Source organism: Anopheles marshallii, chromosome X, assembly GCF_943734725.1.
Source record: "Anopheles marshallii chromosome X, idAnoMarsDA_429_01, whole genome shotgun sequence".
NCBI lineage: Eukaryota > Metazoa > Arthropoda > Insecta > Diptera > Culicidae > Anopheles > Anopheles marshallii.
In genome coordinates this window covers 14,204,490-14,275,697 of record NC_071325.1, presented here as the reverse complement: position 1 = coordinate 14,275,697, position 71,208 = coordinate 14,204,490, and the positions used below count along the sequence as shown (strand labels likewise).

The 71,208-nt window shown below is 44.9% G+C and overlaps 5 protein-coding genes across 5 annotated transcripts; 3 read left to right on the top strand and 2 right to left on the bottom strand.

The window, feature by feature from the left end:
* Positions 1 to 22,771: 22,771 nt before the first annotated feature.
* Positions 22,772 to 24,165, bottom strand: LOC128710382 (mitochondrial import inner membrane translocase subunit TIM44). The gene is made up of 2 exons (XM_053805437.1): positions 24,064 to 24,165; positions 22,772 to 23,977 (listed from the first exon to the last, which is right to left on the bottom strand). The coding sequence occupies exons 1-2, from the start codon at positions 24,163 to 24,165 to the stop codon at positions 22,772 to 22,774; spliced, it is 1,308 nt and encodes a 435-aa protein (XP_053661412.1).
* A 2,831-nt stretch (positions 24,166 to 26,996) lies between these two features.
* On the top strand, positions 26,997 to 42,142 carry LOC128717812 (leucine-rich repeat serine/threonine-protein kinase 1). Its single transcript, XM_053811846.1, has 10 exons — positions 26,997 to 27,056; positions 29,477 to 29,671; positions 29,744 to 29,909; positions 32,855 to 33,014; positions 33,088 to 33,885; positions 33,971 to 37,144; positions 37,222 to 37,345; positions 37,423 to 38,712; positions 39,640 to 40,280; positions 40,351 to 42,142. Exons 1-10 carry the CDS (start codon positions 26,997 to 26,999, stop codon positions 42,140 to 42,142), a joined length of 8,400 nt encoding a protein of 2,799 aa, XP_053667821.1.
* Positions 42,143 to 42,562: 420 nt separating this feature from the next.
* On the bottom strand, positions 42,563 to 43,327 carry LOC128712775 (26S proteasome non-ATPase regulatory subunit 10-like). The gene is made up of 2 exons (XM_053807651.1): positions 43,204 to 43,327; positions 42,563 to 43,135 (listed from the first exon to the last, which is right to left on the bottom strand). Exons 1-2 carry the CDS (start codon positions 43,306 to 43,308, stop codon positions 42,563 to 42,565), a joined length of 678 nt encoding a protein of 225 aa, XP_053663626.1. The 5' UTR covers positions 43,309 to 43,327.
* A 2,297-nt stretch (positions 43,328 to 45,624) lies between these two features.
* LOC128712229 (ERC protein 2-like) lies at positions 45,625 to 48,344 on the top strand. Its single transcript, XM_053807128.1, has 5 exons — positions 45,625 to 45,682; positions 47,413 to 47,546; positions 47,630 to 47,851; positions 47,925 to 48,023; positions 48,096 to 48,344. Exons 1-5 carry the CDS (start codon positions 45,625 to 45,627, stop codon positions 48,342 to 48,344), a joined length of 762 nt encoding a protein of 253 aa, XP_053663103.1.
* A 3,291-nt stretch (positions 48,345 to 51,635) lies between these two features.
* On the top strand, positions 51,636 to 52,724 carry LOC128709152 (DNA damage-regulated autophagy modulator protein 1). Its single transcript, XM_053804141.1, has 4 exons — positions 51,636 to 51,700; positions 51,778 to 51,899; positions 52,036 to 52,556; positions 52,647 to 52,724. The coding sequence occupies exons 1-4, from the start codon at positions 51,636 to 51,638 to the stop codon at positions 52,722 to 52,724; spliced, it is 786 nt and encodes a 261-aa protein (XP_053660116.1).
* The last annotated feature ends 18,484 nt before the right edge of the window (positions 52,725 to 71,208 follow it).

Here is a 71,208-nt window from a genome sequence, read left to right as displayed (position 1 = left end):
TTATTGAAACTATAACACATATAACTATAAAACATGTAAAGTGTACTATAATTCTCCTTTATCTACTAATCCGGTCTCGTTCGCCGCTAAGAAAGTTTTTGGCTAAGTTGGGCAGAGTCCATGTCTCGGGTAGGGGTATGTGGGTGGCTGGGATTATATAAGTATTATATCATCGACCACCAACTTCATGAGGATTTCGAGTGCAGAATTTTCCATCAGTTTATAGAGTGACTGGAGCATTAATGTAGCTGTCGGTGCTAGTGAACGACTTTAAAGACGCGAACACCTTTCTGTACAAAAGTTCTGCGATTTACCGATCACAATCTACATAGGAGGAACTTAAAAATGATATCTCTGTCTTCAACTATTCTAAGACCTTGAAGAGACCTGGACAAAGACCTATTGAAAAGATTCGTAAAGTTTCCACCTTCGAGTTGCGAATAGCTCTAGGCCTCTCGCTAGGTTGAGGATAGACAGACTAGTACATCTCTCTGGCGCAGATCCTTGGTGGTAGCAAAGGCCCCTGAGAGTTTTTCATTCACCATCACCTGGCGTATGATGTTGATGATTGTCAGTGGTACAAATCTGATAAGATTTCAAAAGAGCTTATTGCGTTTTAAATCTTTACCCTGGCTGTCCCAGCTTATGCGGGCTTTAAGGCACTGAAGAGACGAAAGGAGTCGAACTGCACGCCAAAATCTAACGCATGGTGAAGATCAGAACGTTAATTTCCCGATTTGGATTTCTTTTTGAAAGTTTTAGGTACGAATGCGTCGAGTCGATCTTGAAGTATCAGAGACATCTTGTAGGCGTTGCACAACATCCTCGGCACTTTTATTGCTTTTGCACTCTTGCACATCATCCTTCACGTATCTGGAGTAGACGATACGAATAATCCATTTAGCATTATTAATAATTCTTTCACCAACGGAAACTGTTCCCGTTGAGACGTGTTGCAGATAATTGAATGTGTCTGCACACTAATGATAATAATGGAACCGGTGGAACTGCTTGGGATATCACCATCCGGACATCCGGTCAACAAAAGGGGAAGCAAAGGACGCAAATTTCTAAAGTGTCACTTCCATTTCTTCCAGAATCGTCCGGGCACTTTAGTGTATGTGTGAGCATGGATGAAACAAAAATGAAAGGAACTCTTCCGGATGGATGCACCTTTTTTTTGAAGGGCAGGCCGATAAGGTGACGGTGCGAGCATGATAAATGTACCGCTCCAAAACTCCGGCAGTCCCACACAAATTTCCCAGCACGGAACAAACTTTCGCTAGTAAGTGATGTGAAGGAAATGCGAAAATAATTTGCTCGACAGCGGTCCCACGCGGGATGAAAGTTGGCGCGCAAAGTATGGGCGAACCTGTGATGGGGTGATGTTCAGGGATACTGTCATCAACATCAGCTTATCACGACGGTTGAGCTTCGCGCACAAACCCCATTCCTAAAAGGGTTTTTTTTTGTACGAGAGTGCGTACGCGTGTATGTGTGTGGATTTCGAAAAGAAATCGAAGAAGAAAAAGATTGTGCCCCCCCCTTTCTCCCCTTCCACACTTCCTAAGCGATGTGTCAGACATGCTTAACGGAAGTTTGTACGGCTCTTTTCGTCTCCAAGGAGTTGTTTTCGCCTAGAATGCGCGGAAGCGAGGGACAACCGGGCACAACTAATCTTCCACCGCTAGAATAACACACACACACACACAAAAAGAGGAAAGCAAATGAGATGATGGATCTCTGATACAGCAACGATCGTACTTGTGCTTCCAACAGCGAAAAGAAAACTTTAATATAGGTTAAGTGAATGGCGAAAAGGAACGCAACGTGACGGAAAGGATTACTCCGAATGCAAAACAAGAGCGTGTTCGAGATCCGCTTTCGGCTTTCAGGCTGGAAGCAACTGAATAAGCGGTGCGGTGTTAGCGATTCCGTACACATCCAAACAGCACGCCAAACTTGTATCGGAATATCTTGCTGTTTTTTTTTTGTTTGTTTGTCATTTAAGTTGCTTTTTTACCCCCAACAACACCAAACGCAAACATAATACAAAGCAGGAACAACAACACATCTAGCATCCCGACGGCGTAGCGAGGCGTCGAAACTCAACGGTGGATGTGGATGAGCGAGTTAAAATAGGAGAGAGTGTGGAAAAAAAAAATATCCCAATAGAGGAACGAGACGAAACTGGCAGCTAGTTAATTATGCAAGACAGCGAGTCGGTACTAACCGGAACCATGGAAAAATGGAACGCTTACCGCAATATCCTGTGCAATACGGACGAGATGGGATGATGGGAGATGGGTGGTGGTCGCAAGGAAAAGATGAAATTATAAAGTACATACGTGAGTTTACACACAACAGAAAAAGACAATACTAACCAGCAAAAAAAAAAAACCCCCGAAACGTACCCAAACAACATTCGCAAACAAATGGAATCCAGTCGGAACAGCGCAACCGATGGTGAAGTTATCAAGCAGCACAAATATGGAAGCTATGCTTCACCGTTCACCATGCATACGCGACCCGCAATGCAACCATCCCGTGCGATAAAAGATTACCGAAAGTGGTGTTCGGTGAAAGGCCACTAACTCATCGGGTCGAAAATTCTTCCACCATTCAACAGCAAAACCGAGCGATGCACCAATCGACGACCTGCATGCACTGCTACGGAGCACCACACTGCACCCACTCACCGCTGCGTTGCTAATTTAACTGCAAACCACAAATCAATTCCACTTTCGCGAACGCAACGCATTGTAGAGTCGCATAAACCAATTTTGGTGCTCCACGCCGTACGGTTGACGGGGCACAGCCCGAACAAGCGCACGCTTATAGGGAATTAAATAAAATCACTAATGCCGGGCGCTCCAATATGTCTGCACTATTAGTGACAAGCAGGTTAGTAGATGTCTGATAGGTAGAGTCAGCGCTACGCACCGAGACAGGCGTTAGTGATGGGAAATAGTGTTGTGTAGTGTAGAGGAGTCACAAGATTCCTGGGAACTGCGAGGCAAATTCCGGAATCGACTCCGGTGCTCTGGACCTCTCCGAACCACATCGAACCCCTGCGGAGTTACGGAGATACCAGTAGGTCACTGCGAGTTCTAACCTGATAACCTCAACCAGTTTTTTTCACTCTGTTGTCAAGCCCATCGTCTATCGCCTATTTCTATTGATCTTTCAAGATGATCAACAGTAAAAGACCGCACAGGAGGTTGAAGTAGCCATCAGACCTATTGACCTATATAGACCTATCGTAGACATTCGATATGTCTCCGAACCATCTCGAACTCTCAGGACTAAGGGTATGCGGTTAGGCCAGCCCCGTTCCGACCCAGTGCCTCGAATATCTGCTGAATTCAGTACAATCTGTGTTGTATTCAACTTCAGCTATTCAAATCATTTCTTCAGAGATAGACTTCGTGCCAAGGCTGTCATAATTCTTCGGATTTGTTCTCGTCTTTACCACGTTTTTTTTTTAAATTTCGTCTCGTGAAATCAGTTATTACCTGTTACATGCATATCTTAATTATGACCTCAAGACTCGTTAAAGATTAATATCCCACAATACAATCCCATACAATATACGGTTCCTGACAGTTCTCTCAAACTCTCAAAACACGTAAGTGAGGTTATCATTTTTTGTGACATCACATTTTCTTTATTGCTACGGATATTTTTGCATTATTATGAAAGATTTTTTTTAATATATAAATTTATACAAATTAAATTAATGAAAAATATGCAATACTTCGTCTTGGTCCCAGACAGAACAAACCGGGTGTGGCTATCACAGTGAAACGCAAGTGTCGGCGACTTCCGATCTAACCGAATTGTTAATATATTTTACAGCACTGGCCTACGGTAGCTTCCTTCTACCGTTTTGTTTGGGATAATTTTCCACGAGTTTTCCACCAGCTTACTGTAAGTTTCTGTTTGCAAAATGTATATCGCGTAGTATGCATTGAGAGTTCTCGCTTTTTTCCTCTGGAATTACCTTAAATATTTAAAAGCGATTATCACAGCTTTCGACGAATTTTCCTGTGCTCCATACAGTGTGCAGTTTCCCCGAATATTACCGTAGCTATTCATAGATTTTGCAACACTTTTCTGCTGGATGCGCCACGGATTTTCCAACAAGTTCCTCAGACACTGTTCAGCTTTATTTTTTGACAGCGTTTTTAACAGCAAAATAAAAATAATTAAAATATAAAATTATAAAATAATATAAAAAATAAAAAAAAAAGATAAAATTTTCAAAAGGTTTCCATGCAAGTTTTCCGCAATTATTTTTCGATGTTTTTTTTTTATACGGATCTTTGGTGGAGTTTTTCAGCGATTTTCTAATTAGATTTTGCAATAATTTTCGGCACTTCCATTTTCCAGTTTTCAATGCTTTCCACCGAGTTTTCGAAAAGTTTTCTAGCTGATTTTACACAGGCTTTTAAGCAGTACACTTATTATGGAATTTTCCCAAAGTTTCCCAGAGAGTTTTCCGCGTGTCTTACAGCCAATTTTCCACTGGTTCTTAAACAATTTTTCCCCTATTTTCCACAACATTAATTGTTTAGTGTTTTCCTTTGCGTTTTCGGAGCTTTGAGAGATCCGACCCGGGACAAAACAAGTATTATGCCCATCTCTAGCAGACGCCCTACGAATCGGACGACGCACAAGTGCAAAATGCGATCAGTGGACAAGCGAAAAGCCCTCACACACCCCTCGCTCGGCAGCCTTGGATTGGGACGGGAGGGGTGGAAGGCAAATAAAACACACGACCGCGCGCACTACGGCATTCCGCCGGCGTCGGCAATTGTCGAAAAGGGTTTCCCGTTCCCCGTTGCACCACGTTTGGCTGAAAGCCCCAATTAGTTAGCGATTATTGAGTTTAATTAAATCTATTGTTTTTCACGCGCACGCTCGTAATTAGCAAATGGCGACTAGAAAATCGCATTTGTTGCTGAGCGTAGCCGTGCCACCCCCCCATCCCCGGCCGGTAGGTGATTTTGTATGCTGCCCCCGAAAACAGGACGCGAAACAGACATCGGTTGCGTTCGCTGGGCTGCGGCAAATGATTTAAAACTTCGCCCGGTACCGCATACGCGCATATGCGTGCACCTCCCACCTCCAACGCCCAACCCCTTTATCTAAGCCCCGGTGATTGCTGTTCTCTCACATTGGAAAGGGCAGATGTACAGCGAATGGAAAGCCTTGGAAAAGTGTGGAAAACATATTACCATTCTGCTGTCTACCATTGCATGGAACAGATTTGTAGCAGGAGGCAAGCCATTTTTTTTCGCTCTTTCCCTTCTTCTCTCTCTCGCTCTCTCGACCAGGGTTCAAGGTGCATGGTACGCACCTGTTGAAAATGATATTCCATTGAAGCAATCGGGAAAGTCAGATGAAAAAGGATTGCTCAGCAACGAACGAAAAAAAAATGTGCGGAAGGGGGTTATGAAAATGGGGTGGGGTGGTGGAATGGTCATACAACCGTGGTACCATTCAACCGCCATAAAGTTTGCGGGGACGCGTATCACCGGTTTGGCTTTGTCGGAAAGTGCAAATGGGAGTGCGAGATTAGTATTTACGATTCACCGCACGGGTTTTATGCTTAATTCGACTCGCGGTCCGTTCCCCGTTGCCGTGGGGAAGGGGCTCGTTGCCCCTTTTTAGATCATGTATGAGAACTCGCTATCAGAGGATTCTGCTACCTTTCTACGGTTCAGAGCGCACGCAAAAAAAAAACGAACCTAGCAGAACTGGCCGTAATATATGACCTGCATATGAGGCGCTATAACACGGGTTAACTGAAAGGTTAACGCAGCGCGCAACGTTACCCGTCCGCACAAATTAAAATTAATGTCAGAACAAGAAATCCCTTTTTTTTATATCTCAACGTTGTCTGATCCGTTCCGCAACGCGGAAGATGCTCGGACGTACCTATCAGTTGCAGAGCTCAAATGACCTCGCAGGAAGCCTAGTGGCAGCTGCGTGCGGTACGAGCTACTTTCAAGTATTAAAATTAATGCGATGAATAATTTTGAATGAATCACGCAAACATTATATTCACGCACCGATGATGAGCCTCACTGTGATGGTGCGTTTGTTTGATTTGCATAAATAAATGGCTCCCTTCGTACAGAGCAACAACCAAACACCTTGATTGTTGCTAGTCAAATAGGCAATGCAAATAACGTTGGGGTTCATCCAATCATTACGTAACGCTCTTCAGGGAGCCGACAGTGTGGCCATGATGGCGGGTTCGACGCTGGAGGAAAGGAGTTTCGCATCGTAAAGCACAATGGTCGATTTTCTGTGACAAATTGTCTTGATCAGTTGTCCAAAATTGGAAGACTCGTATTATAAAGCTTTAACGAAAGACAAGCTTTCAAACACAATGTCAAGAATTTGTATTCTTTAACACAAACGGAGACACGTATTTGTCAAACTGTTTTCCGTCAGCTAATTGCAACGGAAAATCTCCAATCTGCTTTTTAGCAGAGCAGATGTCCTCTTAATTCTATCGATACGCGGCAGCCAACAGTTCCTTAGGTGTAAGCACTTTTGCTCTTATCGATGGATACTTTTCCTCAATCTCCTTGCACCACCTCCATTTGCTATAACTTACTATCTCTGTCGGACCTTTTCGTTTACTTGATATGTTTTTAATTCAAAATTTAATTGATTCTGGTCGCAGTATTTCAAATAATACCGCAACAATCATTTGTGGAACAAATACACGGCCAGAATCAGTGCAACCCCAAAACCCGTTCTATACGGTGCCGTTTCTATTTTCCCTTTGGGAATGTTCCAGGGTTTAATAACTTTTGCTGTAATATATGAAAAAAAAACATCCAAAATCCTTTCTAAAACATTAATTATTAAATAATTAAATATTAATTGAATGGCATTCAGTGTTGTACACGGTGGCGTATCGATCTTATTTAAAAAAAAAACAACTTTTCTAAGCTTTTAAACATACAGCTCTTGAAGTTTTGTCTCAAGTCAACGAAGCCAAAATCTTGCCGATTCAAGCATGTTTTCATAATAGGAGTCTTTTTTCCGTTTGTCTAGTAAAACTTTTTTATAAACTGTTTATAATTGATAATTGACCCTACAGCCGATAAGGGCTCAATCAATTATTACGTAACGAAAACTTGATCAATTTACGATCACCTCCCCCTCCTATTGCAACAAAACGTAACACTGGAAGCAACACCCCTCTTTTAATTATGTAACATTAAGACATGATAAATCCAACGCATCCAATTACCGTGGCATTACATCGCTTTGCGCCTGCGCTAAGGTATTTGAGCTCCTTATGTACGAACCGCTTCTCGCTGCTACCTCGAACTATATTAGTGAGGCTCAACATGGATTTGTTCCCAAGCGGTCAACCACTACCAATCTCTTAAAATTTGTTAGCCTATGCCACATATTGATGCCGGCCTTCAGGTTGATACCGTATATACAGATATCAAAGCAGCTTTTGCCAGCGTACCACATGAAATTCTACTTGCTAAGCTAAAAGTCCTTGATCTTCCTGTTAAAGTGCTGGCCTGGATGCGGTCCTACCTTTGCGACCGATCGTACCAGGAACAAATGGGAACCCAAACATCGAAGTGCATCAACGCTACTTCCGGGGTACCGCAAGGGAGCAACCTTGGTCCGCTCCTCTTTGTGATCTACCTCAACGACGTGTCGCGGGTGCTTCCACCCGAAAGTCATCTGCTGTACGCCGATGATGCGAAGCTGTTTTTCTCGATCCGCACCAAAGCAGACCAGTCGCTTCTTCAGACGGCTCTGTGCGTGTTCCAGTCCTGGTATGAGGCCCATTGAATGAAAGAAATAAATTAAATAAATTAACAAGTCGACCCTTCCCGTTGTTTAAAAAATGAACAAAATAATTAATTTTTCTTCCTTAGTACTCAACTGCATTGCATCGAATTTCGACAATAGCCAAACGAAACAAGCTTGCTGCGTAGTAAATTTTAACTACTGTCACTAGACTGACTTGCTACATCGATGCTCATTATTTGAAACGGGTTTAAGATAGTTTGTAGATGTAGATAGATAGCTCTTTTGTTTATTTTCAGCCAATCGGTATCTTTCATCAATATACCGAGGAGACGAAGGACGGTACTGCGATCCCCACCGCTACTACAACCTGCTCACCTGTAGTGTCAACTTTAGCTAACTTTCTAGCTACACTGGCACTTCAACAACAGCATCAGCATCAACTACAACAATAACAACAACAACAACAACTACAATAACTGCAATAATTATAGCAAAACTATTATAGCTCCAGTTATACTACTAAAACTACTTTGTTCTGTTGACGGTTGTGTAGCAATACACCTCCGGTACGGGACAGGATCCGACACCTCTCGAAGGTTACATAGGCTCTCCTGCCCCTACTCTTACTCAAATACGTCCTCGTCGTACAGAACGGTAAAAGTCTCTATCCTATAGCCGAGCTTGGGTATACGGGGAAACCCAACCCCTTGGGAGGTGGGAAAAGCTGGCTAAATTTGAGAAGGGGAGGGGGTAACCTGGTCAAATAGGCATCCCCCTTGTCCTGGCATCCTACGGGACGTTAAACAGCTAGGGTGCGTCGGCCCACCGACGAGACAGGTGGCGGGGGGAGAGGCCTTGCAAGCCACCCCCTGTATTACCGCAACGAAAACAGCCATCAATATAACATACCGATTGGACCAAACGATGACCGACCTACGCTACGAAAACGGACTAACGATTGGAAACTCGGGACATGGAACTGCCGATCCCTCACGTCCGCTGGGAGTACCCGAATACTCGCGGACGAGGTGAGGGCCCGTGGCTTCGAAATAGTAGCACTTCAAGAGGTGCGCTGGAAGGGAGTGATGGAGCGTCCGTATCGCAGCGATTGTATGATCTACCAGAGTGGTGGAGATAAGCACGAGCTCGGTACGGCGTTCCTCGTCTTAGGTGAGATGCGCAAGAGGGTGATCGGGTGGTGGCCGATCACCAACAGAATGTGCAGGTTGAGGATACGTGGCCGTTTCTTCAACATTAGCATCATCAACGTGCACAGTCCGCACCTTGGGAGCACTGATGACGATAAGGACGATTTCTACGGGCAGCTGGAGAGGGAGTATGATCGCTGCCCCAAACACGATGTAAAGATCGTCATCGGGGACTTTAATGCTCAGGTCGGACGGGAGGAGGTGTATAAACCAGCGATAGGCAACTTCAGCGTCCACCAGCTGTCAAACGACAACGGCCAGCGCCTTGCCAATTTCGCCTCCTCCAAGTGCATGATTATCCGCAGCACCTACTTCCAGCACAAACCTCGCTTCAGCTACACCTGGAGATCACCGCAGAACACTTATTCCCAGATTGACCACGTTTTGATCGACGGACGACACTTCTCGGACATCATCGACGTCAAAACTCTCAGGGGTGCAAACGTCGACTCGGACTACTTCCTACTCATGGTTAAGCTTCGCCAAAAACTGTCCGTGGCTAACAAGTCACGGTCACAGCCTACCCCGCGGCTAAACACGGACCGGCTGAAACTAGCTGATGTGGCAGGGGACTACGCGGCAGCCCTCGGGGAGGCTCTGCCGGACGACGACGCAGTCACCACGATGTCCCCCACAGCCCACTGGCGTATAGTGGAGCGTGCTATCAGCAAAACAGCGGAACGACATGTCGGCTACGTGACACGCAGCCAGAGAAAGGAGTGGTTCGATGATGAGTGCAGGCGAGCACTATCCGAGAAGAATGCAGCACGCGCCCGAATGCTGCAACGGGAAACTCGTCAGAACGTGGAGAACTACAGACGGCTGAGGAGGCAGCAGACCCGACTGTTTCAGGAGAAGAAGCGTCTTCTGGGGGAGTCGGAAGAGCAGCAGATGGAGCGGCTTACTCAGTCGGGGGAAACTCGTAAGTTCTACAGGATGCTGAACGCGGCGCGGAGTGGTGATGTCCGCAACACCACAATGTGCCGCGATGCAGAGGGGAGTATTCTGGCGGACGAACGAGAGGTGATCGACAGGTGGAAGTGCCACTTCGACGGACATCTTAACGGAGCACAGGCAGGAGACCCCGATTTGGGGGCAGAATGCATAATCGAGCAGCACATCAGTCTGGTGGCAGGTGACGAGGTGCCCACGCCATCTTTGGAAGAGGTAATTAGTGCCATCAAGCAGCTGAAGAACAACAAATCAGCAGGCAGCGATGGCCTAGCTGCCGAGCTCTTCAAGATGTGGCCGGAGAGGCTTGCCGTCAGTATGCACCAGCTGATCGTGAAAGTTTGGGAACAGGAAGAACTACCGGAGGAATGGAAGCTGGGCATCATCCACCCAGTCTACAAAAAGGGCGACAGGCTGGACTGTGGGAACTACCGTGCCATTACAGTCCTGAACGCTGCCTACAAGATCCTGTCCCGAATTCTCTTCTGCAGACTTACCCCACTTGCCTCAGATTTCGTCGGGAGCTATCAAGCCGGTTTTGTTGGAGGAAAATCGACGACCGACCAAATCTTTACTCTCAGGCAGATCCTCCAAAAATGCCGAGAGCACCAAATCCCCACGCACCACCTGTTCATCGACTTTAAGGCGGCCTACGACACCATAGATCGGATGCAGCTATGGAACACCATGCAGCGGTACGGCTTTCCGGGAAAGCTGGTGCGGCTGTTGAGGGCCACCATGGACAGGGTGCAGTGCAAGGTGCGAGTATCGAGCATGCTGTCGGATGCGTTCGAGTCTCACCGGGGATTGAGGCAAGGTGACGGACTCTCCTGTCTGCTGTTCAACATCGCTCTGGAAGGTGTCATGAGAAGCGCGGGCTTCGATATGCGGGGCACGATTTTCACCCGTTCCATCCAATTCCTTGGCTTCGCGGATGACATCGAAATCATCGGAAGGACATCTGCGGCGGTGTGCGAGGCGTACACCAGACTGAAGCGCGAAGCCTCAAGGGTTGGATTACTTATCAATGCGACGAAGACAAAGTACCTGCTTGCCGGAGGCTCTGACCGTAATAGGGCCACGCTGGGAAGCAGCGTATCGGTCGACGGCGATGATCTCGAGGTAGTAGAGGAGTTCTGCTACCTCGGTACGATCATAACTTCGGACAACAACGTAAGCAGCGAAATCCGAAGGCGCATTGTTCAGGGGAATCGTGCCTACTACGGGCTCCACAAACTCCTACGATCCAGAAACCTTCTCCTGCGCACGAAATGCACAATATACCGTACATTGATACGGCCGGCTGTCCTCTATGGTCATGAGTCTTGGACCATGCTCACAGAGGATGCCAATGCACTCGGTGTTTTCGAACGCCGTGTGCTAAGGACGATCTTTGGCGGTATCTTGGAGCACGACGGGTGGAGGAGGAGAATGAACCACGAGCTTGCTGAGCTGTTTGGGGGACCTGACATCCTCACGGTGGCAAAGGCCGGAAGGATACGCTGGTTGGGGCACGTCATGAGGATGCCGGACTCGTGCCCCACCAAAAAGGTCCTCGTCGGCGACCCGTTCGGCACGAGACGCAGAGGAGCGCAGCGAGCCCGTTGGCTGGATCAGGTGGAGCAGAACCTGTCGGAGATCGGGTGCAGCAGAGGATGGAGAGCGGCAGCCCTGGATCGAGTCTCCTGGAAACATATTGGTGACCAGGCCATGTCAGCACGACGTACTCAACAATAAGAGAGGGCCAAAGAAGAAGAAGATACTACTAAAACACTCGAGGAATCAAAACCAAACTAGCGAACCTTCGTTTAACCCTCACTAATGCCTCCCACGACGTCTTCATCTTCACCGACACATCATTTGTCATGATCATTTCTCTCCTGCTTTTATATCCCCTTCTTCATCCCATTTTATAGATAGAATTAATGAATGCTACCTAAGATAAATATCAAATATTAGTATTTTAGAATGCTTTAGAATTTGCCCTCAATATCTCACCAACACATCTTGATGATGATACCAACTCGAGACGTAGATTTCAGTATCACAAGTTCAATGTTGTGTTGTTCAGTAGTAGTAAAAACTGGTAGTTTTTAGATGCGTACATTACAGTGGATATTGTTGTAGATCAGTATTCTGCAATTGAAAAGGCAGCTTTCCCTATGTGTTATCCCATCGCAAAACCTCCTCCAGTTCCGTTCTACACTCCTTCGTTCGCACTCGAGCTTAGGGTTTTCATGTATGCAGCGTCGTATCGATAATCGCGCCAGATACAAAATCCACATGGGAAAACTGCAATCCCAGTGACGCTCGCATCCAAAATCCTTTTGGTCCTATCTGAATACGAACTGCAAATCTTCCGCTTTTCCTTCTGCTTATGTCCTTGGGCTCAGTATCTTCTGATGCCGTGGCTGACATTGGTTCTTTATTCGCTGAGCACTTTTGAAGCAACTTTGCAGTATCCTCCCCAGTGTTCTCACCTTCAGTGTTAAATGTTCCGACAGCCTCTAACACACCTAGTCACTGTTCATCCTGTTTCTCTACGCTTTGGAAACTGTTGTTGAGACTGTTGGCCACTCTTATCTCCTGAGTAATCTCCGACAACATGGTTTCGTTACTACCTCATGTGTCTTGTTAATTTTGTGTCTTCCCAAATTGAATCAGCATCTCAAATCGATGTTGTTGATACTGATTTTAAATCCACCATGATCGACCGTGTGTCCCATTCCTTGCTTATAGATAAATTATCTAATTTAGACTTACGTTTCTCTGTTACATCCCACGATCGTGTTTTTTGTGAAGTTTAATTCCAGTGTCTCCTCCCCTATCGTTGCTAATGTTGTTGTCCCACAGGGCAGCGCGACTCGTCTCGTGACCACTGTGATGTACTACAATCCATCCTAAAAATGTTTTCCTTGTGGTGTTCTCGTAACTTTCTATCGCTTTGCCCTGAGTAGTGTAATATCCTATCTTTTTCCCCGTTCTCGGAGTCCCACTTCCCATCATTACCTTGTTGCTGTCAATAGGGTGAGTGTGATTAAGGATCTTGGAGTCTGGCTTGACTGTGATCTCACCTTCTCCTATCATATTAACTATATTATTAGCCAAGCATTGATGGCTCTTGGTTTGCTGAAACGTATTCCACGTGATTTTACTGATTCTCTGTGTTTAATAAATTCTGTATTGTTCCATTGTGGAGCTCACACTACATTGTACCCAGGAAAATCGGCGTCGTCCAGTAAGAACAAGAATTCGTGCGGAACGAATTTATTTATCAGCACTTTCAGTTATGCTTTTGAGTGATTATCTACTGCTCAAATGACAATGTCCACCTTGCAAAAGTAGATCTTTACCATTTCTTTACCATTCACCATTAGACGGATTTACCGATGAAACGATGGAGTCACTTTGCCTGTGGTATTCATCTTTTGTATCATCCATTTTTCATCACATTTCTGATCAAACTTTTTTCGGATAAAAAATAGGCTCAAAAGTTCTAAACAAAGGTACAGATATATTTTATATCGATTCAATTTTTTAATTATTTCTTATTTATTTATTTATTGATTTATTTTATAAAGATTTTATATAAATTCAAAATTTCTAATCTGTTGTTCAAGTAGTTTAAGTCACTCCAGAAAATGGCAGAAAATCAGAAATTTCGAGTGTTAATAAAACATTGTTATTTGTTGGGTTACATACGGTTAAAGTGGTTTGATATCCATTTTGGAAGCCGGCACCATTAAAATCAACTATTTTCAGTTGATGAGTTGACGTCAAACATGGCCATACGAGCAACGATCATGACGCCGCACGTTCTAGTTGACGAAAATCGATCATTATTCCGAGAACGAGTGATATTGAAGGATGAAACCAGATGTTCTATAAGATAGCTGATTCCTTAGATGTATCAATGGGCAATGTTTTTAATATGTTGAACAACAGTTCGGGTATATGCCATTAGATTTTATAATGAATGTTGCATTTGCTCAACCTGCATTTTGCGTGAGGATTCTGAGAATGTTTAAAGCAATAGAATAGCAAGTGCATGGCAATTGATGTGAACGGGATCCTCCACTACACACTACATTGTAGTAGAATACTACCTGCCGGAACTACACACAATTAAAACATCAATAGCGGAGTGGATATACCGAGTGAACAGACCGAGAATCTTGACCTTTAAATATCAGCAAGTAGATTTGCAACAAAGAATTTGTTTGTAAAAATCTAAAATAAGTTAATTTTTCTTAAATCTAACGTAGTGGCATGCGATTCAATGGTAGAGACACACGATTTAATCACAAATATTGAGATTCGATGATAGCGGCATGTGATTTGATCAGAATTGGTAGGTGTTTCGATTCGAACATAGTTGAATTTAGGTGTAAATACATTACAAGGCAGGAATCTAAGTTTTATCTTGTTGTTACGTTACAACAAGTTTAAACCCCCCGCCCCACCTCCTTGCTATATTACAAATCGTAGCATTGGAACTAACCCCTTCTCGCCCCTAACAGCGTTACGTAATAAATGGATGTTCCCTAAGACAATTCAATTATCTTCTCCCTTGTGCGGAAAGGTTGGAACATTGACTAGACCTTTAAGTCCGGCCATACAACCGTATACGTTTTGCATTATTGGACACTAAAAAGACCCTTTAGAAAGCATCTGTGACTAAAAAACGAAGGTCTGGTATGTCCGGAAAATCACTATCGAATCGAAATCGAAGAAATACCTGGGCAAGATATACTTTGTAATACGAATGTATTTGTCGAGATAGACCTTATCTAAACCCTAAAAGAATTGTTCTAAGATACTGGTGAAAATTGGAACGAAACTATATTTCTTGGGGTCTTACGGCGTGACAAGATAGCGATAGATAGATAGCGGCCTGACAGCTCTTCTGATAACGAAAAAGCGTGTCGAGTCCAACTAAACACAGGATCTTACTGCATAGGCATAGTGCGCAGAGTGTACTTCCCCATTTGTGGTGGTTTCAGCAATCGGAAATATCTTCCATGTGTTGCCAATTGAAGGCATCAGGAAGTATAATGCGAAGAGGACTAAAGTTTTTATGTTTTTTATCTAATTTGAGCAATCTGATAGACAATTGTACTGAGTAATCTATATCAATAATCAATATGAACGGTTCGCTGCAGATTTTCAGGTTCACTTGCAGTAGTGTTGTGCTTGATGAATCTTTTGAAAAGAGTCATTCAGATGAATCTTTAGCGAGGAGTCATTCAAGTCATGAAATTAACTCCCAAAAAAACTAATCATCTTAATTATTCATTAATCTTAAAGGGTTCATGAACCTTTGGAATAAAGATTCAGATTCATTTATTTAGTTTAAATATTCAATCAGATCTACCCAACACTAAAGACTCTCTGATCATCTAGAATAATTTCGATACTAAAACAAAGGGACGCTTAAGTTCAAGAGTTCACCAAGGTTTTGGTTAGCCTGACATAGACATACACTCTCAATTTTTACGTTACGTTATTATTTATTGATGTGACATAAGTTTCACAGCGACATATCGTTACGCCAATTTTTAGGTTAAATATACAATTATTTATATAATTTAAATATGTTCTAACGAAAAGGAGTATTTTCTCTAAAAAATATACAATTTCATGTAAAAGGGAAAACCTATTAAAATATATGGTTTTACATATCAATTTTTCTCTTATTGACGAATTTATTGTATTTTCAACAAAAATAAGCAAAAAACCAACAAGTTTAAAATATTATTTATTTTTTGCTATTGAACTAGTCCTATTGTTGTGGACAATGCATTGCAGAATTGACATTCTTGTCTCAATTCTTCTTAATACATTTGTGTCGTCAGAATAAACACACAGCCTTAATGCAAAACTTTCAGTTTTATTGATTGTGTTTTTCGTTTCAGATGAAAATGCACACTTTCGTTACTTCAGATTTAGCTGTGGACAACGAATGGATATTATGCATCTGTATCTAAGGAGATGGCTACAAAACTTCGTCCGTGCCGCAATAAACAAGACCAAATATCTGTGCTTGCAGAATTCGTAATCAACTATGCTTAAACTAAGAATAGTTACATGGAATTCTCATTCAATTCGAGAAAAAAAATCCCAGTATGCGACTTCCTTCGTCTGCACTGCATAGATGTATTGCTAGTTGTTGAAACCTACCTTAAACCTGCCGCAAGTTTCTCCATCCCATACTACACCACTCATAGAATGGATCGTACCAATTCTGGTGGTGGAGGAGTGGCCATCTTCATCCGGAGTAACATTCGTCACACTCTCCTCCCCCATTACAATACTAGTATTATCGAAGCACTAGGAATTAACATATCATCGTCGCGTGGATCGATTCAACTTATAGTAGCTTATTGCCCTGGTCTCAATACAATTTTTCGGCAAGACCTACAAACCACAAGCGTACGATCGAGATACATCCTCGGAGGCGATCTTAATGCGCGCCATGTCCTTTGGGGCAATACACGTAGCAATACTAATGGAAACCTGTTGGCAGAACTATTACAGCACGGCCGCTTCACTGTCCAGTTGCCTGATTGTCCAACGCACATTCCTTCGCGTGGTATTCGCGAAATTCGCGTAACATTTCGCAAAATCTCACCGTTTAGGCGATAACGTTCGCAGTCCTTACGAAAATGATGTTGCAGCAAGTATTCGTAACCTTGAGAGTAACCTATCATCCTTCCCCTCTGAGGATCATATCTCACCAGAGGAGGTACGTTCTACTGCTAAAGGTTTGAAAAATCAAATGGGGCTTTCATCCCAGGTTTTGATGGCATTTTCAATATCCTACTTAAGCGACTGCCTGAAAAAGCATTTATTCTTCTAGCAAACATATTCAACAAATGTCTGGAATTAGGATACTTCCCCCAAACATGGAAATGTGCTAAAGTAATACCTCAAGCCTGGGAAGGACCCAACACAACCATCCAGCTACAGACCAATCAGCCTTCACTCAGCTTTTGGAAAACTTTTCGAGTCGCTTGTTCTACGAAGACCAAAAGAAGTGTCAAATGAACTGAACGTTATCCCACCAACACAGTTTGGGTTTCGTGAAGGCCACTCTATGACTCATCAAAATCATCGGAAAATCAGGCGGATATTCCCAAACTTCCCACAGGAGCCAGCTCTTTATGTTTGCCGACGACACTCGCGATCTCAGCAAAAGGTAGAACATTAGTTGCGTTGCGCAGCTCTGCGCAACGTAGCCTGAACATCCTAAGCGACTGGAAAAGTAAGTGGAAAATTAAATTAAACATTGATTCATCGCAGGTCTAAATTATCTGTTGAATCAGGGTGCTTAGAATGGTCATTAATGCTCCTCCTAGAACGAAGCTAGAAGATTTATATAAACAAAGTAATAGTATGGCACTAAATGACATGATTGTCATTGCGAACGAAAAAGTAAAAATCTGTGTTCTATGTTCCTGTCATAGTCATTTAAATGACATTTTTCGATTAAGCTAGGTTAAATTAGGTTAAGTGGTTTAGGTAATTTTAAGATAAGCTTTAGGATAAAAAAAGCAATTATACAAGAAACAAAAGGAGCTTCGTTATTAAACAATGGCCCTATGACTATAACCGGCCAACTTGCCAATCACATTTATTTCGCTGAAAAGCTACTTTTGTTGTAACTCGATATTCCACTAGCTATGCATGTAAAGAAACATTGTAAATAAATGAATAATATATATAAATATATTATGCATCTGTGTACAACGATATATTATACGACGAAATTATACACAAAAACAATTATTATTGTCAAGTATATGTATTTTATTATATTGATTTCTTCGCAAGAAATGCATTTTTTAAATCTGTAGTTATAGGATTCATAAATCACCGAGAACTAAACAATCTTCGTTTAGATTTGCTATGACAGCTCGCTGCAAATTGCGGGCGATTTTGTACGCGGCCCAGGACATGTCCCTGAACAAAATTGAATGGCTTAGGGTTCATTCAATTATTACGTAACGCTGTTAGGGAGGGGAGGGGGTTCCTTCTAACGTTACGGTTTGTTACATAGGGGGAGGGGGGGATTCAACTTTATGTTACGTAACATAGAATAAGTTGTTCAGATGGCTAAATTATTGATGATTCTATTTTTCGTCATTCATCATTGCTACTGCTGCATAGTTTCGACCTCACTGGTTGGGTCTATTTTAGTTGTGTGATTTGTATTCGCACCTTTATGCAGTATACATTAAGTATAAATTTCGCTTTGGATTTAGTCTCAGATTTTTCATTTTTTATCATTATTGTTTGCATTTGTAGTTGTTTTGATAAGATATTCATGGCGTCAGTAAACAAGCCTATTTGTTCTTTTTGTTGTCTAGCGGTTTATGTCAGTAATACGATTTTTTACAGAGTGTTTCTTAGCGATAGGGTAAGTGTATCAATTGTGCTAGCACCAATTGTTGTGCTATCGTCGGATATGAAAAAAAGAATATATAAAAATATATAAGATATGAAAAAAATGGCGATATGCAGTCATAAATGAATTTCTTCGCATATCATATTTCCTAATATTCTACCAAGTTTCACCAATTTTTAAAGCCTAACTATCAAAAAACCATGATTCTAATTCTTGCTGTCAAAAACCAACCATTCCCAAACGTTTTGTTAAGAAAATACCATATTATTGTTTCCAGTTTTTATTGAAACTAAAGCTCGTAATCAACGATAAACGATTTCTAAAATTTGTGTATGAGTCATTTGCGTTAAAACAACGCAATTTGTGGTGATTCAACAATTTAAATAGTTATTTTAGTTTATCGATTTTAAAAATAACACAATAATTGGTGCAAGAAAACCCGAAAAGCATCAATTGTTGTGCCAATTTCATGTAGCCAGTTTGAGCTGTCATACTGCCTGTCAAAGCTCGAATATTGTTTTTATTATTCATTGATAACAATTTCTAGTGAATTGAATGTTGGATTATTGGTCTTCATTATTCGTGATCTATTCGCACCATCTGCTCCGATTCGCATCAATAAAACTGCAGATGGGATTAAAACCGTGTACCCTAGTTTGTCCGAAACGAGTGGATCGTTTGTTTCACTCTACCTTAATAACTCAATTAACTCTGCAAAAATCCATCATACAAAGAGCTGCCATATGACCTTTATTGCCCTTCATTACAAAAGGCGTTATAAAACAGGGTTTGTAAAATTTGCGAAATATATTTTGCTTCACAAGTTACGCTGAACCAACATAACCAAATTCATTCCACAAAAGATCGGTTGTTAGAATCGTCGTCAGTGTCCAAACGCGACGTAAATAAAAGTAAAAAGAAGGTGATTATGATCAAGGATCAGGAGGATATATGGTTGGGTTCAGATGATGAAGATTTGGGACACGTTGTAAACGATGATGCTATCCCAATCGTCAGCATTGACCAACATATGCAGCCAGTTTGGCAAAACTTGTAATCGAAAAGTAAAACGTTTAAAAATCTGTAGCTTGGTGTTTTTTTTTCAGTATTATGTTCAAAATAAAAATGGAAGTTTAAATGTCGTAGTTTCTTTTTTGTAAAATAAAAATGGGGAGGGGAGGGGGCGATTGTTACAATGGGGGGGAGGGGGTCCAAAACTCTCAATTTTTTGCGTTACGTAATAATTGAATGGCCCCTTATATATTTCATAATGTCAAACATTGTTAGAGACTCGCTATTAGTTCATTAAGCTTTACTTTACATACCAATTCTGGTAGCTAATCCAGTTTTGAAACAACATCTCTGCAGAATAAATTCTCAGATGACAGCATTCCGAACAGTTCACTAAAAACAAGCAATCAAAGCGTTCAACAACGAGCAAACGAACCACCTCTTCAGTTGCAATAAATTGGAGCAGAGCTGTACGTCCGCTTCAACTCGCCTATAATTCACAACCTAACCTGACAACCTGACCTTCACTACCTTCTTTTAGCTCGCCTAATAGAAAACGGAACTATTGCCATGGTGGTTTCGCCATTCAACCACAGCTACATTGGGAAAATCCCAGAAAATGTGGCGTTTCGCATTGGAATGCTCAATAACCACCGGTCGAACCGTTGCACAGACGGTGAAGCAACGTGTTGTCAATGTCGAGGACATATCCGGCGTGGATGACTCAGCAGACACGCTTCCACCGCACACGTGCCTCAACGTGTATGTGTGTAGTGCGAGCATAACTGGCACAGCATGTCTTGCCGACCTTGCCCCACGCATCCGGGCTCGGACCGAAGGGGTCATCAGCCTACCGACGATGCTAAACGAAAGCGAAGCTGGAGTCCAAAATAACGAAAAGCGCATGGTACAATGCACCGGGGTGACGCAAATAAGGCGAAGAAGCGTATGACGGTGATCGGATTTCGGATGCCCGATACGGATCCAAGGGCACACAAATCACGACTTCGTCGCAGTGTCGATGACATCTTTCTCCCGCCGGCGGGTTCCGGCCTTGAACTTTCACAGTACGAAACGCGATTACGTCGCCGGTCATCAGCCTACCAAACACACATGCGTTAAGCCTGCAGTTCCGCATAAAGTTGGTCACAATACCAATACAACTTTAAAAAAAAACAAACAAATAAAATAAAGTAGGAAGTAATAATTCGGTTGCATAACCTGTCGCTTCTGCTGCGACAATCCAGTTTGTGAACGTTCAAACCCCACCACCATTGTCGCAGCATAACCGCTTGCAGCCTTCACCCACATAATCCACAGCCGTGCGGTGTGTGAAACCAAAGATGGTACCACAGAAAGAAACAAAAAAACTGAGCGCCATTAACGCGAATCAATCGGACGTAAACTATCGACTCCACTTAGCCACGCGTGTGTGTGCCTCATAGGTCCGAAACCTGAAGACACTCCACTATTCGCTTTGCTGCACGAGCACTGCGTGTGTTTTGCACCGCGTCTCGGGGCCGCCAGCTTATGGGCGAAGAATAAAAATCGTTTGTACCGGTCAGCTCGCAGCGCATTCGTCGTTCGCGCTGCAGTTGCGCAAGTTGCTAGCGTTGCTAGGTCGTGACCGAGATTAGTATCTCAGTGCAAACAGAAAAAAAGAAACAAATCAGCAGTGATAGTGTCAAGTCCGTGTCAAACACAACGATCAGTGGTGTGGAAAGATTACTTTAGTTATTTGAACGTAGCGCGTAAACATACCAAATGGTTGGAGGATTCGTGGCGTTTACGGTGTCATCGGTGCTACTCGGCATCCTGATCGTTCCCGTGCCTGCCCAGCTCGATGGTAGCTTCTGGTGGATGAACTCCAACCTCATCAAGCAGGCGGAAGCGCTACGGGAAACGAAAGATGTCAAAGCAATCGTAATAAGCAAGGATTCGGAGCTGGACGAGGTACGCGTTGGAGGAAATTCACTGATCGACAGTGACTCGCCGGATTGCATATGCGTATCGTTGAACCGCTGCCGCAATCAACCGATCGGAAGGTAAGCGTCACATCCGAAAGTCACAGGGCAACTTCTCAATCAATTCTATTCCACTGGGGAAAATCCTAGACGTGACTTACTGTCCAATCGCGCGAACGAAATAGAAATCAGCAATAGAAGATCGAACGCGATTGCTAGAACATTCACTCGCCGATGACGTCCAACTGAATTAAAATTCCCCAAGTCATCGCAACGTCCTCCAAATAAAGTGTACATCGTTCACGATTCATTTCCGGTGTGTGCGTACGTGTCCCCGGACATGTTGTGTTCTGCTTTATTGCCTATGAGTATGGCAGAATACAATCAATGCAAATCTTGAACATTAAGAGAGTGATTAAGAGGTGAAGCCACTGAAAGTTTACCTGTCGATGTTGGGCTTGGCTTGAATATTCCTCAGTGAAGTCGCACAAGTCGTCGATGCATAAAACGAGGATCAACAAACGAGGATCAACAAACGAGGTTTACTACTTTCTGGAATTACATCGTAACGTTTCCCAGACCACACGCGAGGTGCAGCAGGTCAAGACCGCAGCACTACGGTGATAGGACACTGATAAGCTCACAATACGACAGGCTGTTATGCTGAAAGTTGATGTGTTCTGATTGCTGGAATTGATTACGATCGGTGACTTTTTGCGATTGATTGTGTTTGCGACCCGCTTTCTGGATGTGTACTCAATGAAGAATTATTGCAACGCACGGGTTCATTCTCTTATGATCCGGGTGAACCGTAATGCGCTTCAAATTTATTGCCCATACACATTCGCTATTGCTCGGATTTAGCTCGACCCTCGATATCCAACACGAGGTAAATAACGTATCGTTACAATGTTTTTTTTTTAATCCCAAACTTAAAACTTCCAAAGCGTAAGATTTGCTGCAGCACTATTGCTATTGACTTCAATCGCGTCCCGTATAACATTAAGCTACCTGGACACGTGTTCGCGATGGCCTGGGTATATTGGTTCGGTTCTTGCAGCGTCAACTTCCGATAGTCACCGTGACCAGGACCATCGCAAAAAAAAAAAAAACAAACGCATCCTCTGTACATAATACGCTATAGCTACTAACCGTCGCACTCAAACACACACGCGCTTCTACAAACCTGACGCATTCCGGATGCCGTCAAAAATGGCATTTAGGCACGCGAACACAGGATGCGATCACAGCTGAGAAAGGAACGTCTGTCGCATTACCATTAGAAGGTTGGTTTTGTGTTCGCGCCTTATTCTACACACGTACACGCTCACATACACACTCGCATACACGCACTTGCGACCGGGTGACCTTATGGGAGGTAGACCCACTTCTGGATGGGATAAAAGAAAAGACCCACTCACAGTACTTTACACAAACTGTTCCGTGCTGCTGGCGGACATTTCCATTAACCGCCAGGCCGCTTTCGGGTCGAGCTCGTTCGGGTCGCGGCACAGTACCCACACATGATGGCACCGCATCACCTTCTCGGGGTCACCCTCGATCACCGCACCCTTACTGTCCCTTACGCACATGATCTGCTGCGTCTGGAAGGTCACAATCAGAACCGGGCCCTGCTCCATCACCTTGCCCATCGCCAGGTCCACGTTTTCAATGTCCAGTATCTTGGAATCGAGTCGATAGCCGGCTTTCTGTGCCATAGAGATAGGCGTCGCGATAATATTGTACGTGCTTTCGAAACACCAGTCCCGCAGCACCGCGAGATCGCCCCGGACAATCGATTCCAGCACGTTCGGGATTATATCGTTCTCACAGTCCCGCAGGAACTGCTTCTGGTCAAAGTTCGGATCTATCTTGCAGATCTCTGTCAGCGTTTCCGAAAGTTCCGTTTTCGAGAAGAGGTTGCCCATGATGTCGCTCACCTTGTCCGTCAGTAGTCGGGACGCCCGAATCATTGGGTTCTCCGACTCGTCGTACTTCATCTTCCACGTGAGCACCTTATTCACGTACTGATTGTTGTTCTTGAAATCTTCCCACGACTGGTAGAACTTGCTGTCTTTGTGCAGCTCCATACCGGTTGCTTCCGCATTCGGTTCCACCACTCGCGAAGGATCCGTCGCGAGTGAAACTTCCACACGCTTCCGTAACTTCTCCGGGCTGCGGTATACCCGCGCCTCTATACCCTGGTTGTCCATCTCCTGCCGCACCACTTTGGCCGTTTCACTAATCCCCCGAAATGCTCCGGACTGGCCCAAAACTTGACCCTTCTCAGCCAGTGTTTCACCTACACCGCGTGCCGTTTTGCTTAACTCCTCACCCAGCTGGCCCGCTTTCCGAGCCAAGTCCGTCTTGGCCGCCTCATCCATCACTTCCGTTACGCGGTCGCGTATTTTGTCAATATTATCCTTCAACACCTCACTGCTCTTGGAAGCTTCCGATTCGACCGTGTTAAACTTTTGCCGGGCGGCCTTCAGTGCGTCCGACTGTTCGAGCTTTTGCGCTTCCTCGCGGAACTTTTTCAGATTATCCTTCATTTCCTTGTTCTTCTCTATCTCCTGCTTGATATTATCGATAACCTGCGTGAAGAACCCGGGCCGCCGAGCCGAGTAGGCACGCTACAAAACAGAAGGTTTAAAAAAAGAGAGATGCTTTTTTCTCCACAATTCGATGTAAACTTGTGCGGTGTTTACTGCCTACTTACCAGTGAGCATGGTACCGCTCGGATTGCAGTACGGGATAATAAAGCTGGTACTATTCTACCGGTTGCGTACAACAGTTGCTGCAAAAGATCGAACGTACCCATCTGTTACTTCATTTGCAATTGGCCAATTTTCAAGGTCTTTCGCTGTGGATCAGACGATGAACTCGCTCGTTCGATGAGTACCCACGGGGATACATACCATTTTGACGCCCGTTGATGTTGCGAATCGATCAATATATTATTAATAGTCAGTTGATTGGTGTGGCTGCCCTCAGAACAAGTGTACTATCAGAGTTTTTCGCTGAATTTGCATCGTCTTACGCCATACACCATTGCACTTTGTGCTCCTCGCTAAAAAATCCGTTCGCATACCAGCAGCTGCGTATGACGTAAGAACCACGGACGTTTGACAGCGCCTGTCAAAGCCAATGTCACCCGTGTGGATCAAGGTGTATACATCGTCATCCTGCAAAAGAAATGTAAAATCACGTGCGTGTAGATTTAGAACGTTTTTTTTTTTTTTTAAATTTCTTCCTGCAGGGATGGTTTATGCGGTCCGGAAAGTGTTTGCTGCCGTCGGGCACAGATAATCCCGTTCGAATCAACAACCATCTCGACAACCTTCGCACCACCGTCGTCCAGCATTGCCTCAACAAAACTTGAACCGGTCGATAGTTTGGTTTTCGATTCTGACCCGCCACTTCCGAACCTGCCAACGGCCATCCCATTTCAACCGAATTTATTGAACGACACGGAGCATGATCCGAACCTGCTGCTTGAGCTGTCCAACCTATTGTTAAGCCACAGCCTGGTGGATACGTTCGAGCCGATCGAAACCAACTCATTGTCAGTGGATAAAGTACCTACAGATGAAACGCCTCAGACTGTAAGTTCAACTACCCCGAGAATACATCTAACTGGAAGCTCCTCCAATGCTAGTCGTACGGTGGATCATTGTGGTAGACGGCAGCACTCCATAAGCAGTCGAATATTCTTCCAAGATGAAGATGGTGATCGTTTAAGTCAAACCCCGTCCGGGACGGTTGGATTTAGTGAATTTCCCTGGACGGTCGCTCTGTATCAACTTATAAGAAATGGATCCTTCGTTTACCATTGTGGAGGAGCTATCCTGAACCGAAGCGTCGTCATAACGGCAGCGCATTGTGTGTCGAAGTAAGTCTAGCATTTGAATTTAGCATTTCAGGGCTGTTAGTAATTATCTTCCCTCTATTTCAGCAATCGTTTGCATCCGAATCGCTTCATTGTGCATGCTGGTGACTGGGATCGAAGACACACCCAGGAACGACTTCCTCACCAAGAGCGGACTGTAACTCGGATCGTGGTACATCCCGACTACTACTCTGGTGCCCTGTTCAACGATATCGCACTTCTATTCTTCAACGAACCACTAAACGACACCCTCCCGAACGTGGAACCAGTGTGTCTCGGCGGGTCTGAAGCTTCCTTCACGCATGACAACTGTTTCGTGACTGGATGGGGTGGCTCTCCGAAAACTAATCGTCCGCAAAGCATTCAACAATTTAACAAACTTTCAATTTTGGATCGATCCCTTTGCGAGACACGGTTACAGAAGCAACCATCGCTAGGGTCTAAATTTAAGCTTCATCAAAACTTCATTTGTGTTCATGGTAATGGTACTGACGTGTGTCAAGGATCTGGAGGAAGTCCGTTTGCTTGCGAACGGGATGGTCACTACTATCTGCTGGGGATCGTTTCATGGGGAATTGGATGTGGCGATGGAATTCCGGCAGTACTAACCGACGTGTCGAACCTGAGCGTATGGATCGCTTCTCAGAAAGCATTTGTTTAAGCGTTATTTCTCATAATGTCGATGTTCACCAAAATTAGCCACCTGAATGTTTACTGCTAAATATAATGTTAGAATGTATGAAAAGTATGTAATGCATAAATAAAGAATAAGTTTTATCGAATGTTTTCTTTCGTTTAAATTCCCGAAGCGCAACGGTCTTTTTAAATGTCACTTCAGGATGACAGAAGCTCTAAACTGGTGGCTGTCACGAATGTCAACTGTCGATTGTTTATTGTTGTGGTTGGTGTCGAAACGCTGCAGCACCGTTGGCTTTATTCGCAGTTTTGATTGCAAACAATCCAAAACCCATAATTGGTGCTAACGTTTAGTTTTACCAGAAGAGGTTTGTAGGACAAGAGTGAACAAAATACGTTTTAAAAACTTTGAGATGAAGTGCTACCTTGCATCCGATTGACGTTTCACGTTTCGTTTCGCTTAAAAAATAGCGGAAATCAAAAAGGTAGCGTGTATAGTCCGCGCCCGAAAGCATAATTTACCATATAGAGACCATTGCGAACGTAGGGTTTTGGCTTGGGTGTAGGAGTGAGTAGGCAGTACGTGTATGTGCAGTGAATCATTACGTAGCGAACGGATGGACTACGGGTTCGAATCACGAGCGTAACGAAACCGATTCAACCGTACTGTTTCAGGTGCAAGCTGATTCCTCCCCGTACACCAATTACAGTAGTACCACGCTAACCATCCGTCCCTCGTCCATTACCACCGCGATGTCCACGATGCGTCTGCGCGGTGCCACAGTTCAATAAAGCACAGAAAGCCCCCTTGTGCCGACGTTCTCATCCGACTCCTTTTGCACAAACTTACCGTGTCCGCGATAGGGCAGCGGGTGAAAATCGTTCCCCGCCCAACGCTACGGCCGGTTGGCCATCGTAACCCGCACGTGCACGAAAGCCGCGTCGTCCACACGTACGTGAACGGGTTTCCCAGAGCACTTGACACAGTGAACTAGAAAGCGCGAAGGGTTAATCTGCGGACGGACCTCCAAAAACGGCCAAAAGCCAGCACGAGCCTTCCACTCAATGTAAAGCCCCGTCCATACCAGTCAGTCCGACTACATCCGGAAGCAAACCTACGCGCAATAATGGCCGACCATACGCCGTCACCGGAAAGTGAAGAGTTTCCCGGCAGGTTGCTGCATCAGGTAAAGTTCAAGTCCTCGGTTCCAGCACGATCCCGCGGGTACTATCGATTTGAGTTGTTTTGTGTGTGCGTGTGTGCATGTGTTTCAAAAAATGATGTTACGCCTGCTTTCACGTGGGATGCTTTGCGTAACGCGCAAACGAGCCACTTTCTCCGATGAATTAAACAAAAAGCTGGCAAACTTTCCGCCTCCCTCCCAAAAATAGTTTCGAGTAGGGGGCCTACCTTGACCCTGAGCGGGTGATTTCGGTTCGGTTGGTAACATATTTTTAGCTTCCCTTCGCACTCAGTCCCGCACGCGGTTTCCCTCCCTTCGAATAATGCAATCAATTGTGGCAACCAATCAACTGTCATCAATCAATCCGGATGTTCCTGCATTATCGTATTTCCCCCCTTTTGCCAAAGGATTTTGCAACCCTCCGGTCCAGGGCACGCACATACAGGAAGTGGGCTAATGTAATCTAATCAACGCTTTCATCAGACCCGCTGGTGTGGTCACCCCGAAACACTAACCCCATCCAAAGCGCGAGGGCAATTAAGAGTGCAGCGAGAGAAGGGGTGGGGGTTTTAAGAGTGTACGACTACCAAACAGCTACCCCATGGTCGCTTTCTCGCTTCAGTTTCGGGGTCACACGCAATTGACCATTTCACATGACGGTAGACGGTGTCCCACACGATACAAGTCGCTTTGTACATCGCAACCGTCACCCGTCACCGGTCGGAATAAAAACGAATTCGAGATGCAACCGCAAAATCAAACATATTGGTACACCAGGAACATGAATCCGGCTTCCCGTTTAAGAACGAAACTGGCTTCTCGTCTAACTTTGTATTCTTTTTTTGTCGTTGCGAACAGTTCTTTGGCTTCCGTTACCGGTTATTGTCGAGTCGCGATCGAATGAGAAGCTCCAACACGCTTAATCGAAGACAGCTGCCTGTATTTAATCGACCATTCTGTGTGGTCACGCAAGTAACCGGATACGGGTGTCTATCAAAAGGAGATGGCAATCGTTTCATGCATGTTCAGAATTACTGCAACGATTTATTACCTCTTTTAATTGAAAGCGAAAATGATGCATTTCTGCGTTGTATTAAATGTATCGTTTATTAGCAGGCATTCAAAGCATTCCTCAAAGACGACAAATCTTTGGGGATTTTTTAATGTATAAATTTAAGAATCTTCGAGGAATCATAAACCATCAAAATAGATATTATGAGCCATTCAGTTCAGTTCAAAGATTCATTCGGACTCACCCAACATTAATGTATTTGCTTGGGAAGCAGCTCATAGTTTTGTTGATCATATTTATGACTTTCTTTGCCAGTTTGCCGCCCCAAACATGCAACACATTAACGCAGTGTGTATGCATAGCGAAAGCGGTGGAATGAAACATTCGCTTCCGTATGATTTATGTATGCTATGGTGAGACCAAAAGGTGCTGGTTATGGGAGTGGGTGGATGATCCATCACGATGTAATTTAACATTGCGCGTCTTAATGATTTCGTGTAGAGAAAGCGAAAGCAAACTAGCAGTGGAAGATTTTAGACTTTTTTTCATTAACCAGCCAAGTTGCTTTCTTGTTTTGTTAGATGGAGGAACAAAATCTTTTTTGAATCAAAACAATGAATAGTTTTGCTGCGCACTAATGTTTTCTACTATTTTAGGATCGGCTTGTTAGAGGGAAAATGCTTCAACAACTAAAAACGGAATCGGAGAAGTAGTGTTCGGGCTATAAAATAGCAACACTTCTATCGATCAGTATTGCGCTGTACTGGTGAGCCCGCATTCCAAACGATGTTCCAGCTGGAGATATGGACTTACTGGCTTCCTTTTGCCGTGGTACGGGATTAGGCTGTAGGTGGCTTACCAGCGACCGTGTCGTAAATTGATACGAGTGAAAAGAAACCTAATCGCTTTGACTCTCCTATTCGCGGTTCCGCTTGAAGCATTCCATCTGCCATTGCAGACGATGTCAGGTAGCGCTAGAATTTGCGTACATACACATATATATTCGCACGCGTACTGTAGCCGTTCTAGATCGGCGGGCTTCGTAGCAGGGCTATCCCATTATCCCACCAACACGGGTGTGTAAGAATGGACCGCGCTAATTGTATTTGACGATGGGTTCGGTTCGGAGAAATACACTCCCACACTGTCCGTACGCGGAACATCGCGACATCATTCCGGCGCACCTTGTGTTTCACAATCAACCCCCGGCGGGGTCATTCGCCTCTAATTCGCGACCATGTCCGCGCGGGTTTGAAGCACGCGTGGCGCACAGTAGAACCGCGACACTGTCCGGTGTCGGATGTGCGAAACCGGAATTGGACCAGAATTTTGGATGGGACTGTTTGAGCGTAAAATACGCGAACTGCGCGTACTGAACAGGCTTAATAATCGCAAACTTCGTATCTTAAAGGCGGCGCTCTGGGACAATGTGGAACTGCTGGAAGATCTGCTGCAGGAGGAAGTCCATCTGATCGACTGTCTCGATTCGTGGGGCCGGGCACCGATCCATGCCGCGGCCATTACCGCCGAGTCTCGCTGCCTGCCAATGCTGATCAATGCCGGGGCGAACATCAATACGACAGCCGGTTGCCGGTGTGATAACAAGGTATAGCGAGACTTCCTTTTGTAACAGTCGTCCATGGTATTAATTCTTGTTTTTGTTTCGCCTGCCTTCCAGACTGCCCTCCATTTCAGTGCCGAGCATGGTCATGTGAGTAATATCAAGGTGTTGCTTGACGCGGGTGCCTCATTTATTGCGAAGGATCGCAACGGATTGACGGCACTGGATCTGGCGGAACGGAGTGGACATGAGGCTTGCGTACAGTTGCTGAAAGATGCGGCCGGTGAGTGAAGCAAAAGCGCACGGTGGACAGCATGCTTTATCTTTATACAACTCATTGTGTTGCTCAACGTGCTACGACTTCCAGCTATCTCGTCTAGAGCATCGCCATGTTTATCATTTGATTTGTAAACATGCGGTGCCACCCAAGGAACAATAGCTAATTAATTTAATCTAAGAGATAATGGAATCTGTGCGACTTAGATTCGCTTTACTAGGTCAGTAGTTAACATTACCCGTACGAGTGCGCCACTTGTTAACGTTCTTTTTTTCGCGACACTACAACACGAGACGACCATTCGACACACTCGTAATTCGAACTCGTTCACTCGATCAGGACGCATGGGTTCGGGATTATCATGGCTGCCCAGACATTACCGGCCGAACCGGTTTCATTCCCCCAAACGAACCGAGTTTTCCAAAAGGGTCGGCAGTCCCCCTCCCTTGGCATTTGCTTCTCTCTTTGCTCTGGCAGCTCCCGGGCATGCGCACCGAGCAGGAAGCAATCAAACGTTTGGCTTCCGTCGGTACTGCTTCGGCGCTTGCGAACAGGAAACGTGACTTGTTAGTTTTTCAAACCAATCTTTCTCTTTCACTCTGTTCTGTTGTAAAGAAGGCATGATTTGAAACGTGTTCGATGTTGAAGTTCGCCCGAGGAAGGAATCCCCCCTATGGGATCACCGGATCCAGATATGCATTTTTAACACACATACATACAAAGTTTAAGTACTTATCGGTACTGCTTGTTTGCTTTGTGAATCATTTGCAAGGAAAATTATAACAGTGTTGCCGGATTAACTTGCCCACTTCAAAAAAAGGATATTGCCCCGTTTTATCTTTTTCATGGTGGACACATTACACGTTATCTGTGTATTGCACCCTTTATCTCTCTCTTTCTCTCTTTCTCTCTCTTCATTGCACCGGAGGTGTAACTTCTTTGCGTTGGTGTGGGAACGCGCCGTCGTGTCGGCGTTATGGATAATATTGTTTTGCACGCGAGAACACACGGAAAAGAGCAAAAAACCGCGAGCCAGCTCGCAAAAACCCCGAAAGCCCTCGCCCGGACCGGATTGCATGTTGCGGATGGCAGCGGCAAACAAAACATATATGTATTTAAAAAAAAGTAAAACAAGTACTACACGACCGCTAAACAAAACGTGATACGAAGGTGTGGTGTGCTGCGGTGTGGTCCTCGTCAGTGTAGTCTGGCTCTCGTTACCGTCGTTGCAACGACGTATCCAGCCACTAGTTGGGCCGTGTTGGGTGGTTTTTCCGGCTGTGCCCTGTTTGCACCGGACTCGTTTCATGTGTGGAGTTCATTATAGTGGTTTTGTCCAGACGAATATCTCCTGGAGCGCGTCGGCAAATAAGGAAGCAAGAGTTGCTGTGATCTCTGTTGCTCTTCGGCTTTTCGGAGTTTGGAGTGTTTCTCAGTTCTTCGTCCCACTGTGATGGTGTGCTTTCTGTTATAAAAGCCGTGGAAATTAACGTAAAACGCTAGCATTTGGTGACGCACCGGTGCTTGGTTTCGGCGGTCTTCCTAACAACCGAATGTTCCTTTAAACAACCGCGCATAATTGGACGTATCAGATTACTATAACGCCTTTACGAGTCCGCCAGCCATGTCTTGGAAATTTGGCGAAGTCCCAAAACCCGGTGCCGAGCAGGCGTTTGATGCGTGCGATTACTTTGTCGACGAGGTGATCGAACCGTGGAAAATACCAGGTAACCGCAAGCCGTTTAAAAAAATCATCCTGCATTATTTCTTCCAACGTATTGATTGTGAGTTTGCCTGCTACCGTTGCAAAGGACGGGGACAAAAGGGATCAAAGGTTAGGGTAAATACTTGGATATTTTTAGTACTCGCTCGTACATTCGCAAACCTCGTCCACAGCGTGGCAAGCGGGGCAGCATTTTATGGCGAAATGTTGCGTGTGCTCGCGTGAAGTCACCCAAAAAGGGTAACGTTGCGGCGTGTTTGACGAAGGGTATTTACCGACCACACAGCACAGCAGGGCGCCATCAGGCATTAAAGATTCCGTTCCGTTCCGTGTTGGGTAGTATCGGTAGGCACAGGCATACTTAATATGATTTTCTATCCACCACTCGTCCAGCCCGAAGTGAATTTAAATTTTTAAATCGATTTTGTTTTTATTTTAATGCTATTTCGGTCTCGTTTTTCCACCGGGAAATTGGTTTAATGTGTGGAAAAAAGCAATATGCTTGAATTACACACCGCACCTTAGCTAGGTGTGGTTTAGCACAGGGTAGTGTTGGGTGAATTTGATTGAGTTTCACGAATCTGAATGAATCTTTCACGACAGTTGAACGAATGAATCTGAATCTCTATTCTTCTATCATTTGGCTGTCAAGTCCTTATGAGACTTGTTGTACCTGGTCTGAGGATTAATGAATCTTTTGAGATTTCTGAGAGGAATTCCTTATTTGAATGACTCTTTTCAAAAGATTCATTAAACACAACTAATATGATTTTGATTTCGAATCTGCTATAATCTTAAATCAATCACTGACACCGTATATTTAGAAAAGGTTCCTCGCCAATTGCCTCATAGTTATAGACGCGAACACTGTGCAACAATTTGTCGATAAAGGATACAATTCACGAAACGAACACAGTTTGCTGATCAGATTGATAAATTCAGTTACCGGACAGGCGACATGTTCAAACGTGCCAGCAATTATGTCTTTAGTTGTTTCTTGTTTTCACCATTCGCCCATTCGCTAACCGCAAAGGGTACGATACGGTCGAAATGTAATCCAGTTGCTGCGGTTTTTGATCTGGTGTAGCTTCCGTGAGTGTAGGACTGAGTTGTTGTCAAAAACAATTCACGTTGCTCAAACTTACTGTTTGAGAGTTGCAAAACTTTATGTTTACCGTCATGTCATATTATCAGAAATATGTCTAATATTTCGTTTGTTTGTTTCTAGATACTCGTGAGCAGATTCGGAGCCAGAAGCATCGAGCATTACGGGAGGCTGTCACTGCATCGGACGAAGCAGCCGTTCAGATACTGCTGGAAAACATTGGTACCGATAGAGAAATCATCGTGAATATGGCTCCCGGTGGTGCAAACACACTTCTGTTCATGTAAGCGAAAAACCAAACCAGCAATTCGTCAGTCCTTTAAAACCTTGAACTTATTTTCTTTTATCTTGTGTAGCGCGGCACAAACCGGTTCCGAGCGCATTGTGGAGCTACTGCTGGAAGCAGGCGCTGACGGGAGGGCACATGCGGTCACCAAGTACTCGCCCCTGTACACGGCCGTCCACAATGGTCACACGAAGGTGGCATCCATGTTGTTGGATCGGTTTCCGGAGCTGGTGCAGCAGGTAACAGTCGAACGGTGGTTACCGTTTCATGCGGCCTGCATCAATGGACACTGTGCCGTGGTCGAGCTGCTGATCAAACACCCGTACGTGGACGAACTGCTCAGTGCGTACCGCAGCCCGAACGGTGAGCTCGAATGGCGCCTTGCGTTCGATCCGAACGCACAGGACGTTGCCGGTCAGACGGCCCTGTACGTGGGCTGTCTGCTCGGTAATCCGCAGCTCGTCGACACGTTGCTGAAATGGCGCGTAAAGTGCGTAAGACACACGTTAGCTACGACATCGAGCAGCACCGGTGGAACAGTGACGGTAACGTCACCGCGAACGGAGGAAACGGACACCGGTAGCAGCAATCCACTTAGTCCAACCAGTCGGAAAATCTCGTTTGGCATTCAATCGATCATGTCGCGGTTAAGTTTAAGCGGTCGGTCCGATCCATCCGAAGACGGCACGGGTCTGGACGGTGAAACACGCTGCCCGCTCGATCTGGACGTTCTATGCGGGGCAGCTCGGGAAACCGCACTGCTAGCAGCTGTACGGGGCGGATTTCTCGATGTGGTGACGATACTCCTGGAGAACGGTGCTGATCCGAACGTGATTGCACGCGCAGTTGAAGATCAGAACGATCCTAAGTAGGTGTACTGCCATTTGCATATCGTAGTGCTTTTGTTTTATTGATATAAATCTTATTCTGTTTCCTGTTTTCCCTTCCGTTAGATCGTCAGATGAAATTTACGGATTTTCCAATGTACCGCTTGCCGAAGCGACGCGCCAAAAATCGTTACCGATGGTGGAACTGCTGCTCAAGCACGGTGCACGTGACGATCAATCGGTTGCACTCAGTATCGCAGTGCAGAATGCAGACGAACCGATCATCTGTCGGTTGCTCTCGATTAAGGCCCACCCGGACCCGGACTATAAGATTAACAAGCGCGCCTTCACCGGACAGGAACCGTCGGCTGCGGAGTACAGTGCCTCACCGCTCGCCTTTGTAAAGATGGGTGGTAACTTTACGTACAGTTCGCTCTTTCCTAGCACCGCCACCATGATCAACTGGCACAGCAATAACTGCCGGTTGGGGTTAATACGGATGGGTTGGCTGAGCGAAGCGGTGCTGCAGTGCAATCGGAAGCTGAGGGCACACCCGAAGAGTAATCAGCTAGCCCTTGCCGCACTGACACGCATCGATATATCGCACAACACACTAACGACGTTGCCGGCCGAAATCTTTACGCTCGGCAGCTTACGCTACCTGAATGCGGCACAGAATAAGATCGAACGGTTACCATTACCGGAGGAAGACAGTGACCGGTTGGCGGGAGGGCATCGGACCGATGGTAAGCGGCGTGGTTCGGCAAAGCCAGTCGAGTACCAGTGTCCGGTGCTGGAGGAGCTCTATCTGCAGGATAATCGGTTGGAGTGCGTACCGGCGGTACTGTTCCGTATGCCCAATCTCGCGATACTGGACGTGTCGAACAACAAGCTGCAGGAGTTACCTTTTGAGATGTGGAAAGCACCGAAACTGAAGGAGCTGAATGTGGCGTTCAACTTCCTAAAGGATCTTCCCTCGCTACCGATCACGGAATTGGGTACTGGCCAGGGGATGGATGGTGGACGCGTGGAATTACCTTCACCCGTAACGATTGGTGTGGAAAGCGGTGGATGTGGTAGTAGTGTAGCGTCGGCCGCCCTCTTCCACCTATACACCGGCACGAGCGCATCGTTTGACGATGGTACGGAAGCACTGGCACGCAACCGGCACGTCTCGAACCTGGAGCTGGTACGGCATCACATCTGGGCCCGTTCGCTCGAGGTAACCGAGCAGGAGCTTCGTTTGGCGGACTCACGGAACGACAGTGCACTGTCCCAGCTGAGCAGTCTGAACCTGGCGAACAATCTGTTCACCAGCATCCCACTGGCGTTGCCCTGTCTGGCAGTGAACCTGACGCGGCTAAACATGTCGTACAACAGCTTGCGATCGATGGGGCACGTTACGAGCTATCCGGCATCACTCAAGCAGCTAGATTTGGGTCACAACGAAATCAGCTGTTGGCCCAGTTTACCACGGATAGCCGCATCCGATCCGCATCTGATGTGTTACAATCCGCAGGAGGGGAAAAAACATCTCACCGATGGTAGCGGAACAGGTGGAACGGGTGGAGGTAGTGGTGTTGGTGGTGGTGGCGGTAGTGCGGGTAAATCTGGTAGCAGAGGTGGCAACAGTGGATCGGGTAGTAATGGTGGACCGGGTGGCGATACAACCCCTTCATCCAGTACATCCGCTTCGACCACATCGTACGGTGGTACGGAAATGACGACCGTGGTGAAATCATCCACCAGCTCAAATAGCATCACCTCGCTACGTACAGCCGTCCTGAAGAGTGTCTGCTGTCACCGGCGACATCTACGGCTGGAGTCGTTGCGTACACTCGTGCTCGCGGACAATTCCCTCACGCGCATTCAACTCTCCACGGACGACGTGACCACGTTGGGCGAATCGGACGACGCCGAGTGGAGCCTGATCGGGATGGCGAAATCGCGACTCATTTTTCCGAACCTCTCGATGCTTGACATTAGCAACAACTGTTTGAAGGAGATCCCACCATCGATACACGAGTTGACCAATCTGAGTGTGTTAAACCTGAGCGGTAACATGGACATCACCGAGCTGCCGCCCCACATGGGTCTGCTGTCGCGGTTGTGGAACCTGAACACGCGTGGTTGTTCGCTTCAGGATCCGTTGCGGTCTATGATCGAGAGTAAAAAGTACAAGACGATGGATATCGTCGGCTATCTGAAGTCGGTATACGAGGACGCACGGCCCTACGCACGGATGAAGCTGATGGTGGTCGGTGTGCAAGGCATCGGTAAGACGAGTCTGCTGGAGCAGCTACGTAGCGAGGGTTCCTCACGGGGGAAGAAACCGGTCGATCACTGGGCCAAGCGGATGGGACATCGGAACATCAACCAGAAAACGTCACGCGGCATCAACATGTCGACCGTCGGTGTCGACATTGGTGATTGGGTGTGCGAAAAAAAGGTGCGTGGCCAATCCCACCACGGCCCGGTTGTGTTCCGCACGTGGGATTTCGGGGGGCAGCGCGAGTACTATGCCACGCACCAGTACTTCCTCTCTAAGCGCAGCCTGTACCTGGTGCTGTGGCGCATCATCGATGGTCGGCGTGGTTTGGCCGAGGTGTTGCAGTGGCTCGGCAACATACAGGCACGGGCACCGAACTCGCCTGTCATCATCGTCGGCACGCACTACGATGCGGTCGGCGAAACGCTGCCGGCGAAGAAAGCGGAAGAGCTGCAGCAAATCATTCGCGACCGGTTCATTGCGGTGTCGGATGCGGAAAAGATTGGGCTGCCGCGTGTGCTCGATTCGATCGAGGTGAGCTGTCGTACCGGTCACAACATTAAGCTTCTCGCCGGGCTAATCTACGATACCGCGTTCTCACTTCGGCCACCCGGTTGTAAGGAGCCGCTGCTGTACCAGCGCGTACCAGCCAGCTATCTGGCGCTGGAGGATGTGGTGGCTAACATTGCGGCCAGCCTGCGCCAGCACGGTGCCGACCCGGTACTGGATGCGGATCGGTACCGGCAGACGGTCACGCACGAGATGCAGCTGCGCGGTCTCAAAGGATTCCGCGACTGGTCGGAGCTGAACCAGGCGACCATGTTTCTGCACGACAACGGTGTGCTGCTGCATTACGACGATGCGACGCTACGCGATCTGTACTTTCTCGATCCGCAGTGGCTTTGCGATATGCTGGCGCATGTTGTGACGGTGCGCGAAATTAACCCGTTTGCCCGTACCGGTGTGATGAAGATGGACGACCTGCAGCACGTGTTCAAAAGTTCCTGCCTGGGTAGCAACAATAATCGAGGGTAATGAGTTTTTGTCATCACTCCCACGCACCAAATAGATGTTTAATTTCTTCGTATATTGTCTTACCTCGTTACAGCTACATTGTGAGCCTGTTGAATAAATTTGAAGTTGCCCTTTCGTGGGACGCACGCACACTACTGATCCCGTCCCTACTGCCAACCGAAGAGGATAGCAGTTCGGAGCGAATGGTCACGGTAAAGGTAGGTGTAACGCTTTATCCACCGTATCTACTACTTACTCACACAAACAAATCTTCCGTTTCTTCAACGTCGTCTAGATTGCAACACGTTCCAAAGGTTGGGTTAATCGGGCACGGCGCAATCCGCTAGGAAACAGTGGCTTTTCGTTACCTTCGTACGATCACCCGCTACAAACGGTTGGTGGTTCGGCTAGCCTGGACCACTCGCCGGTACCGACGCCAACGCCAACCGACACCAACACCGGTACCGTCTGCGACGTACAGATGGTACCGCATCCCGACCGTTCGATCGCCCGACTGCTGCTCATGTCCTACTTTCCATCCGGTTTCTGGTCGCGGCTCATTACTCGTGTGCTTGCCGACGATCAGGTGGTGGAAGCAGTCCGTGGTCTTTACCCACTGCCGAAGGAGCTACTGGATCACAGTGCCGGGCTAGAAGATGCACCCGGTCTTTCGGCACACTGGGCTGTATGGCAGACGGGGCTTTCCCTGCATTTCGGTTCGTCGACGGTGGTGTTTAAGATGCGCGAAATTTCCATCACCTGCCCAACGTCCCCGTATCGCAATCCGATGAACCGGTTCAAGCTAAAACAGGACGGTATTTGGTGTGATATCGATCTGACCGCCAGCTCCATACTGGAAATTCACTTCCCGTGCAATGCACTGCGTGTACAGGTGCCGGGACCGGTGGAACATGCAGCGGAAGATATCCGGAAACCGATTGCCGTCGAGATCGAACCGAATATTCAATGTCTAACGCAGCTACTTGCCCTGACGGTGGATCATATCGATTTGCTGCTGGAGGATTGGTACCCGACGCTCGGTACCCGGTTCGTCCACACGTCTGAGGGCCGGTTTCTGGTGACGCGTCTCGTACCCTGTCCACGGTGTTTGCGCGAGTGTGAAGAACGTCATGCGCCGAATCTTCCATCGCAGGTCAAACCATGCTCGGCATTAAATCAACGCGCCTCGTACGCGGCCAACGGTGTCCATCGCCATCGGTTAAGCATCGGTGGTGACCGGCGCACCGACGGTGTTTCTGGTGGTGGCGGATCGGGTGCAGGTGTTGAAGCGAGCGGTGGCTTAAATGAGCTGCCCGGTATACTGCACGACACGATGGCTGGTGCAGCTGGTCGCAAGTCGCAAGATTCGCTCGGCTGGTCCGACTGCGATTCGGGCGTTGGCCAGGAAACAGCCGACAGCTCCAGCGAGACATCGATAGAGGGTTACACGCTCGCAATGGCCGGTGACGGTTCGCCGAGCTATTCCTGGATGGTGGAGGAATGCATCCTGGCGGCGTACGATCGAAAATCAGTCTCGTGTCCTATACATGGTGAGATCGAACTGGGTCGGATTACTCCCGATGTGGTAAGTATAAGAACTCATCGTCCAATACTTCAGTATTCAAACTGCGGGTAGATACATAACTTCGCTCCAGAATGACTTTATGTCTTGCTTTGAAGGATCTACTCCGAGCACGCAGGTTGCATTTTGGACCCTGTGTTCTGTAGAAGTTGTATACATAACATTTTTAGAAGAAAATGTATTTTCCAGGCCTTCTAGTCCAGTGCCTTCGAACTATTGTTCAATTGTGTACATGTCTGAACACTGTATTGCCATTTTGTATTGATTCCCACCAGTCTTATTCATTCTTTGATGCTCCTTGACGGAATGTAGGTGTTTTGAAAGTTGGTATTAGTCATTCAGCACTTCTTTCTAGCTACTTTTATTTTCTAGCTCCTTCAAACCACACATTTGGTAGAAATGATGGGTTGTAATACACCATTGTCATTGCTCCCTTTTCTTCTGAATTTCCTGGCCAACTTAAGAATTCTGGCTCTTCGGTTTTACTGGCATTTCTGGAGAATAAATTGGCGATTATGTTCAATTAACAATGTAGGATAATTCAATGCTTGTTTCGAAATTGATTTGATAACCCAGAAGGTGTCAACTATTGATTGCACGATGAAACGGGGTGTATCCAAATGTCTTTCGATCGCTGATGATGGTTTTGCACCGATTATGCAAATCTATGACAAGTTTGCTGGCTTTATGTCTAGTTTCCTAGTTGTGCTACATTCCGTTTATGGTGGCGCGGTTGTAATTCTAATAAGGAGCTGCAGTCACTGTAGCTTATCGACATAGATAGATCGACATTTGCACCATGTTCATAAGAGGTATCTGCAAAGGATAACCGCACATTTAATCTGCACAGATCATGGAATACCGTCATATAAAGGGTTGTTGGAATAATAATAATAATAATTGTTTGATTTATTTATTCATTTTTTGCAGAACTTCATGGACCTTCCCGACCACTACCTAATCCGTTCGAGTGATATTAACCGTGGACCTTTACTTGGTCGTGGTGCGTTCGGTTTCGTCTTTAAAGCAACCTGTAAATCGACCCGGCACACTAGCTCGTCCGCCACTACCTCCGGCGCATTGACCGGCCGTCTATCATCCCTGTTAGGCAACGGTTCGAACGCTGCCACCGGCGGGCCAACGATAAATGTAGCGATGAAGATGCTGCAGCCGGTTGCACCCGGACCACGGGCACGGCAGAGTGCCATCATCGCGTACAAGGCCGCACTCGGCAAATGGGAACGGGATCCGCTGCAGCACGCCTGCAAAGCGTACTGTACTGCCCGGCAGGAGCTGGCCGTACTGCTAACCCTACGCCATCCGCACATCGTACCGCTGATCGGTGTCTGCACGCAACCGTTAGCACTCGTGCTGGATCTCGCACCGAAGGGTGCGCTCGATGCGGTACTGCGCCACTTCCGGCGCAGCGGTGCTCGTATCGGGCCCTACTGCTTCCAGGCGCTCGTACTGCAGGCTGCCAAAGCGATGGAGTATCTGCACCGTCGGCGGGTTATTTACCGCGATCTGAAGGCTGAGAACATACTGGTTTGGGAATTTCCGGAACCGCATGCGTAAGTTGGACAGCGATTCGTGGGGTTTCATGTTTTATTGTCATAATTTTACATTTCTTTTTGGTTTTAGGCATGATCACCCATCGAACGCCGTACACATCAAGGTGGCAGATTATGGCATCAGCCGCATCACGCTACCGTCCGGCTCGAAGGGTTTCGGCGGTACGGAAGGGTTTATGGCGCCGGAAATCATGCGCCACAACGGTGAGGAGGAGTACACGGAGAAGGTGGATTGCTTTTCATTCGGCATGTTCCTGTACGAGCTGATCTCGCTGCGCCAACCGTTCGAGGGCCATGAAGCGGTGAAGGAGTGCATCCTAGAGGGTGGCCGCCCGGTGCTAACCCATCGCGAAACGCATTTCCCTTCGTACTGTCTCGACCTGATGGTTCTGTGTTGGGATCAGCAACCGAAGCTTCGTCCATCAGCCAGCCAGATCGTGTCGATCGCAACGGCACCGGAGTTTACGCACCTGCTCGATGTGATTTCGCTGTCGCACGGTGGTAGCGTGATGGATGGTATCGCTTGTATGATCACCAGTGCGGACGGTGAGGAGACGGGTATGGTGTCGGGGTACGAGCTATGGTTGCCGTGCTCGAACTCGCGCATCGACATCGTGGGTGGTTCGGCGAAGGGCTGGCAGCAGTACCACCGGATCCTTTGCCCACAGGTGAAAGGGTGTGCCGGTGGTGCGAACAGTGGTACGGGCGGGCAAGGTACCGGTACTGGTTCTGGGACCGGTACGCCCGGTTGCACCGGTTCCTCCACGACGATGAGTTCCGGATCGTCCGGGTCGCAACCTACCACGCCCCATCTGCTAAAAACGATCAAGCTGACGACGGCGTGCGCGGTCGAGTCGGCCGTCTGGATCGGTGATGCCGAAGGTAACATATATGCGTTTAACGCAGCCGACTGTGTGCATCTGTTCTCGTACGCACTCGAACCGTCCGCACCGTCACCGGTCGTCGCACTCGTCTACCTGAAAAAATTTCATCGTGTAGCGGCCGGGCTGGAGAACGGCCGGCTGTTTCTGCTCGACTCCACGCTCATCCCGAGCACATACGTGTCCGCGGAAGGTAGCTTCGTGCTGTCCGAGCTCGGTTCCGGCGAACGACTCTGTTCCGTGACCGCACTTTGGCTGGCGGAGGATGAATGTGAGCTGTGGTGCGGCGAACGGGACGATGCCATCAGTGTCTTCTCGTTGCGAAACTCGCACGTATCAGGCCAACATCATCTAACGCACTTTCCAGCACCGCTACCGGTGCGCGGACTGAGCGTTGCGCTGTTGTACGCATCCGGCGACGACTACGTCTACTCGTATCTCTCCCCAAGCTACATCCTTTATCAGTGGCGCTCGTCGACGAAGCGGATAGAGAACAAGCTCGACTGCTCCAAGCTGGTACCGTGCTCTGAAAGCCTCAAGAGCATCGCCATCGATGAGCGGCTCAGTCCAGGAAAATGCCAGATCAGTGCGCTTGCCGTGCTCGGCAACGAGCTGTACGTCGGCACGACCTGGGGCTGCATCATTGTAGTGGAACGGGGCAACCTACGACCCACGACCGTGTTTCGACCGTACGAGGAGGACGTAAGGTGCATCATACCGGTCGTACCGGTCGCGCCTGGGTACGACGCAATCGGCACCTACACCAAGCCGCTAATTGTGACGATCGGTCGGGGCTATCGATCACTGATCGAGCGCTACACGGACGTGACGGTTTCGGCGACCGGAACGGCAAGTGCCGGGCGCCAAATTGCCACCACACCGACCAACCAGGACAAGCGGCTGAAGGAGGCACTGCTGCGTGACCGGTCCAACCACATGCACGCGTTGATCTGGTCCGCGGAACATTGGGCACCGATCTAAAGCGGATGTTCCGGAGATTTTATCTGTCTGTGATTTGATTTACCTTGATTTTAATGACTGCACAGGCGAAGGCGCAAGGCGTTTAATGCAAAGAGGTGACAACAAAGATGGCTCTTGTGTTATTTGGATTCATGTTAACCTGTATTGTAATGTTTCCACCATTCCGTAACGCCATTAAACGACGCCGAGCAATAAAAGAAAGGAACAAGCGTAATCGGGCGTAAACGGCATGATATTAGATATTAGCGAATAACTAGAATATTAAATTAAAGAACTGGATGCGAAGTGTTTAGGTTAAATCAAATATATTTTAACACGTTGACAGTGGCTGAGAGTGATAAAAAAAATGCGCATCACGAGTGGTGTCCTTACTTACAAAAACCGTAAGATGACTGGCTATAAGTACTATGCCAAAAATATTCAACTTGCCTGTGCCACATTAAGAATGGCAGTCCGCGTCGACCGCGTTGCCAGATCTAGTGGTGTTTTTTCATCACGATTCTCGACGAAGGTAGAAGCACCGCCCTGCACTAACCGTATCGCACAAGAATGTTGGTCTTCCTCGCAGGCCAAATGGAGCGGCGTGTTGCCGACGCTGTTCTGGATGTTTGGGTTGGCACCGTGCTCTAGCAGCAGTGTGATGAGTTCCTCTATGCCGCGAATCGACGCACGGTGCAAGGGCGTTTCGTTCAGCCGGTCTGGCACGTTCACGTTCGCACCGAGCTCTACCAGATGTTTGGCAATCGCTAGAAATCCTTTCGAGCAGGCGTATTGAAGTGCGGTATGGCCCTGCTTGCTGCGATGGTCGAGTTTGGCACCGCGCACTGTCAACAGCGTCACCACCGGGAGATGCCCGCCGAGGGTGGCCAGCAACAGTGGGGTATACTGGGAATCATCCTCCGCGTCGAGCTGATCTGGATGCCGATCCAGAATGCACTGTACGAGCGTCTCCTTGCCGCCGAGCGCTGCCCAATGGATCAACAACCGGTCGCTCTTCAAATATTCAATCAATCGATAAACTTGAAAGAAAATGTTTCCGGTGGTGCTTGGATGACTCGTACCTCGTCCTTATCAGTGAGCTGACTTGGTTTTTGCCTCAGCGTTTCATCTACCTCGTCGTCTAATTTGCGTACCAGCTCGTAGAAATACATACTTTGGCTACTCATCGTGGATTGTTTTGGTTCCGTTGGCCGCACAATGACTGTCAACAATCATCGCAGTCGCTGTTGCCCAGCGCTGTCATTGGCTTGCGGGGAAAGTAGCGCGCATCTAGCATGCGATACATGAGATGTAAAAAAGTGACGTGCAGGATTATGAAAATTATTAAAGTTATTATTAATTATTTATTATTAACATAATTAAAAATTAAGTTAGACTCTTGCAATTTGCATCAAGTTTGATCGTCAAAAATTTCATTTTATATCTTTTGAATTCGCCAATACGTAAACAGCCTGTGCGATTTGGCATTCACTAAATTGCGCACTCGCACATGCAGTTTTAGCGATTCAGTAAAGTGTATCTCACCATATATATATCGATCTTTTGCTAATCTCTGTAAAATCAACCAATCCTTTTATATCCTCCATGTAGTTAGGCAACTGAGTTCCGTCTAAAACGCATCTCGAAGCTTTCGGAAAAGTTTCTTTTTATACAATGTTTATTCACATGTCGTTCATAAAATTACCGTGTCTCAATGAAGTCTTCTTGATCTCAGAAGTTTGTGGAGCTCATAGTACGCACGATTCCCCATAACAAAGTGCCTCCAGATGTCGCTGTTACAGCGACTTATGATGACTTCTAATCATATCGAAGTTACAGAACTTTCAAACGACTATCTAGAGATCGTCGTCGTCAACTAATACTCTGCTCCCCAGACAGGAGGCTGTCCCGTGTCGGAGCCTCCTACATGGCTAAAGTCGCCAGCAAGCAGGTCCCCTATCCAATCTTTAAAACTGAGTGTTTCAGTCAGATCCATCCACAAAACTAAGGGATTGAACGGATGTCTCTGCACTTCGCACGACACCTTCCAGGTATGTAGATGTAGAAGTATGTTCAATAGCTAGTACGATAGTCTGTTGGTTCCATGTTTCAGCCCCCCAGAGAGATTCGAACGGTTCCGAAACAAAATGTTCCAAACTCTCACCCTTCACTTCATTCCATCCATTGTGGCTTCCTCCATAGCTGCACTAGCACTTCCAGGAAATCCGTACTGCTGCATGGTATGGATTTCTACGGTATGTGTGACAGGCATGCATCGAGACGCAGTGTTTCGCGATCTTGGTTTGCTGCTGGAGTTCTCTTCCAATCCACTGAAGTACGAGGATCGTCGCCAGCCGATCGCGTAATTTGGCCTTGATGTCGGACGTCACCTCTGCAGCCAAAGTTATAACTTCACGCTTCCTGTGGATGATCTAAAATGGCTGTATGAACCAGGCCGTCCGGTTTTATTCTAAAAGCGTGGCCAGTCCTCTGGTTGGATTTGACTCCTCCAATGGGCTTCCATACACACGGTGCACAAAACTCCTTCCGATCATTTTCCTCTCGAACGTATCTAGGCTGCTTTTCTTCAGTTCTTGGACAGAATTCAAACAGTAGAAGAGCATTTGGGTTAAAAAAGTTTTATATATTCCCAATTTCGACTGTCGCGACAAGTGTTTTGAGGGAAGTCGTTTCGTTGTTCTCCAATAAAAAAAAACTTATTCCATTCCATTATATAGAACCAATACACAAAGCGGAAAAGGAGTCAATGTTAAGTACACGTCTGTGTTGCAATTTCTCGTGGAAAGCGACACAAACTCTTGCTAATGCATCGTAGAACATGAAAAATATTACATAGAAACGCCGTATGCATGATGATTCCTACAGGCAGTGAGTGGAATTGTACTACAGGTCCTGAATGGATATCCGTTTTTCGGTTCCGCCATAGTAGGCTTGCACACTGAAACGTTTATGCGCTCTTCGTCGTGGCACACTGGGTGGGCTTTCCCGGCAACGGATGTAAACAATCTTCCTCCGCTCCACCCGGATTCGTAGACGTGCTCGCTAAACGAAGCTATGTACTGGCATTTGATACACCATTCCGTCCTGGATGCTCGTGGGTGCAGTGCTCGGTGTTAGTTCATGTCCGTCGATTGGCGCAGGTTGTTCTACTGCTCGATTCGCAGTGATTAGTCGCTGGTCATCCGTATCGTCCAAAACAACGTGCTCGGTGCTCAGAGTGTCAGTGGCAGCTACCGTGTGTGGGATTGCATCCAATTTGCTGCGGTATCTTCGCGTTTAAACCCTTGGCGACAATACACAACCAAACTCAAACAGATATACCATGGCTATAGAAATGCTGGTGATCATCAATCAACTGGTTGCCTGCTAGACTGGTGCTCTGCTACTTCGGATGACCGATTCATCGTGCATTGGACATATTGGACGTGAGCAATCACTCTTCCAGGAGAGTTTCTAGGTGGCCGAAGAACTGATTCCAAGACATGCTATCTCCTGCAAACCTGGATGAAATCAAGGAACGCATTAGCAAAAATGAAGAGAGTAAGTAAGAGTGGGCCAATGGTAGTGCAATTGGTATGGAGTATGTCAGGTTCTTTCTTTGTGTAGCCTCGGACTGGAAATTAGAACGTAAAACAATTTCCACTTGGCACGCTACGTTATAACCCTAGTAAGAGTACCTTAAACGTCAATAAGTTGTACAGCATGATGTGCAAATTATCTCGTTTGAGCCCTAAGTTAGTGTCCAAGGGATTCAATGAGTTTCCGGTTTCGCAGTAACCTCCTGAGGGTGTGCTCGATGGTAGACAGGCCTCCCCGAAATATTTGTTTGTAGGTTAGACGTACACATATATAAGTGTGTTCCGCATCAAACTATTGCCTTTTGTCATTGATCTAACAAACATCTAGGGGGCATCTCGGTTAACCTAGGTACAACGGCACGCCAGGTAATAAGCCCACGAGCTTGCGAAAAAGGAGGTCAGCCTGGGTTGGGTAGAAAGGGGGGAACCGATTTGAACAAACATTCCCATACAATTGCCAAACCCCGTAGTGCCCATTCGCGTGCGTGTTGTGACTGCGGGAATTCTTTTCTACGTTATGTGGTATGGTCTCTTCCTCCGGGAAGAGTCCTAGGACCCTGGGAAGTACATATATAAACTATTGCTTTGAACGCCGTTGTTTCCCAAGATGTGGCTCGCAAAAAACTGCTTGATTATTGAACGTGTCTTCAATTAACATCTATCATTCTAATGGGATTATAGACATCTTCTGATGGAAGATGTAGTCAATTTACTAGATGTAGTTAAGAAACAGCATATCGCTTTAATGTCGGGGCTAATAATAAGGTTATGAGGTCAACTTGGCGATTGAGCAACAAAGTATGGTGGGGGAAATGTCTAAGGAAAGGGTAAAGGTTGGGAATGTTCAATTGTTGCCGTGTTATCCCGTGTCATACGCGCCAACCCCATGAATAAGAACTATGACGAGGCAAAAGGGCTTTGTTTAAAAAAAAAAAAACCAAGCATATTTAGTCCCCTCAGTGTGCGGGAGGCAGGCAAGCATTTGTTGCCAAAAATAGAAGCTGATCGAAGAGGTAGGGAGATCACGCTTTGGCGCGATTTCCAAAATTAGACGTAGAACTAGGGCAACGATGTCATCGAACTGGGTTACTATCAGTGCGATTGCTATAGGTCAATGACAAACGGTGCCGCATATCGCAATGATGACACAAAACAATCATGATTTACTTGAATGTAATTGCAAAGAAACATTTAAGAACTTGTCTAAAATTCCATCAGCGGTAGGAAAACATAGCGCTTAGTACATTTGATGCATCTGAATAGGTAGTTCTAGAAATTGTTGTTCAAGAATAAGTAATCTTCGCTGCTTATGACAATAGGTTTTTGCAAAGGTTATAAAGATTATATGATAAAGAATAGTTCTAGATAGTTTTGGTGTATTCTTCCATACAATTGGGAACAATTTATGATGTATCTCTTGTAGACAGAACGTGCTCTCGTACTACTCCAAGGATGTATAGTCAAGGGAAGCCAGAAATTGTAGACCAACACTACCAAGAAGTTGTAGGGTGCGATGGTAGATTATTACCAGCGGATGGCAAACATTGGCTGTAGCTTGAGGCAAACTTTTCTCAGATGATCCCGATAAATACACATTACCGTAAACTTTGAAGGCTATAGGTCCAATAGGTGCACCTACTGACCTTAAGTACGTTTGGTACGAAAAAAAACGTTTCGCGGCATTTGTTACAGAAATCAATGTCCTGCAAGCTATCAACAATGTGCTGAAGGAACGTCACGAGATCGAGTCCAACTACAAGAATCTAGCGCATAAGTTCAAGGAGATGCAGGAAGAAGAAGCGTTCCGTCGAGCGAAGGTATGTAGTGTACGTGTATGAACGTTCCAACTTGCAGTGGAGGATGGCGTGAGTAATTGTCAACGATTCGGTACCTTTCGATCTGTTCCCAGTTTGATGAGGCGCGCAAGAAGCAGCTGGCGGAGCTGCAGGCAAAGGGTGAGGCACTCTGCAGGGAGAAGGCAAAACTGCAGCATCAGATCGAGCACGTCACCTGGCATCTGGAGGGATGCCGCCGACGTCGCCCATGTTTGGCCCGTCTACCGGAGAACTGCCCATTGAAAGGAGACGCACCGAGCTGCTTGCCCCATTCGCCGGAAAAGCTTAAAATCATGGTAACGCATCTGGCGGCAGTAGTTTGGCGCACACTTACTGCTTCACCGGCACTGTTTTGCCGATTCTTTCCAGGCAAACATGAAGAGTACGGCCGATCATCTCGTGCGAGGAATTATGGATCTCCGAAAGAAGATCCATATCGTGCAGGATAAGCTCGAACATGAAGTGGCGGTAAGTGGGTGCCGAGTGTTGTGGGGGTGTATGTCTATGTCTTACTCGTTGTTCTCGGTTCTCGCCTTGCAGCGCAAGAAGGAGATGGAAAAGAAGCTGGCGGAACTGCGGAAGGAGATCTGTCGCCATAACAAGTGCATGCAGCAGCAGCAACAACAGCAACAGCACCAGCAGCAGCACCACCATCATCAACAGCATGGCCATCATCATCACCATCATCATCATCATACGGTTCCGGCCGTTGGTGGTGGAGGCGGTAACGGTGGACACGGCACGACGTCACTGCCGCCGATAGCGAAAAATTGCATCGCCACCAAATAGCAGCGGGTGAATTCCGAAAGCGTTAAGCCCGATCGCCACCAGTGCCCACACGGGAAGTACATCAAATTGCCGAGAGCAACCTCCAACACGACGTCGTGAGACCGTTGTACCTGCTGGTGAATGGCGGGCGTAATCCAGGCATCATATTCTAATTCGTTCATTGCCTGCGCTTTTTTGGAATTCAAAATCAACAAGTCGTTTAACAATTTTCTCTATGTATCGTTCGTACAAATGCAACATTTAACGATAGGCAATTGCAATGGAAGTGCGTTGTAGTTGCCCCGCCACTGCCACTGTCTTATTGTTTGTTGTTCTTTAGAATGGCTTTAGCTGCTAAAAGGATAACTTCATCCTTACTTCACTAATCCTCCATACTAGAATCTGTCGTCGTTGCCGTTGTCGACGTTAACAAGACATCAAGTTTAATGTGTTAATCGGTATAGTTACCAATAGAAAGATTATATAGCCATAATTATGATAGTCGTTATTGTTTCGTGCTCAAGGTCATACAGTTACAGCACCGATATATTAACCTAACGATGCATTTAATGCAATTCACTGCAGATCGCATAAGAAGTGTGCATCTGCATGCCGTAACGCTTAGCTGGTTGGTATCATCGCTATCGCACGAAGAAGGAGCCAGGATTTGTGAGGCAGTCTTTATTAGCGCAATCTGTCTCATACCTTTTTGCAAGGTTGATCCTTCCGGTTGCGAGATGGAAGTAATTGTAGCATAGGGACCTTGCCGTTTGGGTCGAAGTAGGGCGTAAAAACTCTACCATGCATGCCAAGATCGACCCGGAATCCTCGATATTTACGTTATTGCTGACACATTGCGTTAATACCTCACGGTTTTGGCTATTTACTTCTTCGTTCTCTCTACTCATAGTACCATTCTTGTTTATTCATGTTATGCGAATTCGTTTTTATTCCGAATAAAAAGGAAAAGATGTTCACTGGACTACAACAATCATTTCCATTCGTTTAGATAATCTTTTATAACCAATCGTGATGGTGGAATTGTAGAGGGTGCTGCTAATAGGGGGGTTTAATAAGGGTTCAGTCTGTTTCACCACAGCTTATAAGATTCGATGTGATTTTTGGTTGTGTCTTAGGAGAGTTTGCTGTAGGAGTCCTCCATTATCCATTACCCATCCATTATCCCGGCCTCTCTGGCTGACGCATCAATGCCGTCACTCCACCTCAATTTGGACCTATCACGCCGCCTCTGTCCATGTGAATGACCTAAAAGGGCTCTACGGGCTGGGTCGTCCGGTGACATTCTCGTGATGGGACCAGCCCCCAGAACAAGTCTATTCCGCTATACGACAGTGAGTTCGCCTACAGCTCGTAGAACTTGTCATTATAGCGACTCTTCCATTGTCCTTGTACAATGTCCATGTGACACACTCTATGTCTCAGAGACAGATTTGAGTACCGGAACTATACAAGTTCTATATAGTCGTATCTTCGCCCGTCACGACAGGTCGTGGATGGACCTCTCTAGCGCTAAGTTGAAGAGTAGACAAGCTATACCATCTCTGTGGCGCAGATCCTTGGTGGTTTCAGAGAGACCTGGGAGTTTTCCACCATCCATCTGACGTCTAGAGTCCCATCTGACATGAGACGTTGGTCTTTCGTAGTAGTCTGGTCAGTTTGGCCGGGATTCCAAAAGAGTTTATTGAGTCTCCATTTTTGTGTTCCTATGTAATTTAAGTAACAAGGAGGCTGTTATCAGCCGGTCGTATAATATCGCATCTAGTGATTGAACTAATGTTGGATGAGTTAGATTGCGATTTATGAATCTGATCGAATCTTTATGCTTGGTTGAATATTTCTGAACTTCTACTAAGAAAAATCATGACTATTCAAAGTTTCATTAATCTTCAAAAAGAGAGACGAATATCATCCCATTTGCTCAAAGCCTCCATTGAATAAAACGAATTCTCCGAAAAAATCATTTGAAATATTCATATTCATGGAAAATTCAGAAATGAACTGAGGAAATTCTTAAGCAAATCTTTAAATCTTAAGCAAAGGGAACTCTAATAATCTACTCAAAACATTTCATAGAAAATTCCTAAAGAATTGTAGAAAACTCGGTCAAAAACAAAGTGTTCTATGAATGAATTCTATGAAAAAAATTGAAGAAAATTTGAAGAATATTTGGAAAAAATTCAATTACAACAGTTTGAAAACCCCGCAGCCTGGCAGCATACTGCTGAAAACATCCGGTGACAACTCCGGAGTTTTCCAGTTTCAACTACGGAGTGATTCAGAGGAACCAAATGCAATTTTAAGCAATGCCAGAATCTTTGATGATTCATGAGAATTAGATAATAGTTGCATCTATGTTAATTCATCAATAGGAGAGTTGACTCATGATTCTAATGACTCGTCATGGAAGACGCTTCCCAAAAAATTCTTAACAGCCGACACTAGATTCAAACAAAATAGTTTCCATGGTAACCCATAGTGAGAGAAATTCATCGAGTGAGATGAGATGCACTGTCGACGTTGAAGATCGACCGCTTTAAATGAATGATATTTTTAATAAAACTGTAGAACTTCCACTCGAAATTTTTCAGGGTATAATTTTTATGAAACGCAATTTTCAAGTGATATTTAACACAAGATAAAAATTTTCTCTGAAATATTCAGACTCGTTATAGTGAGAAGCGAAACAGCGCTGCACATACCGTACTTCCACGTGTACTGCATAAACCTTGACACTATAAAACACAGTCCGCAGCCTAATGTCAGCTACCAGTTGCGTACGTCCGCATTGCATGTGTCAAAACGCCAAACCGGAAAGAGATAGAGATAGCGTTCCATCAAAACAAATGCAGCAACAAGAGGTAAACTCATCGCTGTAGGAAAAGCGGTTTGATTGTTTTGCGACGAGCTGCTAGAGTTTTGCGTTGTTGCGGTTACAATCGAACAAATACATTGCAAGTGTACAAGCAATCGACTCTTCTAGTAGTAGTCGATGATTGGCGGCATTCGGTGAATCCCAACCCTACTGCGATGCGCGGCTAGGCGTAACGCGCTAATTGGTATTTGTTGGTGTTGCAAAGAACTGCATGAGTCAGCTCAACACACACAAAGCTGATGGCACAGTGCATGCGGAATTAATCGTCGTTTGGTTTTCTTCGTTTTTCCTCCATCAATTTTCTTCGTTTGCGCTTTCCCGACGCAGGAGCGTCGTGAGTAAGAACAACCCGTGTGGGTGTTCCTCCCGTTTAATCCCACTATTTCTCTCTCGGTTGAATAGTGCAAAGTAACAGCACCATGTCGAAGCTGTACCTACTTCCAATCTCAGTGTTTTTGCTGTTTAATTTTACCTTCATCGGCACGTAAGTATTGGCGTTCTGGCCACATATGGCCTCGTGGTTGCGTACGAATGCTTATGCGCTTTCTTATTTGTTTTTAGGTACATCGCTGCAGTGCTACAGGGTCATGTCGTACCGACCGTGCCGTACATCAGTGATGCGGCAACCTATTCACCCGAAAGCTGCGTATTTGGGCAGTTTATCAACATTGGATGTGTACTGCGTAAGTAACCTGAAGCACCCAATGTTGGCGTGATACATAATTTACGTCGTAATTGTACCATTGTTTTGAATTTTCCCGTAAAATATTTTGTTTGAAGCGTGTTTGAATGGGTAACTTGTTTTCCTTTCTCAATTAGTCGGTATCACGATTTACGTGCGCTACCGACAGATACAGGAACTATCGTACCGGCACAGTGACGTCAGGCAGGCTTTAGGTCGATGCAGCAGTGTCGGGTTCTGGATCGGTATCGGTTCCTGTCTTGGCATCAGCATCGTCGGCAACTTCCAGGAGACAAACGTACGGATCGCTCACTATGTGGGCGCGTTCCTGAGCTTCGGGCTCGGCACGGTATACTTCTGGATACAGTCGTACATCTCCTACTACATCCAGCCGTACATGGGCACAATGCAGAAAGCGAACCTCCGGATGGCCCTGTCGGTCGTGTGTACCATTTTCTTCATGATTGTCGCCGTGACGGGCGTCATCTCGCATATCCTGTTCCGTGGTACGGATCCGCGCAAATGGTACCCATCGGACGGTGGCTGGGAGTATCATGTGGCCAGCTCCATCTCTGAATGGATAGTGGCGACCGCTTTCTGCTTCTACGTGCTCACGTTTACGGACGAGTTCCGTACAATGCAGTTCGACCATCCGCCGGTATGTAAGGGTTATGCTAGGCCTCAAACCTTACCATCTATTCTAATGCTTTGTTTTACTATGCTTCCTATTGTTGGTGTCCGTTTTTAGCTGATACTGCTGGAAATTGATTCATCCCGATCGTACGAACCGGTGATTAGTGATACACCGGTGGCCGTTATCTCGTGATTTGAATCGCTGCAAGACGGTGCACACGATGGTAACGGGCAATCCACAATGCGAGCATCAACACACAGCCTTCGTCGAACCGCACCCGATCGTGATGATAATGATGCTGATGATAATGCCGTTGGCTACCCCCGCCGTCAGGTACGATCCTTCAGTGATACTGATCTCAAACTACTTTGCCGGCGCTGTTCGGAGCCGGTATCGTTCAGCGGCAGGAAACGTTCACCGGTGGGTAATGGTCGTGAAAGCTTTCTGCTTCGCCAGAGTACGATGACGGCGACGACAACCGGCATGATCGTGCGTCATGAGAGGGCTGCCGGACGCAGCGTCCCTAACCCGTCCGGCAGCGGGAAATTTGGTTCGCTTACGCTGTCACTGATGCTAGTTGCACTGATGGAAGCATTGCACTCCTTAACCCTTTACTTTAGTGACAGTTTGCGTCAGAGCTACATTTGATTGTGTTTTAATTTTTAAACCTCATTTGTGTTAATTTTTCACCCACCCCATTTTGTGAAAGAATCAATTGATTTTTGTTGTTGTTATTCTTTGATATTAGAAATCAGTAGGTTATAAAATTTGATGTTTTTTTTGCAGGAATATGGCTCTTTTTATTTTGTCATTATTGGACACGTCCCTGTATTATGATATCCGCTCGTACGAAGCTGTAAGTTAGTCGGATAGAGGTGAATGGAGTTAATGATAACTATGAACTGTGGTATAGCAAGTAGTAGTTGAAAAAATAATACATCTATTACGAAATAAACGGTAACCCCAGCAAGGGGAACAATCCCTTTAATCCTACACTATCTACACGCAGAGTAATGCATGAAGGAATTCCCCGCACAGATACGATTGGATGAGGAGATAAGAAGAGATTACTCATCTGTTATGAGCATTACGGATGACGTGTCTGCTTTGTAATCGTGTCGATGATGGATGAGATCACGCATCTCGTTTCAGTTTTGAACAAGACCCAAGAATTCGTTTCTAATTCATTACGTTTAGTAATGTAAAGAAAATAATGTTTTAAGCTACCAAAACCAAAAAAAAAAAAACTTCTGTACGCTTTAAAGAAATTGGGGAAGAAGTGTAAGAATGATTCTTAAAAATAAAATCCTCTACCATGTAACAATATTATGAGCAGCAGTGTATCAGAAAAAATGCATCCGTTTACATAGACACCGTAATAGATAACACTATTTCAAGAAAGTCCCATTCACAACTACCTCGTACGCCTAGTCAACAATTGATGCCGTGCTGCTGTCCACGTTTTTTTTCAGATCAGCTGATGATTTGTCGCAGATGGTGATCATATGATCTTAAACTGTCACTACCGACATCTGCTCTCGAGCGGCAGGATAAATCGCACTAGTTTGCGCTGGTGTAGGTGCGCGTATCTTCCGAGTATTCTTTCATGTCGTTGCTCCCTTGCTTTCACCTTTCATTCATACGAAGGTTCATCACGCTGTGTGCGCGTCAGTGTAACGTAGGTGTTCTTCTAAACCGGTCGGTTTACAAAGAATAAGCACACATAGATACTCCACCTCAACCGTGAACACCCGCAACAGAGCCTAGGCGTGCATTTTTGTTGGTGTTGTTAGTTTCGCACAGACGCGGTGGTTTATGTGAGCACGAGCTTCAGTGCGCCAGTGACCGAACACGCAGTAGGCCGCAGTTTGTCAAGTGAGGACGCAGAAAGATTTTTTTTTTCCGGGCAGTGCTGTGCGTTCTGGGAAGTAACAAAAACAACAAAAAAAAGGTAAGTCAGTTGTGTCCCTCTCTTGGGAAGCGGTGTGGATCTTTTATAATTTACTTTCGCTTTCATTTGTCTGCGTTGGGGATTAGTATTTCATAACATAGTGCGCACCGTCGCCGAATTGTTTGCTGCCGAAATGTGCGTGGAATGAAGGGCAACGGTGATAAGAGCGCCATTTTCTTATCAGTCGCTGTAGCCACTAAGCGTCTCTTTCCTGCTCTCGAAGTCTCTGTTTGCTTAAAACGTATCTAAACAGAAGAATGATGCATAATTATACTGCTAAGTGAGACGAGTTTTGATAGTACCGTAGAACCAGCCGGAAATTATATCAGAACGCGTCGAATTGTGCAACTCGTTGTACAAATATCAGTGCGAAACCTTACTCTGTTCCTGATAGAATAAGGGAGAGCTCTCTCTCTAAGGGAGAGAGAGAGAGAGAGTACGACTCAGATCAAATGGAGCTCATTGTGCAGAACCTGCGCAGTAGTGTTAAACCGTACCGAATCTCGAGCTGAGTACGTAAACACATGCATAGCATAAAAATTCCCCTCCCCAAACCGCATCTTCTACGATGAGCCGTGATTTATATTTATTGCTTTTTGACAAACTTGTTTTCTTTCGCACTCCTCTTTTACGTATGTTTTTTTTTAATCCACCATCCTCTCTTCAACCATCTACACAATGCTGGAGTTTTGTTATCACATTCCAGTGATGTGGAGGTTTTTTTTTTTTGGTTTCTTATGGACATGTGTGGGAGAACGAACTTGTGAGGCTGTTAATTTAATCAACGATTCTCTTTTAGCGCTACAGAGTGCGAAGCGTACCGTACGTTCAGCGAACGGCCAACGATGACGTCAAATGTCCATAGCATGTTGAGCATATTTATATTGGGGGATTTCGAATGAATAATCGTTGTTTGATGTTCGCGTTACTTTACGATTCGATTGAATAATTGTATATAAAACCTACATATGGATGATGATGGTTCCACCTCAATTCCTTAATAGAATATCAAGCCATACAAAATTATCTTTATGAAAATAAGATATAGATCTTTAAGGTAGTGAGATATTGGACATCCATTGAAGACTCTCAAGCATTGCAGATGGCTTCATCGTTTGGCATGATTGTAGTTTAGCCACTATGGTCCTGAGTCTTGGACGATACGGGTGGAGGGCACCAACGCTCTCGCCTTTTTCGAGCTAGCTGAGTTGTTTAGTAGAGTAGACATCCTGACTAGTGGGGCACTTAATTTATCTTTTAAGCAGAGTCATTCATATGAATTTTTAGTAAGGAGCCATTCAAATCAGGAATTCCTTCCAGAACTCTTAAAATGAGGACTTAAGCGAAATTATAGCGAACTAGCTCCTTGGAGGTCATAATTCTTGAATGATTCATAAATCTTTGAGGATTAATAAATCATTGAAATATAGATTCAAATTTATTCATTCAGTTCAAAGATTCATTCAAATTCATGAATTTGAATCAGATTCACCCAACAGTCCTGAAGGTGGCCAAGTCCGGAAGGATACAATGGCTGGATGAAGAAGAATAAGAAGAAGAACATTGTAGTTGAGCAAAAATTTAAAGGAGGGTTGTTTCTCCAGGAATGTATATTCTAATTTGATTCATTGAAAAAGGCGTTTCTACTCTTCTTCAAAATAATCGGTTTCAAAATCACTTTGATTAACTTTTGGGTGCTCCGCGATTTCCAGTATTAATATATAATTCGTTCTATATGATAGCTTATTTCTGCTTCAGCTAATGATCTCTTCGAAGTTGTTGTTGTTTGTATGTTTTTAGAGATTTTGGGCCTCTTGGACCACTTTAATCTCTTGACCATGTTATTGTTTCTGCAGCTTGTCTCTACAAAATTTAATTTAGTGCTTTTCTGGTGTTGTAAGATGTTTTGATGATTGGGATAGGATTACATAAAGGATAAGAGTAAGAGATACTATGGATCAGATAAATTTAGGTTGCGCGAGTTGTAGAAGGTAACTAAAACCTCGGGTGCATTGGAGTATGTCCCTCTTTGAGTTGTATGATAACTCGAACTTGTAAGCCATGTAAAGCTGTAAATTATCTTCAACTATGTCCAATTCGGTACCTGGGTGGGTTTCATTATGCGTCTCTTTGTTATTTTAGTTCGTTATTGTTTTATACAATTTATAAGTAAGTAACATAAATGAATCTTTCTGAAGAAATTCAGAAGTTTATTTATTTACTCCAATATGACGGTATTTGCCGTATTATCAACATAGTGTGGATGTTTCACAAAATTTTACAAGGCATTTCCTCCTTGTAAATTGCCTTATCCTGAGCATACTCGGTTAATTTCAGAAATTTCTTTTGTTTATTTTCATCGGGAGACCTAATGACATCGATGTTGTTATATAATTACTGGATTTTTTTTGTACTCCTAGAATTCCGATTAAACATCTTGGATCGTGTTTTGTACTCCAAAGTATTGACAGATTGGTGAACGAACTTTTGAAAATGAAAAAAGCTATAGGTTAGTTTCGTATGGCCGATTCATAGTATTAGAACCTGTTGATCTTTGCTGTTAGTTCTGGTCAGAGTAATGTGGCAATCTTGAAGAATATAAGTTTATTAGGGAGATCTACTAGCCATCCTTTTTTGCCAAGCGTTTGTAATATCATGTTTGGATTTGTTTATTGTGCCGCTTCTGGATATAGAGGGAATATGTCTATTTCTGCTGAAGTTCGACCTCTATTGGCGAGCATATCTGCTATCTCATTTCCAGTATTATCGGTGTGGTATCCAACAGAATAAGATATTGGTTCTATTGGTTATTGTTTCTATGGATCTCTTCAAAGTTTTTAGTGAAAATCATATAGTAATAAATCACGGAATACGTTTGTACGACTAATCGATTGCCAACTTCTTAACTAGTTTGGAAGCTTATCAAGGGTAATTTGTAGTTGGTCTTGGTTAAAAGATAAATTCACAGGTCGATTAATAACACGTCGAGCTTAGCTAAGAGTGCAATAAGGGATACCCAGTCAAACGTAGCTTTCAGCTCCATCTTGGATAGCTCTTGGATGCAATCATCAAAACCATGGTAGTACTGTACAATCCAGAGCGAGATTTCTTAGGTAACTCGCTTTAAGACTTCCTATTTTCGATAAAACTCCAGTATCTCGTTGTACTTTTTACGTATACTTTTAGGGACTTAAATTGCATGGTGTATTTAATATTTTATTTATGTACATAATGAACAACATGAGCGCACTTCTCTGAGAGCACCTGAACTTACTACCAAATGTTGTCCTATGTGTTCAACCTTGAAGCTAACTCTTCAAATCATAATTCTTCTTTACCAATGATACGACTTTAATTTTTATTCGGGTTTTTACTTAGTTTGTTGCATTTCAAGGTTGCTGTTAGACAATTGTTTTGTTTTTGAAAATAGATTCACCGTAGCTTCGAACCGATGGAGGTGTGCCACGTGCATTACAATGTTTAGTTTAGTAGTTATAGAAATTCAACCGCACGTATGACTCCGATGTCTAGTGCACGTTTTTGGGAAGCAAAATAAAAAAAAACCCAAAACACGCCCACTCGTCCAACAATATTGCCCTGTTTCCTTGCCTGCTTGGTACCGTCAGCAGAGTGTACAGAGCACGTGCCCTTGCAATATCTGGAACCGAATCATCTGCGGCATCATTTACCGGGTCGCTCTGTCGAAATTGTTGAATAATTCAACAGCTGATTCGAGCCCCGTACAGATGGTTTTCATGGGATGGTTGCCAAAGCGTCGGTATTCGGCTACCGGTGCAACGTTGCTCGTAAAGTTAAACATGTTTCATTTCGATCCCGTACCCTGCGCAGACCCACCGATTCGCGTAATACTTCAAGGGCCACCCACATCGGTAGATCATCGCGCAGGGAAAGCGACTGCAGCGCGTTGTACCCCGATGCAAGGGAGCCTTTTTTTGGTTTGCCATTTCATCCAACCATCTACCTCTTCAAAAAAGATCCCGGGAAAAACGTGTCGGGCATTCGGAAAGCAGGTTTTTCCCCCACTTTTTGCTGACGAGCCGGGGTACACAAACACTTTCCTTTCTCGTGAACAAATCACTATCGGAACTTGCCGGTACCGTTCCGTTGTAGCCTCCTTCGAAATGGAGATGGATTGAGTTGTCATAATTTTGGAGCTACCGTTTGATGTAGCGATTTTTTCCGGTCGGTGGGTTGGGTCGGTAACAAAAACCCATAATAAATATCGCAACACTAAACCACACGGCTTCGGAGCTGGCTTCGGCCCCGGGGGTTTGTGGAAAAAGGGCAAATGGAATACGAAACAAAACACGTTTGATTGGAGGCTGTAAAATGATACGCTCGGGAGGAAGGGAGATAAGTGAATTTTATTCGTCTTTAAATTTTGCCTCCCAAGGCCTCAGTGCCTGGGGAGTTAGTTCCTTGTGTAAGTGAAGGGAATCCTCGTCAAAACGTAATTATTTTTCCAGGATCGGGACTGGGATTTGGCAATCAAATCGTTTGCGAATTGTAAAAATCTTCATCCAACGGCGGTTGCAGAAAAAGCTTCTTGCTAACAAACCAATCGAATATAGCAATATGCGTTTACAAATATTTGCTAGAGGTATTTCATTGAATATGCTAGACGTCAGCAACCATGTTACAATTGCGGAATTGTACCAGCAAAAGGCAAATGTTAATGAAAAGATGAAGGCTTTAAAGCACTGTATATTCCACTGCACAATGGGCATTTTAGAAGAAATATTGGAATAAAACTTATGTTCAATATGGATTGCCTATATATAATTATTATTTAACTATAATTGGACATATTAACCAATCATTCAAGTGTATTTTCTCAAGGAAATAACTAAAGTTTTGCTTTTTTTTTTTTAGGAAATACTAGACTGTAGTGTTGGGCAAATTTGATTCAGATTCATTCAGATTCAGATCTTTGAAATAAATGAACAAATCTAAATCACTATTCCAAAGATTCACGAATCACCCAAGCTTAATGACCTTCAAAGAGCTTGTCCGACCCTCCCCGGCCATTGGTGTCTATACTATCATTTCGCTTGAGGCTTTCAAAGAGCTTGTGCCACTGTCTTGAAGATGCCGTAATCTTTAGAGAGTTGAATCCTGATTTGAATGACTCTTCGATAGCGATTAATATGAATGATTCTGCTTATAAGATTTATTTAGCACAACACTGCTAGAGTGTGTTTCTTTTTTCAATGGCCAATCGGGGAATAACACTTAATTTTAATAGCTTTGTATTGTTCGCTGCAGTGCTACTGATATTTGTAAGCAGCTTTTGGGCAGACATATTAGGTCCTCCTGTTCTGGATCACAGCAACCGGATCTCAGATATTGAGAAACAGTGGAACTCTCCAGATCCGGAATAGTGCAGAAGTTACACCAATGTAATATATTGATGCTTGGAGCACTTGCTACATCAAAAGGACGTTGGAGAATACGAGATCCCAAACACGGAGCCTTAATTGTCAATCTGATAGCAAAGATTTGACGTTCTTTGGTTTTTCTTGGATATATACTTCACTGTTGTCATTTTTAAAATAGAAAAAAATATTAGGTAAAAGTACTTTCAAGTCAATTCCCTCTCCCACATATCAATATACTAACATTCTAATGCAGACATAGCTTCCGCAGTTCAGAGCGCACTCAATACTTTCTTCAATAAAAGTTATAATTTTCCTTCTGTAGTTATCTTTTCACACAATTTATGTCTTTGTTTGCACATTTCTATAAGGGTTAAATTTAGATAATCAGCCGAGGTAGTTGCGTAATTATAAATACAGGCAGTCCCCGAGATATGCGGTTCCTCTTATACGCGGATTGGAAGATACGCGGGTTTTGGAAATTTGACAGCTTAGTTAGTTTATAACGCAAAATCTATGCAAAAAGGTAACAAGTGTTCGAAAATATCTTCTTTTGTCATATAAAACATTTGTTTTTAGTTTATTTTATTGTATTTTTTCAAAAAGTCGAATGGTTTGCTAAATAAATTAAATGCATAGAAGGAAGTCCACTATTTAACTTTGAAGTATAAACAATTTTACTCTCGGATTCGACTTACGCGGAAATTCGAAATACGTAGATTTTTCCCAGGTTACAGCGGTCCGCTATATTAGCGTATCTCGGGGACGGGATATTACTCCCCAAAAGAACAAAAATGGAGTCGCCCAGTACTTTATTAAAAATGTACTTGTATTAGAAGAGTTTTCTAGAATATCACTAGCGAAACGTTGCCTTATTGAAAGTTATAAAATAGAAACAATAATTTTGTTAATTTTTCATACACATTATTCGAGCAAATGATTTAGTTAACAAATTTTGGCATCGTCCTCTAAACAAATGGCAACAAATAAATGCTCGCTGTTCTGCGTAGTTTTGAAATCTAAAAATATTTTATTTTAAATATTTTAGTTCTAAGAATAAATGTTTCTCATGTGTTTAACAATATAATTTAGCGCTTGGATAGTTTCAATCCACTGTGCTGGAAAACACGGAAACATGATCTAAATACCAAAGGGATTGAAACACGGCAGCGTTACCGAGCCTACTATCTTCTCCTTCACACCTTGTATCTTATCATTTTCACCGGCGCAAGTATATGAATTAAAATCAATAATATGCTACCGCTGCGCTGCCTCAACTTTGCCCGCATCTTCGCAACATTTTCTCCCCACGGAGGGAAAAAAACGCATAAAAATGAATGAAAAACATAGTTAAGAGCTCTTAGTGCTGTCGAGTGAAAGGAGACTAGGTGGCGAAGGTTGGCAGTGCGGCAAGCGAAGAAGATACAAAGTGTGACAGGGTGGTAGGGTTCATCCCAATTCATCCAGATGCGTATCGAGTGTACCGTATCATCTGCGGCTGGCAGTTGATAATGGCAATAAAATGTCAATTTCTCGCTTCACTTCGCTTCGGGCCGGCAATGAAATCGGTTTAGGTGGGGGCGGGATGGCTGCGCGAGTAGTTGAAACGGGTGGGGGTATAGGGAGGGTAAAGAAGAGCGCTCTTAACGAGTACACCTGTAACGGTTGGCGGGGGAGGCGTAGAATTTTAACGCACCATTTCAACCTCGAAACGAGAGCAGAGCCCAACCGACAGTAATTTAAAACCAATATTGTGCCACATTTTAAAGCTCTCACGGGGAGGGTAAATTATCGTGTAGAGGGTGGCGTGGGTGGTAGGTGGCAGGGGGATTTTTGGGAGCAAATGGACGTTTTGATGGTACACTTTCACTCCCAGGAAAAAAGGTGTGTATTTGAGCCGATTTCTTCTTCGAATGGATTGGAAAAAAAATAACATCGAAAGGACCTTTCCAAATCTGGTCTAATCCGTGAACTAATCATCCATCACCGTTTCCGTCCAGCGGGGACCCAAACACAAAATAATAATAATAAAAACAATACCCCCAACTGAATGCTTTTGGCACTTAATTATTGTCAATCTCGGTTGCTAACACACCGCGCTGTTTGCAGCGTGGCAGATGAAAGAGGTTTCTTTTGATTTACATTTTTTTCCCTCTATTGCCCCCGGTTCGATTGGGCGAACTTTAAGGTGAGGAGATTAAGTCGGCCCCCCATGCGGATCTTCCCCATTCCCACCTACCCAAAATCCCTAGTGAACCGGCAGGGGTTAGCTTTTTGTTCGCAAATCGTCCGGTTTGGCAAGAGACAGCAGGTGCTGCTGAGAATGCTTGGAAAAACAAGTGCGGAAAGTCGGGGTTTTATCGCCCAGAATCAGAAATATCGATCGAATCCTTTACACCCTCTGCCCGGTTAGATGGTTCCGGTTGCGTGCGCCTTGTTTCGGATATTTGCCATGTGCGAACACACATATATTTGTATGTGTATGTGCGTTTGCATGTGTGAAGTGGGGTGTGTGATTTTGGGATGCGTGCGGGAAAGTTGTAGCGCCTGGGAAATCTCAATATCAGCCGCCAGCTCAACAGGCCTTTTTTACGATAATTAGATGAGGTGGCAGCAGATAGGGAGCGAACGAGTGGAAGAGAGATACTTCTTGGGAAATTTTGGAACTTTTGCTATCGTGCCGCAGCGGGTAGATAGGTAGGTAGACAGCTCCCTGTTGCACGGGCACGGCTGTACAGACCCGTCACGCAGATGATTTGACCTGCTCGGTAATATTGACCCGAAAGGATTGATTAGAGCCTGTGGGATAGCCTGTCCTTACATCACACCTCACTGCCCCCCTCAATAACCATCCGCCTCTTCTCCCCTGTCAGAAGTTCAGCTTTGAAGTCGTGCTCGGCAGCAAAAATGGCGCCGCTGGACCGTAGCAAAAGCTATTGGTACGAACTGTTGTTTTTTTTTTTTTCGTTAGAGTTTTCGGACGAGTACAACCGGTCCGGGATTCAGAACTTTGATTTTGGATAAGATTGCCATCCGAACTTGGAGGCAAGCTTGCTGCGGGCAACGAAAACATCGCAAAAGGTACGCTCCGCTGCGTGCTTGTGTGGTGGAAGAGCAAACCTTCGGCACGGTGAAGGTCACGTTGCTTCATGCGAAATATTTTACTGAAGATGTGCCTTCCCTTGCGGGTTACTATATTGCACTGTATCGAGCCGAAATAATTCATCATTTCTGCACTCTGTTTTGTGGCTTACGCTGGACTTAGGGCGCTGTGGCAGAAAAAAGTGGAACCATTTTTTTCTTTATAATTTGTTATTCCAACAGTCAACAGGATGCGAGTGGCCGGATGGATGTAAAGTTCATAATTAAACTCCAGTCTATCTTTTGCTGGCCCCGGTCGGAGAAAATAGAAAAACACGCACACACACACTCACGCGCCGCTCTATTTTCTTTTCGCCGGTGGTATTTGCATTTGCTTTGTTGAAACTTTTAATTAGATCTACATTTAGTTTAAATCCCTTACGGCGGTCTGATGAACGAAAGGAGTTAGAGGAGATGGCCGTCAGGAGATACATTTTTCCACACGCTCTCGCAATACCTCTGTATTGGTGGGTGAATCTGACTGAATCTGTTTCTTCTTGGCCTGTTCACAGTTGTACCTGAATAAATCTTTTAACTAATTTGATGGCTCTGAATCTCTACCGTGAAGATTTACTTTAGGCGCATTTTAAAGATTCATGAATCTCAAAGAGTTCATGAATATCTGACGAACAACGAATTTTCAAGGATTTTAAGGAACGAGTGCAGAAGAGGATCTCATGAATGTCTAAAGATGAATGTCTTAGGATTCATTCGAAAATTCCAAGGAACTGAAAAAGTAAATGTTTCGTATTTTTTTGAGGTTTCATGAACCTGATGAACTAGCGAAGATGAGTGATCTGTCCGGATTCATTGATATCCAAAGGAGAAAAAAATCGCTAACGTTACAAGGATCTTCTAAGATTCATGAATTTGAAAGATTGAGAATCTTCAGAAAATCATAACTCTTTTGAGAGATTCATGATTCGAATAATTCTTCACTGAGGTTTCATATGCATGTTTCATCTCAAATGTTTTAGCACAACAAAATACAATCGTATACAGCACAAATAAGATGTACGTAAATCCTTATTTCGATTCCACCCTAATACAATGAAGGTAGAGCAGTAGAATAGAGACCACTCCTGTATTTGCAGGCAATTGAGTAGCGCTACATTTGATTGATTGATTTTACTCCAGCTGTTAGCGAGATAGTAAAGATAACACTAGACCTGTAGGCTACCGGCATCGGTAAAGCATCGCGTTACGAGAGTAGTCAGCCTATAATTCAACCCACACCCCTCACCTCACTAGCAAAAGAAGCAACCAAAACGGAGGAAAAAAGATCGCGGTAAAGATTGCTCATAATTAAATTGTTTGCTCCCCGTTCGTGCCCCGCCAGTGTTTCGGGTTGCGTGGTTGTAAAAAAAACCCGTGTGCGAAAACTTTGAATCCGATAGCGGATGGAAATTGAATACGGGCATAGGGTAGCAGGGGAGGGTAATAATAAGTCAACCCCACCGAGAGCAACCTTTTCGATGTGTTCGATCGCAAACCATGAATTAGAGGGGCTGCGATAACTAGTGGAGTAGGTTACTTTTATTGTTGGGAAAAGGTTCTTAACAAAGGGTTAAAGGATTTTAGATGTGTTTCTTATGTGTCTGTGTCTCATATGCGTATGTGAGTGAATGTTGTTAAAATGTGAAATATATTAATTCGTAATGGAACTTCCATAACAACCATTCCAGCTGTCACGATATTCAAATGAATAATGGTATAGATTTTAAAGTCAGTAAAATAATTTGATTTGCTCCAAACATTTGCCAAAAGGTTCGCTAGCTGCCTTTGCAAACAGTTGGCCCTGTTCCCGGTTCTTCTATGTTGGTGGCGTGCGATAGAATGTTTCATGTGTCTGGGAAGAAAATTTGCTGGGCGAAGAAAATTCAATTACCCGATAAGGTCAACCCGGCTGTCAAGACAAGTAACCAACGGCGTCCTTTCTGGGTTTTCTTTATCCCAAACCTAGACATTTCTTTCCCGGACCGTTCTGCCGAAGCGGTAAAGAAAAGCGCCAAAGAGCAGCTTATAAACGGAAGCATAAAGCAAAACAACGACAGCCAAAAATCCCACAAAATAATAAACGATAAGCTTGCGCTGAAGAGTGGACGACATCTGGCGCAACGAATATACACACAGCAAGCCGTAAAGCAGACACGAGCAGAACTACGAGGCAGCGTAGAAAAATGTGTACGTGTAATCTTTCTCGTCGCCATTTTTTTCTGGTTTTAACTATAAAGTAAGTTAACCATATTTCACTACACTTCACGGATAACCTCAATACAGAGGCAAAGCAAATTTGAGAACATGTTTGCTTTTGCTCACCTGTTTGTGGCATTTTGTGCTGGTGCCGTGGCCAGGATATTGACAAATGTGAAAGTTACACAATGTTTCAAAAATATCTTTCTCTCATTGTGAAGTTTTTCTCATCCCATGGATTGATCCGTATCCGATGGTTTAGCTAAAACGTTCCAGTGCAAAATGTCGCCATGCACCTTTTGCTTCTTCCACCTTAAATTTCATCGTTTCTCTTTGCACCTAGTTGATGCTTTTTTTTCTTCGTTTGTTTCGTTAACGGACCATGGGGCAAAGTTCAAAATTTGCATGATTAATGAGTGTGCAAATATCTCATTTCTTGGCACGGTCTTACTTTGCCGCGTCTAGATTCGGTCCACCAGCGGACCCCTGTAGCGCGATTTGGCGCACAAAATGAAGGATGCTGGGAAAGCGAAAAATCGAACCGCGATGACGGCGAAGAAAATGGGCCTGGGGTAAGAAATAATGTTGATTTGTGCGTGTTGGTTTTTTTTTGTTACTTGCTTGGTTCTATGCTGCACTTTATTTTAAACATGCCCACTCGCAAACGTGTATGCGTGCGGTTGAGTTGTAACGCTGTGATTTACAGGGAGGGTTAGCGCTGGAGACTCATTTTTCATTTTCCCGAACCGTACCGTTGCCGGGCCCGGTTGACGGTTCGAAGTCAGCAACAGTTGGTGAAAATGATTGCTAATTTGCCATCGCGACACCGTCGCCTCTGCTGGTGACTGTTGATATTTTGCTGAGGATTTTTTTTGGGGAGCGGAGTTTTTTTCTTCGTTTGCTTGGAACTTTGAATTCATCTTTTATCGATTAGTCATCTTGATTATGTCGGTTCAATCAAGATTGTGTGTAGTAGGAGTCTTTGCGAAACAAAAACATTGACTTTCTGTTGTGAAAATGTTGTGATGAATAATATTTATATTGTAAACATATTTAATTTATATTAATTTCTATTCGAGTGGCAATGTTTTATTTATAAAATAAACAAGTACAAAAAAATAATAAAACACGGTGGTTTGAAAATCAAAATTTCGCCCCTCGGTAATGTCGGCTAAACAATAAACAGTCTAAAAATAACTTTAAAATCCATAAAACAATGATTGAACGCTGCGTAAAAAATGCCATCGGCAGTATGTACATGCGCCACGATACAATGTAACCGTCTGAAAGCTGACGCGCAAACACAACAGTCGTTTCGTCCATATTTGTTGTTTGTATATTGATTCAAATCAACCGACCATTTCAAGCTTCCGCCGAAAAATGGTATCAAAGAAGCAACAACAGCAACAAAAAAGGACATATCCACCCGTAAGCAATGCGAGGAAGCTGAATCGGGTGCCGGGAGTTTATAAATGTATTTTTCTCGCTGCTTTGAAGACGGCACCACGCAAAGCAGCGGTGCCGGTGGAACGAGAGATGGCCGGTCATCAACTGGGAGTGATTTGTCATAAAAATTTATGTCAATGCACATAAATCTCCGGTTCTGTTATGCCGCGATGCTGCGATATGTCAGCCGCGACGGTCGCACGGTGGGCGAATTGTGGGACGAAATAAATCGGAAATGTTTTACAAATAGCGTACATTGGTGAGCAACGTACTTGCTTTATCAACTTCAAAGATGCTGTGGTTGAATTTATTTATTTTTGCGGATTTAAATCGATTTTTGAACTTTTATATTTCTGCACGTGCACCCACTGTGCGTGGTGGATGAAATTTGAGTGGATCAGGTTTATTTATCGTTGCATCGTATTTCCTACCATCTTTCCCATCCGCCGCCAACAGTTCCGTTCGTCTAGCTTCCGCACTTTCCCATTAGCGCTAAACCTGCACCACACACCTCCAGGTAACTCATCAGGCACGTTGGGTGATCTTCATTGTCGTAAATTTTATTATCCTCCACCATGTATAGAAAAACAGAGAGCGAAAGAGGAGTTATTACAACCCATCACGCCGAACTGGCCGGGCATGTCCAAAGCTGGAATGTCTTCCGGGTCCGTCCCCGGGACCGGGTGTCTAGGTTAAGTGAATTTTTATTCCACACCTGGCGTCGATCGGTCTCGACTGGTACCGACATCTTCCATATAAACCCCAGCAATACATTTTTTTCTGAATAAAAATGAAACAAATGGACAGACAGTGGTAGTCGATGATATGGCCAGTGGTTTAAGGTCGATACAAATAGAGAGGGGGTCTATGATATCTTCACCATGTCCTTTTTTGTGGTTGTGCTTTGACAACCAAAATCCAAAAATTGACATTTGGAGGTTAGAACCGTGCTAACTTTTCAAACAAACTGAATAGTCTATATTAGTCCACGGGGTGGCCCGGTGGTGTATTGGAAGCGACGCCGGTCTTCACACGACAGGACTGGTCCAAAATCCCATCCGGACCAACCCTCCGTACGCAGGACTGACTATCTAGCTGGCAGGCCTATACCTCTTGAGGTTGTTGTACCACGAAAGAAGAATAAGTCCGCTCATTGGACACGCATTGGATGCTTTGAACAAAGTAGTTCTCAATATTCTTCAAGCTGAGCTAACCGTGTTTATTGAATTTTAGCACATTTGTCACAATCTGTCTGTCTAAGTCAGGGGTCTCCAAACTTTTCAACCCGTGGACCGCATTCGTTGAAACTACGATAGAGTGGGGGCCACTAACATATTAACTTGCGGATAATTTACACACATGTGCGCTCGAAATGTCGTTTCGATTTTTCGACTTCACAATTTCTAATATTTAATATCTGTTTCAGTAATTGATATTTGAACTATTAAACAGTATCACTACTTTTCATAATTGAATAATTTCTTAACATGGTAACAACAGCGAAAGCGTCGCGGGCCGCACAGGAGGTTCTCGAGGGCCGCATGAGACCCTGGTCTAATTGATGATTTATTCAAAATTTTAAATGATTCAAACATTTTGTTTGAGTTTTATGTGACATATTCCTGGAATTTCTTCAAGATAGTGTCCACATTATGTCCTGTTAGTCATTAATCGTAAAATAAAAAAAGTTCCTTCAGAATAGCCGATTTGAAGAATAGGAGCTTTGGAAGAATAGCCCAATATCTGTTCAATTGTTTGACACATCCCGTCTTAAATTCTCAGTATTCTGTCGAAACCCTCATAGACCTAAGAATTAGACAATGAAGTTAAAGAAACTCAATTTTATGGGAGACTTGATCTCGTCTAGATTCAACCCCGCCGTCAACCCCGTGTGTGTCTCTTCAGATGTGATTTATAGAAAAGAAAATTGCTAGCAAAATACATTCTCTCTACGATTATTGTTTCAAATGTACTGCTGTCGTCAAAGCAGGCTCCATTTTTATACCACGTACTCCATTTTAGCCGGCCCATGGTTGCATAAAGTTGTTATTTTCCGACCCGTTACATACATATACCGGGGGGTTTTCTTCGCGGAATGTTCTTCGCCTCCCGCCGTGGCTAATGGTATAAAAATTTTCAAATTAAATTTTACTCTCGCTGTTGTTTATTGCTAGCTTGATGTCCCACGGCGATCGGGCCGGTTGCCTCGTGCTGTAATTTCGTAGTAAGCTTGGATCTACCGTATTTTTTTATTTCGTTCTACCTTTGTCGCTGTTGTTTCACTTTTCGTTGGTAGAATTTTACGCGTATTGTTTTGTTTGTTTCTGGCCGCTTGTGCAGCTTTGGATGTAAATATTGAATTGTTGGGAAGGTTTTGCTGGTTTGTTCCAACATCCACAGTCCGGCCGTAATGGATTTGTATTGCAGTTCGGTTACAATTTCCACCAGCGAAACCGGTGCGGACACGGCAAATGGTGCAATTGGAGCGTAAATACCACTGAGGAATGGAACCAAAACGACCCACACACACTATTTCGCCAGCGCGGAAAAGGCGCTACAGTTTTGAAATTGTTTACTTAAGCTGGGGCAACCCGAAACCGTTGAGCCGCTGACCATTTACATTCTTGCTAAAGGAAGAAAGTAACTAAAGTAAGTACGACTAAAAAACAACAACAACAACACGAAATACCACATCACAAAACATCAGAATACGGCGATGCGATCTTTTGCCAAACATTTCCTCACGTTCTTGCCGTGCTCGGGAATGGTTGCCTGAGCGCCATGAATAAAAAATGAGCTACCTTGGTACGATGGTCGTACGGTGGCTGTGTGTAACCCGATGGAGGCGCGCACACTGTTCGAACTACTGCTGCTGGTTGGATTACAATCATGGAATGGCCGGGGTCGAGTAGGATTTGTCCTTGTTAAGATACATTGAGCATTTGTTGTTGTGTTGATACTGCTGCTGCGTGTTGTAAATGCTTTACTGAGGCGTTCGAACTTAAACATGCTAGGCGTACACAGACAAAAACAGAAACGATGAGTAGCAGACTATATATTGCCGATATAAATGAAATAAAATGTCCTTCATTTATGATGGTGGTTGTGCGTTCGTCATTCAAAAGGATTTTCAAATGCCAAATACACATACATGTGCACACATATACACATTCAAAGATGTGTCGTAATATCATCCACGTTGGTACATGTGTGGGGAACCGCAAACCGAATGCCGTGTGAGACTGTGTGAGCTTAAAATGATGATCACGTACGGTACGTCGACTGCAGCGACCTCTATACATCGTCGCAGGTTATTGCTCTGTTCGGTTTTCGCTTATTCAACCCCTCCCGTCCTTCACCCCACCTGTAGATATGTGTAAGATATGTCATTTCCCCGCCAACCTGACTGACCTGACCCGAGGTATCGCCCCGGCCAGCAGATCTGGCTGGCCTAATATTCAGCATAATTTAGCCGATCGTGCCGATGAAACTGCACGTAGATTGTGCAGTGTCGGCAAGGAGCTGCCCTGGTGGGGTCGTTCCGGTCGCGTTCGCTTGGCTTTAGAAATCCCGCACCAGCTCTCACCGTAAGCTCTACATCCTTTTGCCAAGTAATCGCAAACAGTGACAAAAAAAAAATCTTTCTACTCCACCCCTCGCCCACGCTCGCTTTAAGCCTGGTGCGTGTAATATTTTGCTATGGTTTATTTTTCGTACGTGTTTTTTCCGCCCGGAGCGTCGGTACGGTCTTACACGGCGCGGCAAATCGAACCGACATGCATGGGGCGAATGTTATCCATCGGTCAATCGGCTGCTAATGGAAGTGCGATAGTTGCCAAGCTTGGTTACTTTTGTTTGCCACCATTTCGAGAAGGGAAAGAATGGGTTAGAAAGGATACAACAGCAACTCGGGTAAAAGGATGGGCGAACAAAAGGGGTAGAGGTTTTTTTTTCTTCTGGAATCTTGGAACCAGTTTCCCTTTTTGGGTTGTAGGTGAAAGGAAGATAGCGATGGTTTGGTGAAAGGCTTTTGACATCACTTTTTGCGTTATGGTTTTTGGGCGGATGATATTATGTGAAGCGAAGGTTCCGAATTAAATGGTTGTCGTTTTATTATTAAAGCGAACGTATGTTTCGTGAACTATAGACTGACGGTTTACTGTCGAAGAACACTGGGTTCTTGTGAATCCAAAAAAACGATGATAAACCTTTAAACGAATAAAGTTGTTATGCGAATTGCATACTTTAAGGCTCGCAGCGGTCGGTGTACTGTGGTACTTCGAGATATGTGTTTAATTCGAGCTAGTTTCCTCTATCTCTGGTTCCTAATCAATACTAATTTGCTGCAGTGGTGAATATAGGTCGTGTACCTTCACGAACGTCAGTTCCTGTGACTCTTCGAAGCGGAATTCGTTTACATCTTTTTCGTCCATCTTCATTTCCATGAATTTTTTCTTGAGAAAAAAACCTCTTCTACCTTGGGTACTGCAGGTTTCAATCTTTCGAAGGCACTTTCCTTTACAACATCAGTACGCAGCTGCTTCTATTC

Coding starts and splice junctions, on each gene's coding strand:
- LOC128710382 (XM_053805437.1), bottom strand. CDS start 24,165: ATGGGTACGTTCGATCTTTTGCAGCAACTGTTGTACGCAACCGGTAGA. Junction 23,978..24,063: donor GAGCGGTACCATGCTCACTG/GTAAGTAGGCAG, acceptor TCTGTTTTGTAG/CGTGCCTACTCGGCTCGGCG.
- LOC128717812 (XM_053811846.1), top strand. CDS start 26,997: ATGGCCGACCATACGCCGTCACCGGAAAGTGAAGAGTTTCCCGGCAGG. Junction 29,672..29,743: donor GTTGCCGGTGTGATAACAAG/GTATAGCGAGAC, acceptor CCTGCCTTCCAG/ACTGCCCTCCATTTCAGTGC. Junction 38,713..39,639: donor GTCGGATTACTCCCGATGTG/GTAAGTATAAGA, acceptor CATTTTTTGCAG/AACTTCATGGACCTTCCCGA.
- LOC128712775 (XM_053807651.1), bottom strand. CDS start 43,308: ATGAGTAGCCAAAGTATGTATTTCTACGAGCTGGTACGCAAATTAGAC. Junction 43,136..43,203: donor AGCTCACTGATAAGGACGAG/GTACGAGTCATC, acceptor GAATATTTGAAG/AGCGACCGGTTGTTGATCCA.
- LOC128712229 (XM_053807128.1), top strand. CDS start 45,625: ATGCTATCTCCTGCAAACCTGGATGAAATCAAGGAACGCATTAGCAAA. Junction 47,547..47,629: donor GTCGAGCGAAGGTATGTAGT/GTACGTGTATGA, acceptor ATCTGTTCCCAG/TTTGATGAGGCGCGCAAGAA. Junction 48,024..48,095: donor AGCTCGAACATGAAGTGGCG/GTAAGTGGGTGC, acceptor CTCGCCTTGCAG/CGCAAGAAGGAGATGGAAAA.
- LOC128709152 (XM_053804141.1), top strand. CDS start 51,636: ATGTCGAAGCTGTACCTACTTCCAATCTCAGTGTTTTTGCTGTTTAAT. Junction 51,701..51,777: donor AATTTTACCTTCATCGGCAC/GTAAGTATTGGC, acceptor ATTTGTTTTTAG/GTACATCGCTGCAGTGCTAC. Junction 52,557..52,646: donor TGCAGTTCGACCATCCGCCG/GTATGTAAGGGT, acceptor GTCCGTTTTTAG/CTGATACTGCTGGAAATTGA.